The following is a 72,089-nucleotide window of genomic DNA, read 5'->3' as shown; positions in this document are numbered from 1 at the left end:
TTCTAGTTCAAGAGGTAAGTGACATGCTTTACCATAAACCATTTTATACGGAGACATACCCATAGGATTTTATATGCGGTTCTATAGTCCCATAATGCATCATCAAGTTTCTTGGACCAATTCTTTCTGGATCTTTTAACAGACTTTTGCAAAATTAATTTGAGCTCTCTGTTACTCAATTCTACTTGACCACTAGACTATGGGTGATATGGAGATGCAATTCTATTGTTAACGTCATACTTAGCAAGCATTTTACGAAAGGCACCATGAATAAAATGTGAACCACCATCAGTCATTAAATATCTAGGGACTCCAAACCTCAGGAAAATAACTTCTTTAAGCATCTTAATAGAGGTGTTATGATCATCACTACTAGTTGGAATAGCTTCTACCCACTTAGTAACGTAATCAACAGCAACTAAAATATGTGTATACTCATTAGAGGAAGGAAAGGGTCTCATATAGTCAAAGCCCCAAACATCAAATAGTTCAATAACAACTAAATAATTCGTAGGCATTTGTTGACGTCTACTAATATTACCAATTCTTTGACATTCATCACAAGACAAGACAAACTTATGGGCATCCTTGAAGAGAGTAGGCCAATAAAAACCGGATTGCAATACCTTGTGTTCAGTTCTATCTCCAGCATGGTGTCCTCCATAGGCTTCGGAGTGACACTTGCATAGGATATGTTCGTGCTCATGCTCAGGTGGACAACGTCTAATAATACCATCCACTCCTTCTTTATAAAGATGTGGGTCATACCAAAAGTAATGTCTCAAATCATAGAAGAACTTTTTCTTTTGCTGGTATGTGAAACTAGGTGGTATAAATTTAGCAACAATATAATTAGCATAATCAGCATACCATGGAGCAGTACGAGAAGCATCTATGACATTTAATTGTTCATCAGGAAAGCTATCATCAATAGATAGTGGGTCATCAAGAACATTTTCTAACCTAGACAAGTTGTCTGCAACGGGGTTCTCAGCTCCCTTTCTATCAATAATATGCAAATCAAATTCTTGTAGCAGGAGAACCCATCTAATAATTCTAGGTTTAGCATCTTTCTTTTCCATAAGGTATGTAATAGCAGCATGATTAGTGTGAATAGTTACTTTATAATCAACAATATAAGGTCTGAACTTATCACAAGCAAATACAACTGCTAAGAATTCCTTTTCAGTAGTAGCATAATTTCTCTGGGCATTGTCTAGAGTTTTACTAGCATATTGAATAACATTTAATTTCTTATCAACTCTTTGCCCTAGAACAGCACCTACAACATAATCGCTAGCATCACACATAATTTCAAAGGGTAAATTCCAATCAGGTGGCTGAACAATAGGTGCAGAAATCAATGCTTTCTTAAGTATCTCAAATGCTTCTACACAATCATCATCAAAGACAAAAGGAATATCTTTTTATAATAGATTAGTCAGAGGCCGAGAAATTTTTGAGAAGTCCTTAGCGAACCTCCTATAAAAACCGGCATGACCGAGGAAGCTTCTTATACCTTTAATGTCCTTGGGACATGGCATCTTTTCAATAGCATCATCTTTAGCTTTATCAACTTCAATGCCTCTTTCAGAAATTTTATGCCCCAAGATAATACCTTCATTAACCATAAAGTGGCATTTCTCCCAATTCAGAACAAGACTAGTTTCTTCACATCTCTGCAAAACTCGATCAAGGTTGCTTAAGCAATCATTAAAAGAGGATCCATAAACAGAGAAATCGTCCATGAAAACCTCACATATCTTTTCACAAAAGTCAGAAAATATAGCCATCATGCATCTTTGAAAGGTAGCAGGTGCATTACATAAACCAAAAGGCATACCTCTATAAGCAAAAGTATCGAAAGGGCAAGTAAAAGTGGTCTTTGATTGATCATCAGCTGACACAGGTATTTGAGAGAAGCCAGAGTAACCATCTAGAAAACAAAAATGTGTATGTTTGGATAATCTTTCTAGCATTTGATCAATAAAAGGCAAAGGGTAATGATCTTTTTAGTAGCCTTATTTAATTTGCGGAAATCAATTACCATCCTATAACCTATAATAATTATTTGTGGAATCAATTCATCTTTATCATTAGGAACAATATTAATACCTCCCTTCTTAGGGACACAATGAACAGGACTTACCCACTGACTATCAGCAACGGGATAAATTATACCTGCCTTATGGAGCTTTAATATTTCTTTTCTTACCACTTCTTTCATCTTAGGATTCAGCCGTGGTTGATGATCAATATCTAGTTTGGCATCTTCCTCCAAATTTATTTTGTGTTGACATAGAGTGGGACTAATGCCCTTAAGATCATCAAGAGTATATCCAATAGCATCACGGTGCTTCTTCAGAGTTTTCAATAAGTTCTCTTCCTCCTTCTCTGAAAGGTTAGCACTAATAATAACATGATATATTTTATTTTCATCAAGATAAGCATATTTAAGAGTATCAGGTAATGGTTTAAGCTCAAACACAGGATCACCCTTGGGTGGAGGAGGATCCCCTAGGATTTCAACAGGCAAGTTGTCTTTCAAAATAGGTCCATGTTTAAAGAATACTTCATCTATTTCCCTTCTTTCATTCATGAACATATCATTTTCATGGTCTAGCAAATATTGTTCTAAAGGATCAGTAGGAGGCACGGCAATAGAAGCAAGACCAATAATTTCATCTTTACTAGGCAATTCTTTATCATGGGGTTGTCTACGAAATTTAGCAAAATTAAATTCATGAGACATATCCCCTAAACCAATAGAAACTATATCCTTATTGCAGTCTATCTTAGCATTAACAGTATGCAAGAAGGGTCTACCAAATGTAATGGGACAAAAGCTATCTTGAGGGGAACCAAGAACAAGAAAATCAGCAGGATATTTAGCCTTCCCACACAAGACTTCAATGTCTCTAACAATCCCAATTGGTGAAATAGTATCTCTATTAGCAAGCTTAATGGTAACATCAATACCTTCTATCTCAGCTGGTGCAATATCATGCATAATTTCTTTGTATAAGGAAATAGGTATTGCACTGGCACTAGCACCCATATCACACAAGCCATGATAACAATGATCTCCTATTTTAAATGAAATAACAGGCATCCCTACCACATGTCTATGTTTATCTTTAGCACCAGGTTTAGCAATTCTAGGAGTCTCATCACAGAAATAAATAACATGCCCATCGATATTATCAGCCAGGAGATCTTTAACAATAGCAATATTAGGTTCAACTTTAACTTGCTCAGGAGTGTATAAGTTATAATATTACTTTTACGAACCACAGTTGAAGCTTTATCATGATCCTTTATTCTAACAGGGAAAGGTGGTTTCTCAACATAAGCAGTGGGAACAACATAATCATTATAAGTGATAGTCTTTTCTTCAACTTTAATAGGTGCAACTACTTTTGTTTCAATGGGAGGATTATATTTAAACCACTTCTCCTTGGGGATATCAACATGAGTAGCAAAGCATTCACAGAAAGAAGCTATTATCTCAGAGTCAAGTCCATATTTAGTGCTAAATTTATGGAAACATCGGTATCCATAAAAGATTTAACACAATCAAACTTAGGTGTTATACCTGACTCTTTACCTTCGTCGAGATCCCAATCTTCAGAGTTGCGTTTAATTCTCTCCAATAAATTCCATTTGTATTCAATAGTCTTCATCATAAAGGAACCAGTACAAGAAGTATCGATCATGGAGCGATTGTTCTCAGAAAGACGAGCATAAAATTTTTGAATAATCATTTCTCTTGAGAGCTCATGATTGGGCCATGAATATAAAATTGACTTAAGCCTCCCCCAATCTTGAGTGATGCTTTCTCCTTCGCGAGGCCAAAAATTATATATATAATTACGATCATGATGAACAAGATGCATAGGATAAAACTTCTGATGGAATTCCAATTTCAACCGTTTGTAGTCCCATGATCCCATATCATCACATAGCCTATACCATGTCAATGCATATCCCTTAAAGATAAAGGGAAGACCTTCTTCTTGATAACATCATCGGGCATACCTACAAGCTTATATAATCCACAAACTTCATCCACATAGATCAAGTGTAAGTCAGGATGCAGTGTTCCATCTCCTGCAAAAGGATTAGCTAGTAGTTGCTCTATCATACATGAAGGAATTTCAAAGTAAACATTTTCAGTAAGTTCAGTAGGTTAAGGGGTAACTAATTGTGGTTCCGGACGAGGTGAAGATACCCCGAACAAACTCCTCAAAGGATTACTTTCGATAGTAACAAGTGACAGTAAATTTCAGCACACTATATAAATTTTTCCTTACCAAATTCCACCTACCAAAGGCGCTTCACTCCCCGGCAACGGCGCTAGAAAAGAGTCTTGATGACCCACAAGTATAAGGGATGTACCATAGTCCTTTTGATAAGTAAGAGTGTTGAACCCAATGAGGAGCAGAAGCAAATGATAAGCGGTTTTCAGCAAGGTATTCTCTGCAAGCACTGAAATTATCGGTAACAGATAGTTTTCTGATAAGGTAATTGGTAACCAGTAGCAAGTAATAAAAGTAAATAAGGTGCAGCAAGATGGCCCAATCCTTTTTGTAGCAAAGGACAAGCCTGGACAAACTCTTATACAAAGAAAAGCGCTCCCGAGGACACATGGGAATTTCGTCAAGCTAGTTATCATCACGCTCATATGATTCGCGTTCGGTACTTTGATAATTTGATATGTGGGTGGACCGGTGCTTGGTTGATGTCCTTACTTAGACAAGCATCCCACTTATGATTAACCCCCATTACAAGCATCCACAACTACAACAGAAGTATTAAGGTAAACCTAACCATAGCATGAAACATATGAATCCAAATCAGCCCCTTACGAAGCAACGCATAAACTAGGGTTTTAGCTTCTGTCACTCTAGCAACCCATCATCTACTTATTACTTCCCAATGCCTCTGTCGGTGTCAAAACCGGCGGATCTCGGGTAGTGGGTCCCGAACTGTGCGTCTAGGCTGGATGGTAACAGGAGGCAGGGAACACGATGTTTTTACCCAGGTTCGGGCCCTCTCGATGGAGGTAATACCCTACTCCTGCTTGATTAATATTGATGATATGGGTAGTACAAGAGTAGATCTACCACGAGATCAAGGAGGCTAAACCCTAGAAGCTAGCCTATGGTATGATTGTTGTATATGGAGTTGATTGCCTACGGACTACAACCCTCCGGTTTATATAGACACCGGATAGGGTTAGGGTTACATACAGTCGGTTACAATGGTAGGAGATCTTGAATATCCGCATCGCCAAACTTGCCTTCCACGCCAAGGAAAGTCCCATCCGTACACGGGACGAAATCTTCAATCTTGTATCTTCATAGTCCAGGAGTCCGGCCGAAGGTATAGTCCGGCTACCTGAACACCCCCTAATCCAGGACTCCCTCAGTAGCCCCCGAACCAGGCTTCAATGACAACGAGTCCGGCACAAAGATTGTTCGGCATTGCAAGGCGGGTTCTTCTCCAAATCCTGTGTACCTGTAGGAATAATGTCCGATTTTTGTAATGTAGCGCTCCTCGGCTCCCACACCCAATAATGGCCGTCTTCCACGTGTCAAACGAATGCGAAAAGCCAGGGCGTTTTTACATCCACACCCCTAGCCGTATAAACGAGCCGCCTATTTAATGGGATGGGGATTTAGGTCCAAACCGCATCTTCTCCTCTCCGCGAGCTATCATCAGAGCGCTTCCAGCAAAGGTCCATTCCAACATGACCAGCCGCCGCAGCTCCTCCCCTCGCCCCTCCGGTCCCAAACCCGGGGACTGGGAGAGTTGCACCATCCCGCATAGCGAGTTAGTGCCACTTCAGGCCAAGGGATTTCTCCCTCAGGCATACATGGTCCCGGTCCGAGCCGGTCTCGCCACCTACAATGGCGGAAAACAAGCGGAGAGCACCCCCAATCCTTCTAAAGGAGAGCGGGTGCGCCTCGTCCCCTATCTAATAAGGGGACTGGGGTTTCCAATTCATCCATTTCTCCGCGGGCTTCTAGAGTTCTACGGCCTCCAGCTGCACAATCTCACGCCCGCCTCCGTATTACATATTGCGGGTTTCGTCGCCCTTTGCGAGCTATTTTTAGGCGTCGAGGCTCATTTCGCGCTGTGGAAGAGGTTATTCTGCCTGGTGCCCCGTTCTCGAGAGGGGTCTATATACCAAGTGGGCGGAGCCGAAGTATGGCGCATCGCCGGGACCGGATACCTATCGGGAACCCCAAAGAAGGCGTCCGAGGACTGGCCTTCGGAATGGTTTTACATAGATGACGTCCCGCTACCGGACCCTATCCGGGTCGGTCTCCCTGAGTTCAACAGTGCTCCATTGAAGAAACGCTTGAGCTGGCATCCGCGGAGCTCTCAGAGAGAAAGCGACAGAGACGTCTTTACCTGATGGGCCGGATAAGACTGTTGGCTCATTCCGGACTGACCATGATTGGAGTCATGGCCGCATGCATTATGCGGGGGGTGCAGCCACTTCAATATAGAGGCCATCCCATGTGGGATTTCAACGGGGAGGATGACACCACCCGTTACGGTCGTAAGGGGCCGGCCTCAGCTGCCGCTCTAGTAAAGATCTTATCCTCTTTGTACAAGGGAGAAAAGGAGGAATTCCTCCGCATCAACCCGCAGGACGGATTTACTATGTACGATCCTCCAAGTTGGGTAAGTGAACAACTGCGCTTGCCCATTTGTTTTATACTCCCACGGTTAGATATGTAGTCTAACGACTTCAATGCAGGAACTGCGACAGGTGGTAAAGGATATAAACAGCCGCCCTCCACAGCCCGAGGACCCAGAACGGTCCCTCGATCCGGACTCCGAAGAGGATCCGGACATATCGGTGGAGCTTATCGACGGGGTGTTCCATCAACTAAGCAAGGACAATACCTTGGTAGCCATCACGGCTGATTACCCAGGGTTAATCCCGGCCTCCCAGGTGACAGAAACCGGAGTCTCATTCCCTTGAGAGAGATTCCACTCTCACGTATTCCGGTGTTTCTTACGACAACCATGTTTTGCAGGGGAGATTTTCGAGGCAGGAGGCTGAACCTGCGGCGGCTAGCCAACGAGGGGCCGCAGGGCCCCGTGGGGCAAAAAGGAATGTAGTCCGGACTGAGATGTCGGTGCAAAGGTATAGCGCACCCTCTGTTTCCCTGGTGTTATTCTGTTAGGGCATATTAACGTTCGTGCTATCTTCAGAACGAAGAGACCTCGCCGGACTACATCCAGAGAGGTTGCCAATCGCGCCTCCACCAGCCAGGCTCCCACATCTGGCCAGGAAGCGGAGGCGAGCACAAGGCGCACACCGGACGCTCCTCCGACAGAGGATGCGGACAGGCTCTCTGCCACAAATTCTGAAGTGGAGAGTGCCATGAACCACAGGCGTCGCCGGACAGTTCTACGCGACGCTTGTTTCTCCCAAGAGGCTTTAGATGCCTTTAATTCGGGAGATGCGTACCTCCGTGCCGCTCAAAATGGTTTAGCCAGAGCCACGGAGCAGTATGTAAAAGACATACGGGTAAGAAAATTTTGGTCAAATTATATATACCAGTAGCCCCCGAGAGTTGAAACAGTTAGAGCAACTGATTTAAGGATCATTTAATATGCAACTTCTTACAGAGAAGAATACTGTACTGTCCCAGGAGCTGGAAAAGTGCAAGGCCCAACTAGAGGCCGCACTAGCCGCAGCAGGGGAGCCCAAAGAGACCCCCTCGGGTAAGATACACTTCGAAAGATTAGTATTGTGCGGTGTGGGTGCAAATCTGACAAATCATGTTGCAGATGGCGCCGGGCTCGATCCGGAAAAGCAACAACTCTTACGCCGGCTAAAGGCCGGTGAGAGTATGTTGACAAAGGTGAGGCGAGAGAAGAATGATCTTCAGGATGCCAACACCAGGCTGGACGTCGAACTTAAAGATGTTCGTGGCCAGCTGTCGGACTCCACGAAGGAGAATCAGCGGCTTCGTCGTGACATATTTAGTAAGTGCTTGAACGAACTTTGAAAAAAGAGTTCGGCGACGAAGTCGACTAACAGAGTAATGACTGTAGGTATGCTCACAGGTCGTCCTGCAGAGGAGATGTCCGGTTCTATGGGTGACCTTCTTCCCGAACTCATGCAACTGCACGAGAGAATTCGGCAGGCGATGCGAGGCGTTGCCCAAGCCTTATGGCCTGCCCACTCCATGCCCGAGGGCCTTGGAGAGCTTGCGGAGAAGCTGAAGGGAGCTCGGCGGCGCTTCTGGTTGTGGAAGATATCGGCCTGCCGACAAGGCGCTAGGGAGGCCTGGGCCATGGTGAAGACCCGTTTTACGAAGTCTGACCCAAACCACATGGCCGAGGTCGGACCAGTGGGGCCTGACGGGAAGGAGATCCCTGTAAGCTTAGTATACGGCCAAGTAGAGTTAGCCGCGAAGTATTCCCAGCAGGACTGTAAATTAGACAGCCTGTTAGATGGTATAGAAGAGGAATACAATTAGTCAGAATGACTATGTAATTTTGAATTGACATGTGTAATGCCTTCTAGCCGGATTGTAGATCGTTTGTCATTGCCGACCTTTTCGCTTCAACCTCGGGACTTGACGGTCCGAAGTGTGTCCGAATACCATAGCGGTTATATAAGAACCTGGGTATGCGTGGAGACCAGGCGTAGGGGTCATTAGTGCTTTATCAGGCAAGTGCCCAACTAGTTATGTTATATTACATGGTTAGTAAGAAACATCTTCCAGAGAGAATAGTTCAGTTAAGGGTTCCTTTAGCTGGGAGGCATGCCCTAAAGTGCATGTCCGGACTGCGTGAAAAGACGCAGAAAAAGCATCTGGGGGCGCATAAAATGAGCAAAAAGATCATATTTTATTTCACCGACCGAATATTCTCTTAAGAACGCTAGCTTTCGGCTTCACCCAGTCTGAGGTACACATCCGGCTGACCCAGCAGTAACAATCGCAGAGGTGCTCCCTTTACCGCCTAGCCGAACAATCGGGAATGTAGGGGTAAGCACAGGAGCCAGGCAACCCAGCTTGGCCAAAACTTAAGTCATATCGATGCACATAATGGTGAAGAAAAAGGTACATGCGGAAGTTTGACGCATGTGTTGGGCGTGAAGCCCGTATAAATAAGCTTCTGTTAAAGAAGCCCCCAGGTTTAATGAGCGCGAGTGGCGCGTCACTAGATGAGCCTTTAAGGGCTATAAAAGAAAAGAGGGGAAGGAGAGAAATGTAAGACAAAAAAATGCAAAAAAATGGACAGAGGAAGGAGACGAACACAGAGTCCGGCGCTAGGCATAGAATCTTCGGAGACGGGTGGCGTTCCACGGGTTTGGCTCGAGTCGGTTATCCGACGCATCTTGCAGGCGGTATGCCCCACCAGTTAGGACTTGGTCGATTATGAATGGACCTTCCCACTTGGGCTTGAGTTTGTCCTTTTTCTTATCCGGCAGGCGTAGAACTAGTTCGCCAACATTGTAATTTTTGGCCCGTACTTCTCTGCTTTGATATCTTCGGGCCTGCTGTTGATAAAATGCGGAACGGGCTTTTGCCACATCATGCTCCTCCTCCAAGGCGTCCAAGTTGTCCTACCGATCGAGCTCGGCTTCTCTTTCTTCATACATGCGCACTCTAGGTGAGTCATGAATTATGTCGCAGGGCAGAACTGCCTCTGCGCCGTACACCATAAAAAATGGTGTGTATCCGGTGGTGCGATTTGACATGGTCCGCAGCCCCCATAGCACGGAGTCGAGCTCCTCTACCCAGTGCGTGTTAGATTCCTTGAGGGACCGCACCAGTCTGGGTTTAATGCCGCTCATGATAAGACCATTTGCGCGTTCGACCTGGCCGTTGGTTTGTGGGTGATAGACGGAAGCATAATCGAGCTTGATGCCCATGTTTTTACACGAGAGTTTTACCTCGTCGGTGGTAAAGTTTGTACCGTTATCGGTTATGATGCTGTGGGGGACGCCATAATGGTGTACAACCCCGGATATGAAGTCTATCACAGGTCCGGATTCGGCCGTTTTAACAGGCTTGGCTTCTATCCATTTGGTGAACTTATCCACCATGATCAGTAAGTATTTTTTCCTATCGGTCCCACCTTTAAGGGGTCCGACCATGTCAAGCCCCCAGACCGCAAAAGTCCAGGTGATGGGTATAGTTTGGAGTGCGGTGGGTGGCATATGGCTTTGGTTGGCAAAAAGTTGGCAACCAGCGCATCGTTGGACTAGGTCCTGAGCGTCTGCCCGGGCCGTCGGCCAATAAAAGCCTGTACGGAAAGCCTTGCTAACAAGGGACCGAGCAGCGGTGTGGTGACCACCGAGTCCAGCATGAATTTCAGCCAGAAGGTTCCGCCCTTCCTCTTCGGAGATGCACCTTTGAAGGACTCCGGTAGTGCTTTTCTTATAAAGCTCTCCCTCATGGACTCTATAGGCTTTAGATCGCCGCACTATGCAGCGGGCCTCGTTTTGGTCCTCCGGGAGTTCCTGCCTAGTAAGGTAGGCTAGGAATGGTTCTGTCCACGAGGTGATAACCGCCATTATTACGTGGGCTGAATGTGTAATTTCATTGGCCGAGCCTCCAATTGTGTCAGATTGTTCGACGTCGAGTGGTGCGGCTAGGTCCGGGCTGTTATTTGCGGGTTTACCCTCCCATGCTACGGATGGCTTGAACAATCTTTCCAAAAAGATGTTGGGGGGGACTGCATCGCGTTTTTCTCCGATGCGTGCCAGGACGTCCGCTGCTTGATTGTTTTCTCGGGCTATATGGTGAAATTCCAGCCCTTCGAACCGAGCTGACATTTTTAGGACGGCATTGCGGTAAGCTGCCATTTTTGGGTCCTTGGCGTCGAAGTCTCCATTTATTTGGTGTTGAAGGTAATAGCAGTGTCGCTCCATGGATTTATTGTTGCAACTTGATAATCTTCAGCGAGGCTGCGGAGTGTTCTTTTTCGCATATTGTTTGATGTGAAAGTCTCGAAGACTGTGAGAACGGTACTGGTGTCCTCGGGCTGGCTTTCTGCGGCCTCCAGAATTAAGAGGTCCTCGCCAATTTTGGCCACCTACCGGAGTATCCAACATGCTCTAAGGATGTGAGTTGGTGTGGCGTCCTCTGTACTGTGAATTCTACAGGGTCCATCAAGCCACCTTTCCAGTACGGTTCCATGCCCTGTAGAGGGTTTTGTATTTTTGGTGTTTATCCCGGGTGTCCTATGATGATGCACCCTCTTAGTTCGGACGGGATTACTATTCAAGGCCGGATTATCCCAAAATTTTATTTCGGTTTTCCAGGCGCTTTCCATCGCACAGTATTTTTGTACTATGGACACCAAGTTAGCGAAGCGTGTAATATCACGACGACTTACGGCGTTAAGGATTCCCTCGTCCATGCAATTACTACAGAAAATTGAGATTGCGTCTCCCTCGCGGCAATCCTTTATCCTGTTCATAACCAGGAGGAATCTGGCCCAGTAATGATGTACTGTTTCCTCGGGCCTCTGCCTGATTTGGGAGAGATCGCTCATGTTCGGGTGGGCGGGTGTCGTTGAATCTGAAACCTCACCCAATCCAAGATTCGGAGGCCGAAGAGTATCCGAACTCTGAAGTTCGGATTCTTGGATGTTGTCGAACGAATCCCCGTTGCCTGATCCTAAGCTCAGGTCTTGAGTTACATCCTCCTCTCCGCGGGTATCTGGCTTGGAGGAGTCGGGAATTCGGACGTAGCTAGTCCTTAAAATAGATGAAGGGTCACTGCACTGCGCCTCTACCACGGCAACGTGGTGGGTGACTTGGGGAGAGTTAATTTCTCTTATATCGGGTTTAGGCCCAACCTGGTCATAATCCGTAGCAACCCCCAGGGCAGCGATGCGATCTAAGAGCTCGTTTACAGAAGAGAGCTCCATTGGATCTAGCTGCTCGACGAGCTCCGAGCTGACGTGTAGGTTGCTTTTGATGACCCGAGAGGTCACCGTCGGCGCAACAGCCGAACAGGCGGTCATGAGGAAACCACCAAGCCGGAGGGTTTGGCCGACAGCCAAGGCTCCCTTAGCAACGGCGCCGTCTTTAAAGATGGGAGGAGGCATCCTTCCTGATTGTGACGGCACAGAGGAACTCTCAATGAAAGCACCAATGTCGGTGCCAAAACCGGTGGATCTCGGGTAGTGGGTCCCGAACTGTGCGTCTAGGCCGGATGGTAACAGGAGGCAGGGAACACGATGTTTTTACCCAGGTTCGGGCCCTCTCGATGGAGGTAATACCCTACTCCTGCTTGATTAATATTGATGATATGGGTAGTACAAGAGTAGATCTACCACGAGATCAAGGAGGCTAAACCCTAGAAGCTAGCCTATGGTATGATTGTTGTATATGGAGTTGATTGCCTACGGACTACAACCCTCCGGTTTATATAGACACCGGATAGGGTTAGGGTTACATAGAGTCGGTTACAATGGTAGGAGATCTTGAATATCCGCGTCGCCGAACTTGCCTTCCATGCCAAGGAAAGTCCCATCCGTACACGGGACGAAGTCTTCAATCTTGTATCTTCATAGTCTAGGAGTCCGGCTGAAGGTATAGTCCGGCTACCCGAACACCCCCTAATCCAGGACTCCCTCAGCCTCCCTCTAGGCCCAAACAATGGTAAAGTGTCATGTAGTCGATGTTCACATGACAACACTAGAGGGATGACAACATACATCTCATCAAAATATCGAACGAATACCAAATTCACATGACTACTAATAGCAAGACTTCTCCCATGTCCTCAGGAACAAACGTAACTACTCACAAAGCATATTCATGTTCATAATCACAGGGGTATTAATATGCATAATGGATCTGAACATATGATCTTCCACCAAATAAACCAACTAGCATCAACTACAAAGAGTAATCAACACTACTAGCAACCCATAGGTACCAATCCGAGGTTTTGATACAAAGATTGGATACAAGAGATGAACTAGGGTTTGAGAGGAGATGGTGCTGGTGAAGATGTTGATGGAGATTGACCCCCTCCCGATGAGAGGATCGTTGGTGATGACGATGGTAATGATTTCCCCCTCCCGGAGGGAAGTTTTCCCCGCAGAACAGCTCCGCCGGAGCCCTAGATTGGTTCCGCCAAGGTTCCGCCTCATGGCGGCGGAGTCTCATCCCGAAAGCTTGCTTATGCTTTTTTCCTCGACGAAAGACTCCATATAGCAGAAGATGGGCATCGGAGGGCCACCAGGGGGCCCACGAGGCAGGGGGCGCGCCCAGGGGGGTAGGGTGCGCCCCCACCCTTGTGGCTGGTAGGTGGCCCCCCTCTGGTACTTCTTGAGCTCAGTATTTTTTATATATTCTGGAAATAACTTCCATGAAGTTTCAGGACTTTTGGAGCTGTGCAGAATAGGTCTCTAATATTTGCTCCTTTTCCAGCCCATAATCCCATCTGCCAGCATTCTCCCTCTTTATGTAAACCTTGTAAAATAAGAGAGAATAGGCATAAGTATTGTGACATAATGTGTAATAACATCCAATAATGCAATAAATGTCGATATAAAAGCATGATGCAAAATGGACGTATCAGAACACAACATTCCTGTTGTTCTATGTTGACACTAGAAAATTTTCGAAAGCAATAAGAGGCAACAGATATCGTCTTGTCCCCAAAGGTGGTACGTCCCCTATCGAAACCATCATGCTTGTTGTGAGAAGCTTATACCCAAACCTGCCCCAAATGGAACAAAATTTTTACCACGACATGTTGATGCCGCTCCATGATAGCATGCCAAGTTTCATGAATTTCAGACGAGTTTTGGATTTACTAGAATTTAAAAACCAGGCATCTCAATGTTTTGCCGGCAATCAACAGTGCCCTGGTGTTTGAAATTCATTCCCATCTCTTGCATGGGACCTAGAAATTCACTCAAGGACACACATGTGATTTTTCAACCAACTTTGGTGCATTATTGGAGCATGTGCTTGTAGTTCAAATTGGAATTATGCACATAAAATACTTAGAAAACCCAGTTAATGTATAAAAAAGGCCAAACGAACCCTTAAAAATTCCAAGATTGAACACAACACTCCTGTTGTTCTATGATGACACTAGAAATTTTCTGAATGCAATAAGAGGCAACGGATATCGTCTCGTCCTCAAAGGTGGTACGTTCCCTATCGAAACCATCATGCTTGTTGTGAGAAGCTCTGGTTTGTGAGAGGTTTATACCCAAACCTGCCCCAAATGGGACAAAATTTTCACCACGGCATGTTGATGCCGCTTCATGATAGCATGCCAAGTTTCATGAATTTTAGACGAGTTTTGGATTTACTAGAATTTAAAAACTAGGTATCTCAATGTTTTGCCGGCAATCAACAGTGCCCTGGTGTTTGAAATTCATTCCCATCTCTTGCATGGGACCTATAAATTCATCCAAGGACACACATGTGATTTTCAACCAACTTTAGTGCATTGGAGCATGTGCTTGTAGTTCAAATTTGAATTATGCACATAAAATGCCTAGCAAACCCAATTAATGTATAAAAAAAGGCCAAACGAACCCCGAAAAATTCATTCCCATTTCTTCCATGGGACCTAAGCATGCACAGAAGGACACAAGTATGATTTTCAACCAATTTGTATGCACCGGAGCATGTGCATGTAGCTTAATTTTGAATTGTGCACCTGAAATGGCTAGAAAACTAGTTTAATGTATGAAATGTCCAAACGAACCTTGAATAATTCCAATTCCTTTACGACACACATACAGTTGCATGTTCACTGCAGATAAAAGGTCTAGCAATTCAAACACCATCCATTGCTGCTGTGACCCCATTTTGTAATTAAAATCAAGTAGATCCCACACAGTTTATGATGTAGGGTAGAGACCCTAATCGCCCGATCTTTCACGAAAGGAGCGGATCCCGGGGAAATCACGAAGAACACGGGGAAGAACGGAGGGAAAACACAAGAGGAAATCACTAAACCGACACGAATAAGTCACACATGGGCTAGATCCTCGAGTACATAGGTAGAGATACATGAATCCACGGACAACTAAGGACGATACATGGTAACCGGTTCTTCTCCGTGAGGAGGTCTTGAATCCACAAGGGGACCTTCCAGTAAAGGGGGCTTGAATCCACTTGGGGGGTTTTCTTCGGTGGAGGCTCGAATCTCCGAGGAGAAGGTAACCAAGTGGATGAGCAAAGCTCTCTCACAAATATGAGCTAAACATTTGCTAACCCTAGAAAGGAGGTGGGAGAGGTCTATTTATAGTCTAAGTGCAAATGGGGGCGAAAGTAGGGGTACATGGGCCTCGGGCCCGAATCTGGACGCAGCCAGGTACCGGACGTCTGCTGGTGGCCGGTCGTCCGGTGTCTTAGGAGTGGCCGGTCGTCCGGTGTCCTCCGGACGTCCGCTGGTTCTGCTCTGTGATGGGGGTGCCGGACGTTCGGAAACGTCGAACTTCCGCTGATGTTGATTCGGATGCAGGTGCACCAGTTGTCCGGTACGGACCGGACATCCGCTCATTTGCTTCGGGTGCCAGGGCACCGGTCGTCCGTTTTGGACCAGACGTCCACTCGCTGGGGCTCTGCTGATGCTTCAGGCGCCGGCCGTCCGGTGGCTGGGACTTTTCCTTCAGCCCTCCTTCCTCTCCGTCTTCTCGTCCATCTTCCTCTTCTTCTTGTCCTTGCTCCTTAGCTTCTCTTTGGTACCTGAGTATGCACAAAGTGTCCATATGAGGTAGTAGCCATGCTTCATGTGCATCGAAGCGGAATTGTGAGAGGAGAGACGTCACCTCGGTTTCAATAGCTCTTGCACATGATCGAGTCATGGGTCCACTAGGCACTTGATGAGACGATGGTAGGTCCATGGGGATGACCTTGAGATGCTCCGCATCATCTCCCCTCCCTTGGGGAAGATCCGACCTCGGATCGAAATCCTCATCACCATGGTACGGGGAGAGATCTTTGACGTTGAAGATATCGCTCACGGAGTACTTGTTACGTGGGATGTCGATCTTGTATGCGTTGTTGTTGTTGTAGCGTGCAAGCACCTTGAATGGTCCATCGGCTCACGGTAGTAGCTTGGACTTGCGTTCGTTGGGGAAGCGTTCCTTGCGAAGGTGTAGCCACACAAGATCTCCAATGTTGAATATCATGTGATTCTTGTTGACGTTGAGCTTGGTCGCGAGTCGTTGTACTTGGAGCTCAATGGTTGACTTGGTCACTCGCGTCCATGTTTGTACGCTCGTGGAGTGGTAGGGGTAGGATGTCCAATGGGGACAAAGGTTTGAAACCGTAGACAACCTCGAAGGGGGACTTGCCGGTAGTCGAATGTCTTGCGCGGTTGTAGGCGTACTCGGCGATGGTCAAGCACTCCTCCCACTCCTTGATATTCTTCTTGATTAGCACGCGAAGAAGGGTAGAGAGCGTGCGGTTTGTCACCTCCATTTGGCCGTCAGTTTGTGGATGCTAGGCCGTGGAGAATCGAAGCTTGATTCCAAGCTTGGCACATAAGGTCTTCCAAAAGTAACTCAAGAACTTGACGTCGTGGTCCGAGACGATAGTCTTTGGCACACCATGTAGACGCAATATTTCCCTACAGAAGAGATTAACAACATGTGAAGCATCGTCTATCTTGTTACAAGGAATAAATGTGCCATCTTTGAGAAACGGTCCACAACGACAAATATAGAATCTTTCCCATTGCGAGTCCTAGGCAAACCAAGTACGAAGTCCATGCTAACGTCTTCCCATGGTTAGTATGGAATCGGTAGAGGCATATAGAGGCCATGAGATTGAGCTTTGGACTTAGCTTTGCGGCATGTCGAACATCGGTTGGTGAAGCGATTGACGTCCCGAAACATATTTGGCCAAAAGTAGCTCTTGGAGAGCATGGCGAACGTCTTGTCGCGTCCGAAATGTCCCATTAAGCCTCCTCCATGTGATTCCTACAAAAGCAACAAATGAAGAGATGACTTGGGGATGCAAAGTTTGTTAGCTCTCATAAGATAGCCGTCTTTGATGTAATAGCGTTCCCAAGATGTATTCAACAAACACTTGGCATAAGGAGTGGCAAAAGTTTCACAATGCTCATACAATTCTTTGATATGCTCGAAGCCAATGACATCTAACTCAAGTTGCGTGACTAGCATGCATATGCGGGAAAGAGCATCCGCAACGATGTTTTCTTTACCCTTGATGTACTTGATGACATAGGGAAAAGACTCAATGAATTCACTCCATTTAGCATGACGCTTGTTCAACTTAGTTTGACCCTTAAGATACTTGAGAGTCTCATGATCGGTATGAATGATAAACTCATGGGGACGAAGGTAATGTTCCCATTCATGTAAAACGCGGACTAAAGCATATAGCTCTTTGTCATAGATGGGATAGTTGAGTTGTGCTCCAGAAAGTTTCTCACTAAAGTAAGCTATGGGGCGCTTCTCTTGCGTTAACACACCTCCTATGCCATTACCGCTAGCATCGCAATGAATCTCAAAAAGCTTGTCGAAGTTGGGTAAAGCAAGCACGGGAGCATGAGTAAGTAAATTCTTAAGCTCATCGAATGCGGTATCTTGGGATGGTCCCCAAACAAACGGCGCATTCTTCTTGCTCAAAGCATGCAAAGGCGAAGCAATGGTGCTAAAATCCTTCACAAAGCGACGATAGAAACCCGCAAGACCAAGGAAACTACACACTTGATGCAAGTTGGTTGGTTGCGGCCAAGTCTTAATAGCATTGATCTTGGAGTCATCTACATGAACACCCTTAGAAGAGACAACAAAACCCAAGAAAACGAGCTTATCAATACGAAAAAGGCATTTCTCCATATTAGCATAGAGACGCTCTTTCCTAAGAGTTTGCAAAACGGTGCGGACATGGGTGACATGCTCTTTGATAGATTTGCTAAACACAAGAATGACGTCGAAGTAAACCACAACAAATATACCAATGTAAGGGCGAAGACATGATTCATAAGGCGCATAAAAGTGCCCGGTGCTTTTGAGAGACCCATAGGCATGACTAACCACTCATACAAACCAAACTTGGTTTTGAAGGCGGTTTTCCATTCATCGCCCTCTTGTATGCGGATTTGATAGTAACCACTCTTAAGATCAATTTTGGAAAATATAGTGGCACCGTAAGTTCACCAAGCATATCATCTAGGCGTGGAATGGGGTACCTATAGCGAACGGTGATAGCATTGATAGGTCTACACTCGGAGCACATGCGAAAGCTACCATCACGTTTTGGCACAAGAATGACCGCTACGGCACAAGGGCTCAAACTTTCTCGCACATGACCATGGTCTATGAGATGCTTTACTTGCCTTTGAATTTCTTTGGTTTCTTCGGGGTTGACACGGTAGGGAGCTTTGTTTGGAAGCGGTGCTCCGGAAATGAAGTCGATGCGGTGCTCAATGCCTCATAGTGGAGGTAGTCCCGGAGGTAGCTCATCGGGGAAAACATCTTGAAATTCCTGCAGAAGAGAAGACAACACAAGAGGAAGAGTGTGAGAAGTGTTAGTTTGTGGTGCATTGTCCTTGCACACGAGGACGTAGTGTAGGACACTAGATGGGTTCTCACACACTTCTCTCATCTCACATTTGGTGGCAAATAGAACTAGGTTCTTGTTTTTGCTCATCGTGGAGGCACTCAATTTGGGCTTGTGGCACTCACTCTCTTTTTGGTGGCTCACTCTCTCACCATTCTCTCCATGATGGGTGGCTTGCTTATTGGCGATCACTTGGCTTGGAGACATAGGTCGTAACACAAACTCCATTCCTTGCATCTTGAAGCTATAGTGGTTTGTACGCCCATTGTGGACGACTCCCCTATCAAATTGCCATGGCCGTCCAAGGAGAAGATGACAAACGGTCATTGGGATGACGTCGCACTCCAAGGTGTCTTTGTAGGCGCCAATCTTGAAGGAGACTTGCACTCGGTGCTCGACTTGGATGGTACCGGAGTCACCAAGCCATTGCACTTTGTATGGATGTGGATGCTTCGTCTTGGGCAATTGGAGCTTGGAGCAAAGTTCTTCACTTGCGAGATTATGACAACTCCCTCCATCGATGATGACCTTGACGGATCGTCCATTGATGCCGGCCTTGGTGTGCAATATGTGGCATCGTTGGTCTTCTTCTTGGTGATGTTGGAGAGTCAAGACTTTGGAGGCAACAAGTGCGGGACTTGAGTCTTCATCACAAAAGACTTGTTCGTCTTCATTGTTCACTTGGCAGTGCATGGCGACTTGCTCAAGGGCTTCCATTTCTCCATCGCTCATCGAATCATAAGTGCCATCGTCGTTGAAGATCATGGTGCGCTTGTTGGTGCACTCATAGCACTTGTGGCCTCGGCCACCGCAAGTGAAACACTTGAAGGAACTCGACTTGACGGTCTCATCGGTAGGGGTTGATGATGATGAAGCTCCCGGTTTGAAGTTGCTCGTATTAGGATTTCTTGTAGTTGGCGAAGCTTTCTTGGAAGTCGACTTGTCGATGTTGGAAGTAGAGGGTCTTGTAGTCGGTGTTGGAGTCGTTGAAGCTTGGTTATTGGAGAAACCATAGGACTTGGATGAGAACTTGGCATACTTGAAATCATCTTGCACTTGGCATTCCGCTTTGGTAGCTTGGTGCACTAGCTCGATGAGATTTGAGTATGGTTGGAAGTCAGCGATCTTCTTGATAGGATGATTGAGTCCATTCAAGAAACGTGCCATTGTTTTCTCATCATCTTCCGTCACATTGGCTCTTATCATAGCAATCTCCATCTCCTTGTAGTATTCTTCAACGCTCTTGGTTCCTTGCTTGAGTTGTTGGAGTTTCTTGAAGAGGTCGCGGTTGTAGTAGTTAGGCACGAAGCGTGCTCTCATGACATCCTTCATTTGTGCCCAAGTAGTGATGGGTGGTTCACCTCTTGCCTCGCGGCGCTCTATGATTTGTTCCCACCAAATGAGGACATAGTCTTGGAACTCAAGGGATGCCATCGCGATCTTCTTCTCTTCTTCATAATTGTGCAAACAGAAGATCTTGTCAACTTTCAATGCCCATGAAAGGTATTCTTCGGGATCATTGCTTCCGTTGAACTTGGGCATGGTGAACTTGAGCTTGCCGTAGCGTTGCTCTTCATTGTGTTGGGGTCGGGGAAGATGACGCCCATGTTGTAGATGATTGTTCAACTCGTGGTGCTCTTGACGCGGAGGGTTGTCAACCTCGTGTTGCTCTTGTCGCGGAGGATTCCCATTATCATCATGCTCTTGATGAACTTGATGGTCTTGGCGAGCTTGTGGAGGAGCGCGTCGAGCTCGAGGAGGAACTATACGATGCATGCGAGCTTGACATTGTCCTTCTTGAATTTCTTCGCGAAGTGCTTCCTCTTGTTCACAGGCTTGTCGGCCTCGGTCGGCAACGGCTCGACTCGAATCGCGTAGAGCTTGTTGCGCCGCAAGAGCTTGAGCGTCACGGAGTTGTTGTTCTTGATGTTGTGTCTCGGCATCTTGTGCAAGTTGGTGGAGACGCGCATGTTCTTCCTCTTCATGTTGGTGTTGTTGTTGTTGCCGTTCACGAGCTAGCGCAAAGGCCTCTTGAGTTTGACATTGTCGGCGCTCTTGAGAGTCGGTGTCTCGAAGTGGATTGAGGTTTGCTTGATGGTCGGTGCACGCGGCTCGACGAAGAGTGTTCGATGTCGGTGTACTTGAGCCGGAGAGGCTAAAGTCGGAATGGTGACTTGAACGACTCCTTCTTGAAGTGGAAGAAGAGCAGTTGAGCAACAAAGCGCGAATCTCGTCCATCCTTGCGTCATTCTCTTGCTTGTGATCGTCGAGCTTGTGGTCGAAGTAGTCCCTTGTACGTTGCTCAGAAAGTCGCAAGTCAGCGGCAAGGTTGTCGATGCGTTCACTCATAGCTTGTTGCTCTTGATGCAAAGCACGTTGTGCACCAAAGAGGTGACTCATGGTGACGAAGGAGTTCATGTCGTCGTCTTGCTCCATGAAGAGTGGGTTGGTAGAAGTATTTGGCCTATCCATCATTCCAAGACAAATGTGAGTGGTAGAAAGAGAAGAACGAATACCAAATGTACCTTGACCGAAGTTGAAAGTGAATCGATGATCACTCCAATGTAGGACAAGGAAATAGCCCAATTGGTATGAATTCTCGTCGGTTTCTCACACCTACACAAGTAAAAGCTTATGGTGGAGCTTGGTTAGGATGGTGGCACAATTTTTAATGTGAATGTAAGAAAGATTCAATAATGTTGGAGAAGATTCGCAAGATGCAATGTAACAAGTAGACCAAGCATATACGGTACACGGAAACACACGCGCAAGAAGATAAGTGGGGTTGTGCAACCAAGGGTGAGCCAAAATGTGGAAGCCACAAAAATGCTCTTGTTGCACAACACTAGAGAGACGCTAGCACGATTGCATGATAGGCGGATACAAGAACTTGTGCACAACCTACTTAGCAAAAATGCAATGACTTCTATCCCAAATATGTTTTATGCAAGGTGTTGCTATGATATGATCCAAGATGATCGAGTATGACAATCTTAATGTTGTATGATGCTATGGTTCTTGCTTGAAAGCTCTTTGCTTATCTTTCCTCTTTGCTTAAAAGCTTGTTTGGATCTTTGATGTTTGAGCTATTTTCTCATGCAATGCTTGACGAACCAAGATAGCAAGTGAGTATGCGGTGACAACTTTAACGATGCCAAGTCTACTTCGACTCTTTTTCAAGATGGTGCGGCGACGACTATGACTACGGACACCATCAAGGACCAAGCTTTGGAGGCGAGCGACATGGTGACGAGCAAGGATGATGCTTCCATCTTAGGAGGCGAGAGTGATGATGTGCCATCTTCGACCTTCATCCACGGCCACGGCGATGAGATGGTTGAGCATGGGATTCTCCCTTCGACCACGGCGATGTATGATGACTTGAGTGACTTTTTCCACCATATTGAGAGTGAGAGTGACTTCACCACTAGCCCCATATATGATGTGTTTCCACAATTCCCATGTGAGGAGAGCCACAACCCCCACCTATTGAGTGAGATGAGTGACTCCACCATATGTGAGTTTGAGCGCATCTATTTTGAGGGAGTGTGTGAACCACCACATAGAGAGAGTGATAGTTGATAGGTCATGTGAGGCCTCTTCGATTTCTAACAACTTAACCTCAACCTCTATTGTGCCTTCTCATTTGGTGCTAGGTCCCATCTATGATGACGCACCGATTCGTGATGAATTCATCCTCCCTTTGAACAAGATGATGGCCATGGTGGAATATGATGCACCCCTAGATGGTTCCATCAAGATGAAGATGACCACCATTTGGTCTTTCCCACCTCACCTACACCACATGAGTTGAATGAACAAGGTAACATAGGTGAAGGTGATGCTCTAGTCCCACTAGTGGACATTCATGACATTGCTTGCTTGCATGATGTTGATCCCCCTATTGACATGCTTCATGCTAGTATGATTTCCCCATGCGACGATTTACCCATTTATGATGAGTATGATGATTGCCATGTGGAGTCTTTTAGTTGTGATGCCATGTTACATAGGATTTCTTGTGCTAATTCTCTCGGTCACATCATGTTTGCAAATCCGTTGACTTGTCATATGCTATGCATGAGATCAATCATATGTCATATTTGCAATCTCTTCATAGTGACTGTGCATATGCCATTCAGATTAACCCAATTTGCACTTATGGCATAGATGACAAGACCATGGTTATTGGCATTTGTTTCTCTTGTGATGATATTGACATGCTACCTTTGCATCATTTATCTCACATGCCATGCCATAACCACCTAGCTTCGGATATGCATTGTTTTGGATATTGTCCATTTTCTCCATATGATGTTCCCATTATTGCTCATGACGAGACCCCCATAGTTTCCTCATACATGTTTGGAGATTTTGATCACTCCCATCCATTGCATGATCCCAATACTTATGTGCACAATATGCTTCCCATGAATAAACATGCTATTGATGTGTCATATACTCGTATGCTCAATTTGCATCCCCATCATGTTATGCACAATAACTATTCTTTCATGATGGATGACATGTTCTTATACCATGCATCAAATTTCTTTGAGCAATGCTTATCTTGTGCTAACTTTCACGTGCACATACACATCATGATGGATGATGTGTACATTTACCACACACACAATTTCTTTGGTTTGTGTTTCTTTTGTGTAGGTACCCATGAATACTTGTCAACCTCGCAATCCCACGAGTTGACAAAACGAGCTCTAGAGAGCAACGATGACTTGGGATCCCATGGATTGTCTTTCCCACCTCTCTCTTCACGCAAAGACTTCACGCATTTCTTATACATGACCCTCACTTGGCTATGGGTTATTGTCCATTACATATTCTATGCCCATCTTGCCATGTTCACTTTGCATGATATGCACATTACTATGATTTTGCCATGCATTCGTGACCCATGCTTTGCATTACACATGATGATTGATTCTCATACTTGTATGTGTATTTGCAAGCTTGGTGGAGACATTGCTTGTTATTGCCATGTTTGCTTTGTGCCCCATGCCTATGATCTTGCTTTATGTTCGTGCTTGCGATATGTCATGTACATTGTCTATGACTATTATTTGCTCACATGACATGATTGCCATGCTTTCCTCTATTATGTTGCATCTTCACACTACTAGCTTGCACAACTTGATTCCTATGATTGCTTGCCTTGTTGCATCACCAATGATTCATACTTGCTCACCTCATGCGGTTGATCACAACCATTTACATGCTTGTCCCCATGATATCTTTGCTTGTGCTCAACTTATGTGGTTATATGCCATGTCACAATCCTTTGTCACACCATATGCTTTGCATGATGACGACACTTGTTTGGTGAATCACCTCTTGAATGCTTTGTTTTGCACTAACGGTAACCCCATTCATTTTTCCAAGTGTTTGTTGTCCTTGATCATTTTGAAGGAATCCCAAGATGGTGCGACATTGGAGAGTGCCCACTTCAAGCTTGAAGATGATGACTACTTGGTGAATGTCCACTTCTACACGGCGAAGCCATCTCTTTCCCATGGTGATTTGGTTTTCGATCCGAGGTTGGATCTTTCCCAAGGGATGGGAGATGATGTGGAGCATCCTACGGGCATCACCATGTCAAGAGTCCATTTGGCAAGTGACACGTGCGACATCTACTTCTCATACCTAAAGGGGAATCTTCCCCTTTACACGTGTTCGCTTGACCCCTTTGAGGATGGTATACTACTTGACACCCCTCTCATGTGCATGCATAGGTATTGTTGGAACTTCACGGATGACGAGGAGGAGTGCAAGTGCCAAGGAACACCTACACCATCCGCGAGGGAAGCCTGGAAGAGAAGATGGAAGAAGAAGGAACTGCAGAGTCTTCAGCGACCGGACGACCAGAAGCCACCGGACGTCCGACCCTCTATAGCCGCCGGACGACCGACGAACACCGGATGTCCGACAAGTCCCAGGCACCGGACGTTTGACACTTACCGGAAATCCGGTGCCACCGATCCCGAAGCAAAACGTCGGACGACCGACGCTGACCGGACGTCCGACGCCACCTGTCCCGAGAAGAATCAGCGGACGTCCGACACGCGCCGGACGTCCGGACCGTCCTGAGCCACCGGATGTCCGACCCCCACCAGTCGTTCGGTACCTGCCTGTGTGCAGCCGTGGGCCTTTGGCCTTGTACCCCTCTCCCACTTACCCCTTCGTGGCTAAGACTATAAATAGACCACCTCCACCTCCTTTCTAAGGTTAGCGTTGGTTTAGCTCATTTGAGAGATAGAGCTACGCTCATCCATATTAGATCTCCTCCGTGCGAGAGACTTCGGCCTCTTCGGAGAAGATCCCTTTGGATTCAAGCCCCCTTTCTAAGGGAAGATCCTCCCGTGGATTCAAGACCTCCTCACGGAGAAGACCGGCTACCTTTGTATTGTCCGTTGTTGACTTTGGATCTTGTATCTCACCTTTGTGTTCATCAATCTAGCGCATGTGTGATCTATTCTTGTTGGTTGAGTTATTCTCTCGTGTTTCCTCTTATGTTTTCCCTCGTTTTCCCCTCGTGTTCTTCGCGTTCTTGGACGGGATCCGCTCCTTTCGTGAAAGATCGGCCCCTAGGGTTCCTACCCTACATCAAAATGCATTGTGTTTATGGCCTCCAACCATTCCTTCGTCTTCTAGGGAATTAGAAAGGGTGATCTTTATATTGTGGATTTCTCTAAGGGTCCCTCAGTCCAAACTTGTTTGCTTGCGAAAGCAACCAAAGATTGGTCGTGGCACCGAAGACTTGGTCATGCATGTATGAGAAATTTGCAGACTCTGGTGAAGAAAAATCATCTCTGTGGCATTCCTGATGTAATATTCGAGAAGAATTGTCTCTGTGCTGCTTGTGAAGCTGGTAAATTGTTTAAGAAGCATCATTCATCAAAGACAGTCATGACCATAACAATACCTCTAGAAATTCTTCATATGGATTTATTCTGTCCTCAAAATTATGCAAGCTCTGGTGGCAGTCACTATGGTCGGGTTATTCTTGATGATTTCCCTCGATACAGTTGGGTATTCTTTCTCGAAGATAAGACTTGTACTCAAGATATCTTCAAAAGCTTCGCTAAGAAGGCCTAGAATGAATATGATGCACGAATTAAGCATGTCGGAAGTGACAATGGAACTGAGTTCAAAAATACTCACATTGTTGAATTTCTTGATGATCATGGTATCACTCATGATTTCTCTGCTGCATACACTCCCCAATAGAATGGAGTTGTTGAACGAAAGAACAGAACTCTCATTGAAATGGCAAGAACAATGCTCAGTGAGTACAAAACTCCCATTCGCTTCTAGGATGATGATATTAATACTGCTTGTCATGTTATCAATCACGTTTATCTTCACATGTTCTTTAAGAAAACTTCATATGAGCTTATCATTGGCAAGAAACCGAATGTTTCTTATCTACGTGTTTTTGGTGCACCTTGTTACATTCTTGATATGAATCATTCTTCCAAGTTTGCACCTAAGGCACATGAAGGTTTTCTTCTCGGTTATGGCTCGAACTCGCATACTTATCGAATCTATAACTCTCACCATATGGAAGTTATGGGAATGGTAAATGTGCGGTTTGATGAATCTAACGGATCTCAAAAGGAGCACTTGCCAAATAAGATAGATGAATGATACGTCTCCAATGTATCTATAATTTATGAAGCATTCATGTTGTTATATTATCATTATTGGATGTTTTACAATCATTTATTGCAAGTTCATATAATTTTTTGGGACTAACCTATTGACATAGTACCCAGTGCCAGTTGCTGTTTTTTTGCTTGTTTTTTACTTTGCAGAAAATCAATACCAAACGAAGTCCAAACGCAGCTGATACGTCTCCAACATATCTATAATTTTTGATTTTTCCATCCTATTATATTATCTGTTTTGGATGTTAATGGGCTTTATTTTACACTTTTATATTATTTTTGGGACTAACCTATTAACCCAAGGCCCAGTGCAAATTGCTGTTTTTTTGCCTATTTCAGTGTTTCGCAGAGAAGGAATATCAAACGGAATTCAAACAGAATGAAACCTTCGGGAACATGATTTTTGGAACAAACGTGATCCAAAGGACTTGGAGTGGATGTCAAGAAAAGAACGAGGAGTCCACAAGGTAGGGGGCACGCCCTCCCGCCTCGTGGGCCCCTCGTGGCTCAACTGAACTACTTCTTCCTCCTATATATACTCATATACCCTGAAAACATCTAGGAGCACCACGAAACCGTATTTTCACTGCCGCAACCTTCTGTACCCAAGAGATCCCATCTTGCGGCCTTTTCCGGAGCTCCCCCGGAGGGGGCAACGATCACGGAGGGCCTCTACGTCAACTCCATGGCCCCTCCGATGATGTGTGAGTAGTTTAGTTCAGAAATTCGGGTCCATAGTTATTAGCTAGATGGCTTCTTCTCTCTCTTTGAATCCCAATACAAAGTTCTCCTCGATCTTCTTGGAGATCTATTTGATGTAATTCTTTTTGGGGTGTGTTTGTCGAGATCCAATGAATTGTTGGTTTATGATCAAGTGTATCTATGAACAATATTTGATTATTCTCTGAAATCTTTTATGCATGATTGGTTATCTTTGCAAGTCTCTTCAAATTATCATTTTGGTTTGGCCTACTAGATTGATCTTTCTTACAATGGGAGAAGTGCTTAGCTTTGGGTTCAATCTTGCGATGCTCGATCCCAGTGACAGAAAGGGAAACGACACGTATTGTATTGTTGCCATCGAGGATAAAAAGATGGGGTTTATATCATATTGCTTGATTTTATCCCTCTACATCATGTCATCTTACCTAATGTGTTACTCTGTTCTTATGAACTTAATACTCTAGATGCATGCTGGATATCGGTCAATGTGTGGAGTAATAGTAGTAGATGCAAGCAGGAGTCGGTCTACTTGTCACAAACGTAATGCCTATATACATGATCATGCCTAGATATTCTCATAATTATTCGCTTTTCTATCAATTGCTCGACAGTAATTTGTTCACCCACCGTAATACTTATGCTATCTTGAGAGAAGCCACTAGTGAAACCTATGGCCCCGGGTCTATTTTCTATCATATAAGTTTCCAATCTATTTTATTTTGCTATATTTACTTTCAATCTATATCATAAAAATACCAAAAATATTTATCTTATTATTATTACCTCTATCATATCTCACTCTCATAAGTGACCGTGAAGGGCTTGACAAACCCTTTATCGCGTTGGTTGCGAGGTTCTTATTTGTTTGTCTAGGTACGAGGGACTTGCGTGTGGCCTCCTACTGGATTGATACCTTGGTTCTAAAAAACTGAGGGAAATACTTACGCTACTTTGCTGCATCACCCTTTCCTCTTCAAGGGAAAACCAACACAGTGCTCAAGAGGTAGCAAGAAGGATTTCTGGCGCCGTTGCTGGGGAGTCTACGCACAAGTCAAGACATACCAAGTACCCATCACAAACTCTTATCCCTCGCATTACATTATTTGCCATTTGCCTCTCGTTTTCCTCTCCCCCACTTCACCCTTGCTGTTTTATTCGCCCTTTTTCCGTTCGTCTTCTTCCTGTATGTATCTTTCTTTGTGTTTCCACGTGCCTTCTATTTTCTTGCATCTTTGCTTGCTAAAAATTTATTGATATGGATCCACTTAAAGTATTCTACTTGGATCATCTTTGATCCTTATGCGCTCGTGCTGAAACCCAAACTAGCCTAGTTGATGGGAAATCTTTAGATGAGCATGCTCATTTTGTGCGTCACCATTTGTCTGAAAAAGGGATACTCTTATGGGATCAAATAAACAGATTACTATGTTATGCTTGGTATCTTTGTGAAATTTGTGATCTTACTTGTTGCTCTAAGAACCCTAAAAAACACCTCGCCTACCTATGTGAGTTTAATGATAATAAAATCTTATCTTCTTATGAAAAGGGTGTTTATAGTTACTACGATATCGAACAAATTGAAGAATTTGTTGCTTTTAAGGGTGCTTATGAAGTAGCTTCTTTGATTGAAAAGTATGATATTACTCTCTACGAATCTGAAAATCTTGACATACTTAAATACTGCCATGAAAACTATGTGCATAATGTCTATGTCAAAGAATTTGTTGAAAGAATGACCGCTACTTCGGGAGAAAATAATGATATGCATGAATCTATAGATAATTATAATTCCGATGATTTGATTGAAATATCCCTTGATGAACATGATGCTTGCTATTCTTGTGGCCATGATGCCAATATTTATGAAGATGAATTTGCTATAGTTCCTTATGTTAAACATGAGATCGTTGGTTCATCCTTGATATGCCTAGAACTTTGCTTTCCTTCCCCCATGGGGCTACTGTCACGAGATTGGGCTCAGATGGGATGGTGATCCTCAGCAAAGGCCTCCACCACCTCGTGAAGCTCATGAATCGTTCATAAAGACTCCAAACTCTTATCCTAAAGAAAAAACAAAGCGTCTCAAAAATGCTAAAAAGCGTGCCAAGAAGGCTGCAAAAGATCACGCCAAGGAAGAGGAAAATTGTCGTCTTATCAAATCAAACGTTGATAAGAAAAAGACAGAAGGAAAAGACGAATGCCGAATGAAGAACGAACATGATCCAAAATCTGCTGCTCTAAAGAAAAGAGCGCCCCGAGGAATATTCCTGTGAAGCCAGCTGAACCTGAAAAGAAATTGATCCTCCACTCACCCGAGAAGAAATTGATGCAACTCTCTCCGAACAAGTGAATGTCACCACATCCACTGTTCTGCCCGATCTTCGAGCAAGTCTAGTCCTTGTTTAACCTCCGAAGAAGAACCCGTTGAAGAGGAAAACCCCTGCAACCATTGTCAAAATGGTTGACAAAGTAAACACGGAACCTCATCCTGATGGAATTAACTTGCAAGATTTGGTGGTCGAAGCCCCTATTGGCACAGCTAAGCCTGGAGAAAAGATTCCGAAAGAAAAGGAGAAGCAAGTTAAAGCCCCTGCTGCTAAGCAAAAGGCTCCTCATGTTGATGCTCTGAAAGAAAATGCTGCCAAATTTGCTTCGAAACTGACTCAGCCTTTGGCTTCTATGCCTCCAACCAAAGTAAATATGGCAAGACTGATCCCTCTACTCAGGCTGCTGCACAGATTGAAAATGACTCTGATGCACCTCATTCTTTCGATCATCTGTTCATCATGGAGCAGCTGGACAAATGTTTTGAAGATTTGTTTGATGGAGAAGTGGCATCTTTGCCAATTCCCTTTGAAGTTATTTCTCAAGCTTCTGATCTGATCCAAGATATGAGAAATGATTTGGTTGAGATCAATGAGCTCATTGCACAACTCAAGGAGCTTGACAACCAAATGAAAGATACGAAATCCAAGTTTGTCATCAAGTAGCTTGAAGAATCTCATGAGGATGTGAACAAGGCTCTGACTATTCTTCAGCACAAGAGGTTGTGTTTGCGTTCAGATCTGGATCAAATCGTTCACAAGATTTGTCTTGATCACCAAGCCAAAGTGACTGGTTATAATGATCTTGTCAAAGGGCACATTGATCCATCAAAGCAGAAGAAGAAGATTGCGAAGAAAAATGCTCCTCCTCTTCCAGAAGCTAATACATAGAGTGAAAATTCTCCTGTACAAGCAAGTCCTTCGGCTACTCATGAACCAGATGGAAATGCGTCATATTCTCCAAGGCCAACTGAAGCAGTGCCTGTTGCTTCTCCCGCTCATGAAGCAAACACTTCTCAGCACCAAGTGTCCGAAGAAGGTGAAATTCCTCGGGATGAACAACAAGCTTCTCCTGACCGCGTTGAACCAAATGATTCGGTTCCACCCTCTGCTCCTCCAACTACATCTGAAGTAATTCCACAACAGCCCCCAATGATTTATTAATTTTCCGTGCCTGACTCAGCCCCTGAACAAGTGTCAAATCCCTCTCCTTCGAGGACCTCACTTGACACTGCACGACGAACCTCAAATGTTGATCCTTCTGCAGCAAAATCACCACCAGCTCATCATTTAGATTCCGTCATCTATTGCGTGTAACATCCCAAAAATTCTAAATTTTTGGAATGTTATATTAAATAAATAATTATGGTTGTTTGTTTGATTGTTGTGTGAATGACTGTGTGAATTTTAAAAAAATCAAATGAGAGGGGGAAAAGGACTTTCCCAATTTTTTTCCATTTTGGATCCCTATTTAATTTTTAGTTTGAAGCTTGTCAGAAGAAAACAATTCTCTAATAAAATAATAATATGAGAGGAGTAATATGACACTCCAGAAAATCAGAGACAATATTTGACAATTTATTTGAAACTCAAATTTCCCTTCATTTTGGAGTTGTTGCAAAAAATATTTTTTAAAAAACTTATTTTATTTCGTCATGAAAATATGTTCATGATTTAGGAAATTTTATTCTGAGGATTTTGGTATATAATATGCCTATATAATTTGTTTTATTATTATTCTATTTTTTCGCTGTTTTTTTGTTTTAAAAAAACTAAGAAGGCCGCCAGGCCAGGTGCGCCGTCCAGCCCAGCCCAGACCAATGCTAGGGCTGCGCACGCACGCACGCATGTTCGCTCCCAGGAGCCGCCGCCACCTCCCTCGCTCGCCCGATCTCTCTCTCTCTCTCTCGTTTTTTTCCCTGACGCATGGACCCCACCCCGCTCTTTCTTCTTCTCCACGTACATGTACAGAGACAGAAACCTATACGTACGCGACGCCGCCGCCTCGTCCGATCTTTGTGGAAAACCTATCCCGAGTCTCCCCCTCGTCCAAGAAAGTTGTCCTATAAATAGCCACGACCATCCTCTCCTGACCCCCTCGAAAACCCTCGCCAAATCCCACCGTATCACAGGCCCTCGTCGTTTGGATCTCGCCGGAGTTCATGCAGTTCACCGATCGACCCCGACGCGTGTAAGCATCTACAAAAAATTTTCCTTACGTAGACTACTGTCCCTCGTGGTTGTGAACCTCTTTGACATGTTTCTGATGTCTAGGAAGCACCGGAGCCACCGCCTCGAGCTTGCAATGCTGCCGGAGTTCATCCAGAGCACGAGAGTTTACGGCGACGCTCGCTCGACCCCGACGTTCCTTTGCCTCACCATCCACAGCAAATCGGACGCCCTCGACCTTCGGCATCGCCTGGACATCCTCGCCAACGCCGCCGACAACCGGAGCCTCGCCACCCACCGGCCTCTTCTTCCCTGCCACACACGTTCTTCTCTGTAAGCACGAGCGCATCTCCTCCGTTCGTTTTTTTCCTTCTTTAGATCGAACCGTTAAGTTAGATTAGATCGGTTTAGTAGAACTTCGGTATACTTCGGTTAAGTTACGGTTTAGTCTAGACCGGACCGATCGGTTTTTCTTAGTTATTCGCACGCGCAGGTTTCTGTTAAGTTGAGCCTGAGCGCTGTATAACTTCAGATCGCACAACCCTTAGGCCCAAGAGCGCCTGTTTTTGTTTTTTTATGTAATTTCGTTTCTGTTTTTAAAACAGAATAGTTTCAATCTTCTAAAATCCGCAGTTAATTATCTACGAGGTATTTTTGAGTGATTCCAACTGCCTTGGATCACAAATTTTATGAAGTTTCTGTTAGTTCAATTGTATTTCATATCTGAGCAGTTTAAATTTGTGTTTGTATGAATTTTCTCAAATCATTAGATTGAGCTATTTTGAGTTAGGAATATTATTTTTGACCGATTCTTTTTGCTACTGGCTACTTATTAGACTAGCTACGCAGTAGTGTTTAGTTTGCATGTTAGTGAGTTAGTTAGATTAGCTTTTTATCATAAACAGTACTGTTTAATCTGTTTTTAGTACTATTTGTAGTTTAATTATTATTAATTAGTTTTAATTAGTTTCTTTTGCTAGTTTTCGCCAGTGTGTCATATATTCTATTGTTTAACAGTAGGTGATTTCTAGGATTTATTAGACTTAGTATTCTTGAGGTTCTAGGTGTTGTTTGTTGTGTGACTAGTTGCTAGCAATAGGAATAGTGTTAGAGGTTCTAGGTACTGTTAGAATTTTATTATAGGAAAAACTACTTTATGTTACTTAGCGAATAATTATTTCTACCTTGTGTTAAGTATTTTTGTTTTAGGATTTTTACTTGTTGTTAGGTAGAGTTGTTGTGGTGTAGATTAGCCCTATAAGTTTATTTGAGTGATTTGGAGTTTTATTTGGTTTTTACCTTCGATCCTATTTCATTTTCGTTGTTATTTTGATTGTTATGATTGAGTGCTAGAATGATTGCTTATGTGAATACTATGCATGCTTGTATAGATTTCATCGGAGAGTGACGACTAGTTTATCAAGTTTTTAAGAGTGATAATAACTTCACCAACTGGCCAGGCAAGTTCACTTTGACCATGTTTTCATACCTATATTTTTATTGCATTTAGTGTCATCCTTGCAACAACTTCTCCAATAGTGATATTGATTCTTGTAGTTGAGTAGAATGCATGAGGTAGGAACCCACCTCCCTGTTACCAAGCCCGGGACGTATATAGTTTTAATGCTACGCTATAGTAGACGGGGTTTGGTATGAGTGCTCGGGAGTGGTGTGAGAATGAAGGACTTTACGTCAAAGACGACAACTTCATGATGGCATCTGCAAGGACTGCATCTTCAGGACTCCTCAAGATTTCGAGACTCGAGACAAGAATTCAATACACACTACTGGGTGAAGGACGGTTGACGGACACCCTGGAGAAACCAGTGGTTGGTCGGGATGCATGGAGAAGCGCCATGACATCTTGCGGAAAGCTTCACCCAGACTCAAAGAGACGGAAGAATACTTCATGCCCGGAAGCTTACCTGTGCAACCGCAAGTCACTATGGGCTCTGGCTTGGTTGACCTTAGTTGTGACTCTGGCTGGGACGGTGCTAGCAGATGTAGAACTATGGTAGGATTAGATGAGCACCGAATAGTGGTCAGAGGAACTCTTCGGAAGACCATGTTTCGGTCATCTTGTTCTCAAACACCCTGAAGTGCGAGAATGTAGAAAGAGGGATCAAATCTTGCGGGTAAAGTGTACAAACCTCTGCAGAGGGTAAAACCTAATCGATTAGCCGTGTCCCCGGTTACGGTCAATTTGAGCCTCTGGACTTGGATCTATCTCGGAACTCTCAACACCGAACTGATAATTTAATTGTGGGCAACTTATGATGCTTTGGGTATGAGACATCGGTTGGCGGAACCATGTCATGACAGAAAACTCCATAGTACAGACTCCTGATATTCCTTTATTGTAGGGAAAATAAAACCAGCTTTTATGCAAACAAAACTCAGATACAGAGCCACAAAGCCATATTGCATATAGTATAGTTTGTCATTTGTTTTCTCTTATTGTGATCTTGCCGGTACATTCAATGTACTGACCTACACGGCTGCAACGTCTCATGTTGCATATATGTTTCTTCCGACGAGTAAGAGTTACGTCATAGGGTTACGGTCTACACTCAACCTGCCGATGGCGTTGATGGGACTCCACACCCGATTATTTGTTTCCGCTGAGACTTATGAGGTATATATCAGTTTTACATTATTTATACATGTGATTGCACTTTGATATATACACTGATGTACTGTGTGTGCCAGCATACCGATCCAAGGATGGCACAGATACATAGAGACTTGTCCGTCTGAGGTTGGGTCTCTACAGATATGGTATCAGAGCACATGTTGACTGTAGGACGTGACCTAGAAATCAGAAAGCCCCTAGGACAGGAAATCTCTAAAACTTTATTTTCAAAAGAATCCATTACTTCTCATCTTTTCTGATTTTATCAAATATCCTCTCTTACCTCAAATAGTTAGAATATACCCCTTTCCCTTTTGACCACACGGAGGATCAACCGAAGCCGCTCCAAGAAGGACAAGATATCGGACAACCGATGACCATTTCAGAGTAAACAGGATTTGACCATGCATTAGAAGAGTTGAAGACTCCGACGACTTGAAGAATCAGAAGAATTATTCAACCGTTAGAGGACCAAACCCCTGTTATACACTTACGTTAGATGCGACAATTTGTGAGCTGTCATTTGTTTGATGTTTTTCCGACAGCCACAAAATAAAACTCATTTCTTCAAAACTATTGTTTGTATTGTGTGTATCCCTTCCCACCTCTCTCTTATCTCACCCTAAAACCCTTGGACCCAGTAGATGATGAATGAAGTTGGACTGGTATTCTCTGGACCGAAAACCCAGCCGAAGGCAGAGCTATGGATTCAGAACATGGAGAGTCACTTCGGGAGCAATTTGGTTTAAAGGAAGAATGAAGTATCGTACGCTTTTCAGTACTTTGAAGGAAGTGTTGCAACATGGTGGCAGATGCATCAAGCTATATAGGGATGGAATGGAGCAAGGACTTAGGAAGAATTCAAGAAGACTCTGATAAGATCCCATCTTATCTGGAAGCACCATGATACCCCAAGAAATAAACCTTGTGCCTGCAAGATTTGCGGAGAAATAGGACACACCCAGGAGAAACACAAGGATGGATGCCCTCATTGTGAGGAGAAACACCCAGCTGAGGAATGCCCAACTAGTCAGGTGACTTGTTTCTTGTGTGAAGGAACCACCCACTACCCAGCTCAGTGTCACATTTACCCCACGGTGCAACAAACTATTCGAAGCAGGAAGAAGGAATGCAAGAAGCCCTCCGAGAAGTTATGAAAGGACCTGTGATTAAGGAAAGTGTTGAAGATCCTGATGGAGAAAGCCTCAACAGATTTTACTCCAATGCCTGTTATTCATGTGGAGAAGAAGGACATTTTTCACAATATTGCACCAAGGAAAGAAAAGAGTATCTAGGATACTTCCCGACAGAAGCAGTGGAGTTTGATCCACGGGGAATAGAATGTTTGATCAGAACAAAGAAAACCAAGAAGAGAAAACAAAGACACCCTCGGAACAACCCAATTTCTGCAAAGAGGGACAAGAGTCATATTACCTGTTTTGAATGTAAGGACGTCGGGCATTATGCCAATGATTGTCCTGAAAGGAAGCAAGGAACTCAAGGAGCAGGCACGATCACCAAGAAGCCTCGAGACATGCCGGAAGTTATTTGTTTTTGCTGCAAGGAAGCATGACATTTTGCTAGGGATTGTACAAATCATGAGAAAGCTGGAGCTAAGTAAAGGAGATGTTTATATCATTAATAAGGGTAGTACGGAAAGCACTTTTTCATGAGAATGCGGGGTTGAGTTATGTAATAGATTACTCAGAGATTGTAATAATTCATGACTCAATAAAGTTGATATGTCATATGCTGAAAGGCTTTAAGGAGTTGTTATGTTTTATCTTGGAAATTAATATTCTGGGTGAACATGGAAGAAAATGAGTTGTGATACATAAACTGGAGGTTGGAAGTTGAGTTTGATGTTCTTTTTGGATGATATGAATGTGTACCCAAGGAGATATGTACCTTATTCTGAGCACCATTTTTGTTTTACAACTACAGATGACGACCCTTTATGAGTCTTTCCTTAAGGGCCCGGAAAAAATCATGACCCTGACAAGTGATCATGATTTCCCGAAGATCCTGAAGGACATGATGAAGCATATTCACCTTGAAGGAGACGCAGTCTACAAAGGCTACCCCTTCATGCAAAAGGGAGTGGAACTTTGGTATGTGGAGGTACACCTCCACCGTATGGAAGGAGTTTGCCCAAAGATGATGGGGTAATATTTTTTCATCTCATGTGTACCACAAGCAACTTTCTTCGACGCTGTTCGTGAAGCAGCCATGGAAGCCATATGCCAGATCGGAGAAATACTTGAAGCAAGACTCCGTTATACTCAGGAATACCTAAGAGAAGTGCATGCAGAGATGATGGAAATGATGCTCAAGGCCACCATGATGAAACAGAAGATTGAAGATTTCAAGGCGCATGTCGCACAATTCCAGTGGGACCGAAGAATCCTCAAGGAGGAAAAAAATTAATAAAGTTGGAAGTAATGCCTGACCATACCAAACCATGTGGGTGCCAGCATTTGTAATAAAGTACTTTTCGGAATTTGATTTTACGAAAAATGGTTAAGGATGTAATAAAAGATTTGATATGAAAAGAATATGATTTATGGATGAACTAGTGCATTTCATTTTAAGTGTGGTAGTACTCCGTAAAGCCACATGATCAATGAAGAAAAAAGGCGTTGTTCATGATGGTCCATAGAAAGGAGCCGGACGAAGTAAGTTGGAGTTTGATTATGATGGTTACCCCAAGAGTATGACAAAATGAAGTACTATTGAATTTAAAGGAGGTTTAATGTTGGAATATGGAACAACTGTGACTCCATGGATGAGTTAACACTATGCAAGCGCTGAAGTGGACCCATAACCCACATGCCCAGGATTTGACAAAGGCACAAGCACAATCTTGTTGAAGGAAGAATTCTGGAAGAAGCTATGAATTGATCAGCAGACGTTACATAGGATGTTACGTAAACCCCGAGATTGTGAAGAACGATAGATGTTTTGTTCAGATTGCAGAATCAATGGATTTACCCGAACCCAGTTCGAGGACAAGAGAGATTTCTGCAAAGCTTGTGAGGATGCCCGACTGTTAGAAATACGAGATTCGCTAAACCTTATATAGGGTAATGATCTGGGTGCAGAATGAATTGATCACCATACCGACTTACTCTTATCATTCACTCTTGATATTTGGAATGGTAAATCTGAGAGACTTACCCATAGTAAAGTGACGACGCTCGTTGAAGCATTGCTTAAGCCTTAGAATGGTTTGATGATAAACCCATGTACATGGCAACTGTTGCCAATCGTAGATTATACGGTGAGAATGAAGCCAAGGCCCTTTTTCTGCAGAAACCATACATGGTTGACCACCATGAGAATTTCGATAGTTTCTTAGTATTGACGACAGACCAGTCAGCTAAGAAGACCCAGTCTCGGAAGAACGTCACCAGGATGAAAGGACACGTGTTTGAGGAAACGGTGATGCCCCGACCGAAAGAGCACCCGTGAAAGAGCTATTCCGGAGTATATGAGAACACCGACACCAGCAACACAAAAGGAAGGAGTACATAAGTTTCTGTCAGAAACATAACCCTGCTTTTAAGTGTGGTAGCACCCCATACCTCTCTGGATAATGGCATTGCTAGAAGACCCCAAACCCTAACCTTTCTTGCTAGCCTCTTCGAATCTCGAGGACGAGATTCATTTTAAGTGTGGTAGGTTTGTAACATCCCAAAAATTCTAAATTTTTGGAATGTTATATTAAATAAATAATTATGGTTGTTTGTTTGATTGTTGTGTGAATGATTGTGTGAATTTAAAAAAAATCAAATGAGAGGGGAAAAAAGGACTTTCCCAATTTTTTTCCATTTTGGATCCCTATTTAATTTTTAGTTTGAATCTTGTCAGAAGAAAACAATTCTCTGATAAAATAATAATATAAGAGGAGTAATATGACACTCCAGAAAATCAGAGACAATATTTGACAATTTATTTGAAACTCAAATTTCCCTTCATTTTGGAGTTGTTGCAAAAAAATTATTTTTTAAAAAACTTATTTTATTTCGTCATGAAAATATGTTCATGATTTAGGAAATTTTATTCTGAGGATTTTGGTATATAATATGCCTATATAATTTGTTTTATTATTATTCTTTTTTTTTGCTGTTTTTTTTGTTTTTAAAAAAACAAAGAAGGCCGCCAGGCCAGGTGCGCCGTCCGGCCCAGCCCAGACCAGCGCTAGGGCTGCGCACGCACGCATGCATGTTCGCTCCCAGGAGCCGCCGCCACCTCCCTCGCTCGCCCGATCTCTCTCTCTCTCTCGTTTTTTTCCCTGGCGCATGGACCCCACCCCGCTCTTTCTTCTTCTCCACGTACATGTACAGAGACATAAACCTATACATACGCGACGCCGCCGCCGCGTCCGATCTTCGTGGAAAACCTATCCCGAGTCTCCCCCTCGTCCAAGAAAGTTGTCCTATAAATAGCCACGACCATCCTCTCCTGACCCCCTCGAAAACCCTCGCCAAATCCCACCGTATCACACGCCCTCGTCGTTTGGATCTCGCCGGAGTTCATGCAGTTCACCGATCGACCCCAACGCGTGTAAGCATCTACAAAAAATTTTCCTTACGTAGACTACTGTCCCTTGTGGTTGTGAACCTCTTTGACATGTTTCGGACGTCTAGGAAGCACCGGGGCCACCGCCTCGAGCTTGCAACGCTGCCGGAGTTCATCCAGAGCACGAGAGTTAACGGCGACGCCCGCTCGACCCCGACGTCCCTTCGCCTCACCATCCACAGAAAATCAGACGCCCTCGCCCTTCGGCATCGCCTGGACATCCTCGCCAACGCCGCCGACAACCGGAGCCTCGCCACCCACCGGCCTCTTCTTCCCTGCCACACACGTTCTTCTCTGTAAGCACGAGCGCATCTCCTCTGTTCGTTTTTTTTTCCTTCTTTAGATCGAACCGTTAAGTTAGATTAGATCGGTTTATTAGAACTTCGGTATACTTCGGTTAAGTTACGGTTTAGTCTAGACCGGACCGATCGGTTTTTCTTAGTTATTCGCACGCACAGGTTTCGGTTAAGTTGAGCCTGAGCGCTGTATAACTTCAGATTGCACAACCCTTAGGCCCAAGAGCGCCTGTTTTTGTTTTTTTATGTAATTTCGTTTCTGTTTTTAAAACAGAATAGTTTCAATCTTGTAAAATCTGCAGTTAATTATCTACGAGGTATTTTTGAGTGATTCCCACTGCCTTGGATCACAAATTTTATGAAGTTTCTGTTAGTTCAATTGTATTTCATATCTGAGCAGTTTAAATTTGTGTTTGTATGAATTTTCTCAAATCACTAGATTGAGCTATTTTCAGTTAGGAATATTATTTTTGACCGATTCTTTTTGCTACTGGTTACTTATTAGACTAGCTACGCAGTAGTGTTTAGTTTGCATGTTAGTGAGTTAGTTAGATTAGCTTTTTATTGCAAACAGTACTGTTTACTCTGTTTTTAGTACTGTTTGTAGTTTAATTATTATTAATTAGTTTTAATTAGTTTCTTTTGCTAGTTTTCGCCAGTGTGTCATATATTCTATTGTTTAACAGTAGGTGATTTCTAGGATTTATTAGACTTAGTATTCTTGAGGATCTAGGTGTTGTTTGTTGTGTGACTAGTTGCTAGCAATAGGAATAGTGTTAGAGGTTCTAGGTACTGTTAGAATTTTATTATAGGAAAAAATAATTTATGTTACTTAGCGAATAATTATTTCTACCTTGTGTTAAGTATTTTTGTTTTAGGATTTTTACTTGTTGTTAGGTAGAGTTGTTGTGGTGTAGATTAGCCCTATAAGTTTATTTGAGTGATTTGGAGTTTTATTTGGTTTTTACCTTCGATCCTATTTCATTTTTGTTGTTATTTTGATTGTTATGATTGAGTGCTAGAATGATTGCTTATGTGAATACTATGCTTGCTTGTATAGATTTCATCGAAGAGTGACGACTAGTTTGTCAAGTTTTTAAGAGCGATAATAACTTCACCAACTGGCCAGGCAAGTTCACTTTGACCATGTTTTCATACCTATATTTTTATTGCATTTAGTGTCATCCTTGCAACAACTTCTCCAATAGTGATATTGATTCTTGTAGTTGAGTAGAATGCATGAGGTAGGAACCCACCTCCCTGTTACCAAGCCCGGGACGTATATAGTTTTAATGCTACGCTATAGTAGACGGGGTTTGGTATGCGTGCTCGGGAGTGGTGTGAGAATGAAGGACTTTACGTCAAAGACGACAACTTCATGATGGCATCTGCAAGGACTGCATCTTCAGGACTCCTCAAGATTTCGAGACTCAAGACAAGAATTCAATACACACTACTGGGTGAAGGATGGTTGACGGGCACCCTGGAGAAACCAGTGGTTGGCCGGGATGCATGGAGAAGCGCCATGACATCTGGCGGAAAGCTTCACCCAGACTCAAAGAGACGGAAGAATACTTCATGCCCGGAAGCTTACCTGTGCAACCGCAAGTCACTATGGGCTCTGGCTTGGTTGACCTTAGTTGTGACTCTGGCTGGGACGGTGCTAGCAGATGTAGAACTACGGTAGGATTGGATGAGCACCGGACAGTGGTCAGAGGAACACTTCGGAAGACCATGTTTCGGTCATCTTGTTCTCAAACACCCTAAAGTGCGAGAATGTAAAAAGAGGGATCGAATCTTGTGGGTAAAGTGTACAAACCTATGCAGAGGGTAAAACCTAATCGATTAGCCGTGTCCCCGGTTACGGACAATTTGAGCTTCTGGACTTGGATCTATCTCGGAACTCTCAACACCAGACTGATAATTTAATTGTGGGCAACTTATGATGCTTTGGGTATGAGACATCGGTTGGCGGAACCATGTCATGACAGAAAACTCCGTAGTACAGACTCCTGATATTCCTTTATTGTAGGGAAAATAAAACCAGCTTTTATGCAAACAAAACTCAGATACAGAGCCACAAAGCCATATTGCATATAGTATAGTTTATCATTTGTTTTCTCTTATTGTGATCTTGCCGGTACATTCAATGTACTGACCTACACGGCTGCAACATCTCATGTTGCAGATATGTTTCTTCTGACGAGTAAGAGTTACGTCATAGGGTTACGGTCTACACGCAACCTGCCAATGGCATTGATGGGACTCCACACCCAATTATTTGTTTCCACTGAGACTTATGAGGTATATATCAGTTTTACGTTATTTATACATGTGATCGCCCTTTGATATATACATTGATGTACTGTGTGTGCCAGCATACCGATCCAGGGATGGCACAGATACACAGAGACTTGACCGTCTGAGGTCGGGTCGCTACATGGCGATGAAGTGCTTTTTGTTGAAGATGAACTCAAGTAACCTTATCCTCACGAGCAACTGCCATTGTTTTCCATCGGCGTTGGTGTCAAAGGGCTTCTGTGCAACAGAAATAATCATCCAGTTTTCTTTCAAGAAAGTCCTTACAGCAAGACCAGTACGTCTGAATCTCCTCGGTTCTAGACTTAGGAACATGCAAAATACTATTCATGTATTCTTTATGACAGCCTAAAGATTTTCTCTCATGAGTTCCTAGACTTTGCTGCTATGAAGAACATCGGTTGTTTCAATCAATTATGTAGGACATCGAAGAGTTTGGTGATACGTCTCCAACGTATCTATAATTTTTGATTGCTACATGCTATATTATCTACTGTTTTGGACATTATTGGGCTTTATTATCCACTTTTATATTATTTTTGGGACTAACCTATTAACCGGAGGCCCAGCCCAGAATTGCTGTTTTTGCCTGTTTTAGGGTTTCGAAGAAAAGGAATATCAAACGGAGTCCAAACGGAATGAAACCTTCGGGAACGTGATTTTCTCAACGAACAAGACCCAGGAGACTTGGACCCTACGTCAAGACACAAAAGAGGAGGCCACGAGGTAGGGGGCACACTTACCCCCCCCCAGGCGAACCCTCCACCCTCGTGGGCCCCCTGTTGCTCCACCGACGTACTCCTTCCTCCTATATATACCTACGTACCCCCAAACGATCAGATACGGAGCCAAAAACCTAATTCCACCGCCGCAACTTTCTGTATCCACGAGATCCCATCTTGGGGCCTGTTCCGGAGCTTCGCCGGAGGGGGCATCGATCACGGAGGGCTTCTACATCAACACCATAGCCCCTCCGATCACGGAGACCTACGGGTCCATAGTTATTAGCTAGATGGCTTCTTCTCTCTTTTTGGATCTCAATACAATGTTCTTCCCCTCTCTTCTGCAGAACTATTCGATGTAATCTTCTTTTTGCGGTGTGTTTGTTGAGACCGATGAATTGTGGGCTTATGATCAAGTCTATCTATGAATAATATTTGAATCTTCTCTGAATTCTTTTATGTATGATTGGTTATCGTTGCAAGTCTCTTCGAATTATCAGTTTGGTTTGGCCTACTAGATTGATCTTTCTTGCAATGGGAGAAGTGCTTAGCTTTGGGTTCAATCTTGCGGTGTCCTTTCCCAGTAATAGTAGGGGCAGCAAGGCACGTATTGTATTGTTTCCATCAAGGATAACAAGATCGGGTTTTCATCATATTGCATGAGTCTATCCCTCTACATCATGTCATCTTGCTTAAGGTGTTACTCTGTTTTTAACTTAATACTCTAGATGCATGCTGGATAGCGGTCGATGAGTGGAGTAACAGTAGTAGATGCAGGCAGGAGTCGGTCTACTTGTCTCGGACGTGATGCCTATATACATGATCATACCTAGATATTCTCATAACTATGCTCAATTTTGTCAATTTCTCAACAATAATTTGTTCACCCAACGTAGAATACTTATGCTCTCGAGAGAAGCCACTAGTGAAACCTATGGCCCCTGGGTCTATCTTTATCATATTAATCTCCTACTACTTAGTTATTTCCTTTGCTTTCTACTTTTCCTTTATTTTACTTTGCATCTTTATCACAAAAATACCAAAAATATTATCTTTATCATATCTATCAGATCTCACTCTCGTAAGTGGCCATGTAGGGATTGACAACCCCTATTCGCGTTGGTTGCGAGGATTTATTTGTTTTGTGCAGGTAGGAGGGACTCGCTCATAGCCTCCTACTGGATTGATACCTTGGTTCTCAAAAACTGAGGGAAATACTTACGCTACTTTGCTGCATCATCCCTTCCTCTTCGGGGAAGAGCAACGCAGTGCTCAAGAGGTATCAAGAAGGATTTCTGGCGCCGTTGCCGGGGAGGTCTACGCAAAAGTCAACATACCAAGTACCCATCACATACCCTTATCTCCCGCATTACATTATTTGCCATTTGCCTCTCGTTTTCCTCTCCCCCACTTAACCCTTGCCGTTTTATTCGCCCTCTCTCTCTCTCTATCCTCCCTCTCTTTCTCTATTTGCCTCTTTTTGCCCGCTTGCTTTTTGTTTGCTTGTGTGTTAGTTGCTTGCTTGTCACGATGGCTCAAGATAATACTAAATTATGTGACTTCACCAATACCAACAACAATTATTTTATTAGCACTCCGATTGCTCCTCTTACCGATGCTGAATCTTGTGAAATTAATACTGCTTTGCTGAATCTTGTCATGAAAGATCCGTTTTCCGGCCTTCCTAGTGAAGATGCCGCTACCCATCTAAATAGCTTCGTTGATTTGTGTGACATGCAAAAGAAGAAAGATGTGGATAATGATATTGTTAAATTGAAGCTATTTCCTTTTTCGCTTAGAGATCATGCTAAAGCTTGGTTTTCATATTTGCCTAAAAATAGTATTGATTCTTGGAATAAGTGCAAAGATGGTTTTATCTCTAAGTATTTTCCTGCCGCTAAGATCATCTCTCTTAGAAACGATATTATGAACTTTAAGCAACTTGATCATGAACATGTTGCACAACCTTGGGAGAGAATGAAACTAATGATACGTAATTTCCCTACTCATGGTTTAAATATGTGGATGATTATACAAAAATTTTATGCCGGATTGAATTTTGCTTCTAGAAATCTTTTAGATTCGGCCGCGGGAGGCACTTTTATGGAAGTCACTTTAGGAGAAGCTACTAAACTCCTAGATAATATTATGGTTAATTATTCTCAATGGCATACTGAAAGATCTACTAATAAAAAGGTGCATGCGATAGAAGAAATTAATGTTTTAAGTGGAAAGATGGATGAAATTATGAAATTATTTGCTAATAAGAGTGTTTATTCTGATCCTAATGATATGCCCTTGTCTACTTTGATTGAGAATAATAATGAATCTATGGATGTGAATTTTGTTTGTAGGAACAATTTTGGTAACAACACATATAGAGGAAATTTCAACCCTAGGCCTTATCCTAGTAATCCCTCTAATAATTATGGTAATTCCTACAACAATTCTTATGGAAATTATAATAAAATGCCCTCTGGTTTTGAATCTAATATTAAAGACTTTATTACTTCGCAAAAGAATTTCAATGCTTTGATTGAAGAAAAATTGCTTAAGATTGATGATTTGGCTAGGAACGTTGATAGAATTACTCTTGATGTTGATTCTTTGAAACTTAGATCTATTCCACCTAAGCATGATGTCAATGAGTCTCTCAAAGCCATGAGAATTTCCATTGATGAGTGCAAAGAAAGAACCGCTAGGATGCGTGCTAAGAAAGATGCCTTTATAAGAGCGTGTTCTTCTAGTTCCTATGAAAATAATGATGAAGATATAAAAGTTATTGATGTGTCCCCTTTTAAATCTTTGTTTTGCAATATGAATCTTGATAATGATGGGACTGAATATGATCCACCTTTACCTAGAAGGCGTTCCAGGAATTCATAATTTGTTGATCTTGATGCTAAAATTGATAAAAGTGGGATTGAAGAAATTAAAACCCTAGATGTTGCTAAAGCGACTATTATGGATTTCAAGGAATTTAACTATGAAAATTGCTCTTTGATTGATTGTATTTCCTTGTTGCAATCCGTGCTAAATTCTCCTCATGCTTATAGTCAAAATAAAGCGTGTACTAAACATATCGTTGATGCCTTGATGCAATCTTATGAAGAAAAACTTGACTTGGAAGTTTCCATCCCTAGAAAGATTTATTGTGAGTGGGAACCAACTATTAAAATTAAAATTAAATATCATGAATTCTATGCTTTATGTGATTTGGGTGCTAGTGTTTCCACGATTCCAAAGAGTTTGTGTGATTTGTTAGGTTTCCGTGATTTTGATGATTGCTCTTTGAACTTGCACCTTCCGGATTCCACTATTAATAAACCTATGGGAAGAATTAATGATGTTCTTATTGTTGCAAATAGGAATTATGTGCCTGTAGATTTTATTGTTCTTGACATAGATTGCAATCCTTCATGTCCTATTATTCTTGGTAGACATTTCCTTAGAACGATTGGTGCAATTATTGATATGAAGGAAGGAAATATTAGATTCCAATTACCATTAAGGAAAGGCATGGAACACTTTCCTAGAAAGAAAATTAAATTACCTTATGAATCTATTATGAGAGCCACTTATAGATTTCCTACCAAAGATGGCACTACCTAGATCTATCCTTGCTTGTTATGCCTAGCTAGGGGCGTTAAACGATAGCGCTTGTTGGGAGGCAACCCAATTTTATTTTTTATTCCTTGCTTTTTGCTCCTGCTTAGTAATAAATAATTTATCTAGCCTCTGTTTTGGTTGTGTTTTTTTTGTTTAATTAGTGTTTGTGCCAAGTAGAACCGTTGGGAAGACTTGGGGAAAGTCTTGTTACTCTTGCTGTAAAAACAACAAAAACTTTATCCCTCACGAGAACTACTGCTATTTTTATTTGGAAAGTGATATTTAGTTAATTCTTTTTGAAGATGATTAATAGATAAATTTCTCACGTCTAGAAGTTTATTTTAGAATTTTTGGGGTTCCAGATCTTGCGCTAGCTACAGATTACTACAGACTGTTCTGTTTTTAACAGATTCTGTTTTTCGTGTGTTGTTTGCTTATTTTGATGAATCCATGGCTACTAAAATAGTTTATAAACCATAGAGAAGTTGGAATACAATAGGTATAACACCAATATAAATAAAGAATGAGTTCATTACAGTACCTTGAAGTGGTCTTTTGTTTTCTTTCGCTAACGGAGCTCATGAGATTTTCTACTTTAAGTTTTGTGTTGTGAAGTTTCCAAGTTTTGGTTAAAGATTTGATGGATTATGGAACAAGGAGTGGAAAGAGCCTAAGCTTGGGGATGCACATGGCACCCCCAAGATAATCTAAGGACACCTAAAAGCCAAAGCTTGGGGATGCCCCGGAAGGCATCCCCTCTTTCGTCTACTTCTATCGGTAACTTTACTTGGAGCTATATTTTTATTCGCCACATGATATGTGTTTTGCTTGGAGCATCTTGTATGATTTGTCAGGACCCCGATTCCAAGTCACATCGACCTAGACGGTAACACTTCATATCACTTTGCGGCCTCACGCACGGTAATCCCACGGGTGTCGCCTTACCATGGCCCGGGACCGTTTGTGCCTTTTGGCTCACGTATATGATAGTGTCGCTAGCATCCATATGACAGAGAACCCAGGGCCGACATGGCTAGTTGTGAACCCAAAGCGGCACTAACCTATGGGGACAGGCATACATGAATCACATTGAGCATGTCGGTCAGCAGCATGTGAATCCGGGCTGTAGCACTGGGCTAACAGGACTCCGGGAACCCGGGCTGTAGCAGGCTAGGCAGGACTCCAGATGTCACCACGTGACATTTCCCCGAAGGGACAGACACAGGAACGAAGTGAAACACATGCCGGCCAGTCAAGTGTCCTGAGCAGTAGTGCTGGGCTAGTAGGACCCCGGTGAACCGGGCTGTAACGGACTACTATGGCTCATGGAGGCACTAGACTACATTTCCCCATAATAGAGGCAGCCAAGGATAAACAACTAGATTGTTGGACCCCACACATACCAAGCATTTCAATCATACACACAATGTGCTCGATATGTGTAAATACAACATGGCATCACAACATAACTCTATGACTCAAATATTTATTCATTAGGCTCTGAGGAGTGAGATATTACAAACATGGGTCTCATGACCCATCATTCAGAGCATACAAATCAAGGCACATGCGGAAGCTTAACATGTCTGGGTACAGACATCTACAAATGAAAAAGGCTGAGAAGCCTGACTATCTACCAGATCCTGCCGAGGGCACAAGATCGTAGCTGAGGTATCAAGCTAAACGTCGAAGTCCACGCGAAACTACTAGCGAGACTGAAGTCTCTCTACAAAACATAAATTAAGCAAACGTGAGTACAAAAGTACCCAACAAGACTTACATCAGAACTAGCTACATATGCATCGGTATCAACAGGGGGTGGTGGAGTTTAACTGTAGCAAGCCAGCTTTAACTCGGTGGCTATCTTAAACTACGACTGCAAGTAACTCTTTTGAGGTGGCGCACACGAGTCCACATATTCACCATATCAATACACCACTATGGATCCGCTCCCGTCTCCCTACGAGAACACCATCCACAGGACTCACGCTTATCTTGCGCATTTTATAGTATCCACTTTCACTTGTCTATGAACTGTTATAGGCAACCCAGAAGTCCTTTACCGCGGACGTGGCTATTCGAATAGTTTTATACCCTGCAGGGGTGTACTTCGTCACACATGTTTCCACCACTTAGCGTCTACACACGACACGTGCTCGGCAGACTTCAAGCGAAAGCCGACATGGGTGTAGACCACGACCTGACTAAACGCAGAAGTCACTAGTCCAGGTTTATCGCCTATTCGGGTTCCATCCGCGAGGAGATCCGGCCGGAGTTTCGCTCACAGCCCCAAACGATGTGTGCAGGGTTCCCGAGACACCGAACGGGCGCCCGGTACACCGTGCCACGGTGTATCTACTGCATCATAGCCCACCCCTAGGGTCAGCGCTACGCACGACCGCCAACACATAACCTACAAACACCAGAAACTAGTTGCAACTCCTGGACAGAGGACGAGAGGGGTCAGTAAGTCGAGCAGGGTCATATTTCAGGGCCCAATGTGTGGTAGTAGCTGTTTCATGGATCACAAACACAGAACTCAGTTCCTGAGAACGGTTTCAATGAGACAACCCACCATGTACTCCTACATGGCCTCTCACCGCTACCTTTACCAAATTGTGTTCACACACTTAGCTCACACATAGTAGGGCATGTTCACAACTTTCCAATTCATTCCCGATGAATCAGACCTGACACAACTCTAAGCAATAGCAGGCATGACAAGCAAACATGAATGAGTAGGCACATCAGGGCTCAAACAACTCCTACTCATGCTAGTGGGTTTCATCTATTTACTGTGGCAATGACAGGTCATGCAGAGGATAAGGGGTTCAACTACCGCAACAAGTAACAGATGAATCGTTGTTGTCCTAATGCAGTAAAAGAGAGCAGGAGCGAGAGAGTGGGATTGTATCGAAATGAACAAGTGGGTTTTTCTTGGCTGGCACTTCTGAACATATCATTGGGTCTTCATCAGTGTCAATGATCACAGCGTCGGTACAACGTCTACCGAGAGGGGACAACCACCGGCAATAGAGAAGGAACATAATCAATGCAATGCACAGCATGATGCATGATAATGACATGGCAATATGTTCTTGATTGAGCTAATGCAACTAGCAACACAGTTAAATGAAGTTGGTTTGAATACAAGATTCAAATTCAAACTCCATATATGATTAGTTAAATGCCATTTATTAGTTTTGTCCAAAACAGAGGACAAACATTGTTCAAACATGCATGAAAATGCCATAAACAGATTCCTTGAATTTTTCTAATAATTTTTCATATATAAATTATTTCATTTGGAGTTACGGTTGATATACTATGAATTTTTGAAGTTTTAAACTAATTTTCTAGAATTTCCTGAATAAGAATAAATCCAGAAAAGGTTAACTGCGTCAGCATGACGTCGTTGTGACATCAGCAGGTCAACAGACCGGGTCCAGGTCAAACCTGACCACTGGTCAGTGGGACAGAAACTAATCCCGCGTTGACTACGGCTTTGACCCGCTGCCGGGCCCGCTGTTAGTGACTAGGTGAGGTCCAGCTGGCGGGGATTAGCACTAATGACCCCACCACGCCGGCTGTCGCCGGAGTTGGCCGGCGGCGACCAAACCCGCGGCGGCAACGCACCGGACTTGCGCTAAAGGCGACAGGGGCGGTGGCTAAGGGCATCGGGGCATAGCCCGGACTCGCCCGCATCCAGGGAGGTAGGTGGGTGGCCGTGGGGGCGCTGGAGATCGCCGGAACGGAGCTCGCGGCGGCGGCCGAAGCTCGGGGCTGGTGCGGGTTAGCGCTGCGGTGTGCTAACGAGCGAGGCGATGGGCTAGCGGAGCCCTACGCGATGCGGGGAGTAGGTTAGGCACGCCGGGGTGACCTCATGGTCACCGGAGCTACGCCGACGACGAGCTCAAGCGGTGGCGTGCTACGGCCAGCTATGAAATGACGGCTACGGCGAGCGGCAAGCCACGGGGTTAGGGGCAAAACGTGCAGGAGCTCACGGTGGTTCGGATGAGGTATACGACGAGCTCGGGGAGGCGGAGACGGCGGCAAATCGGCGCGTGTGGCTTCCGGCGACAGAGAAGGAAGAAGGCGAGGCAACCGGCGATGCAGGCTGTCCCAGCGCTCGGGGACAGGGTGGGGCGGGGCGGCGGACGATGGCAGAGGCCATGGACACCGCGGGGAGGCGAGGGGAGCACGGTGGCCGTGGCAAACGGTGTCGGTGACGACGAGCTCCGCTCGGGAGAGGAAGTAGAGAAGGGGGAAGGGGTCAGGAGAGAACAGAGAGCGACGGGAGAGGTAGAGGGGGCCACGGGGTGATGCGTGGCGTCATCCAGACGCGTCGGGGCAGCGGCGTGAAGCAGGAGGTGGCGGGGCGTGCGCCGGCGTGTGGCGGACACACGCCTCGCGACCTTCTGGCGCGAGCTGGGAGACGAGTGGCAGCGGTGGTGGGCTGGGCCAGCTGCTGGGCTGCACAGTACTGGCCTCTGGGCTGGCTACGGCTGGGCCTCTCAGGTAAGGCCAGGTGAGTTCTGCCCTTTCTAATTTTATCTCTATTTTGTTTTGTTTTTATTTATACATTTTTTCACTGATTCAAAATTCAAAATGAATTCAAAACAGGGCAAAACCTTCTGATTATTTTTATGTTGCCATTATGGACTTTTCCAGAGGCACATAAATAATTCCAGGGCCTTTTGAATTATATTCTATAAAAAATGAATATAATTCAAAACTCAAATACTTATTGATTTAATTTCAAAGTCCCAAAATAATTCCTTCAAAAATGTTCACTATTTTTGGTTTGGTCTCAAAGCCTTGCCAAAATTATCAAACATTTATGAAGTCATTTTGGAAACAATGAATGCAATTTAAAGGGTTCTTGCCCTTCTTTTAAAATGATTTCTAAGGCTTTCAATTTCCTCATTTCAAGTTTCTTGAAAATGACAGGATGCATGATGCTCACTGATGCAACTATCTGCAACCAATGCTAGGGCTATGACAACTTACCCCCACTAAACAAGAATCTTGTCCCGAGATTCAGGACGTGAGGTAAGAAGACAGATGGGAACCAAAGCTAATAACACGATCTTCATGATCCAACTGCCCTTCTCGAAGATGTTGATCTGCTACATCATATTGATTATGACATCCTTTCCTTCAAGAACTTCATCCAACATGGCGACAAGAGAGCAAGACAAACTCACAGGAATGGATCATCGATCTTAATGAACACAAGATCAACTCACGGAATGAGACGTGGAAACATCCCTTGAGCCGAGACACAAAACACAAATCAGAGATGATGGATGAGAAACATATGACAAAGGTTCAAATTGGTAGGCAACAATTCGATGCTTAAATAGATGGTGACGTGGGTTTCAAAGTAGCGAGGAGCAAAGTTGCCCATGACACCATAACGGGACACCTCGGGGAAGGTGACTCGTAGAATTATTCCCTTAAGTGGCAAAAACAATTACTTTTGATTCAAAGATCACTGCAACTCTCTATACCACCCTAAGGCAATCACAAACAATTGTTTGAACGAATTCAAAAGAATGGCATACTCACACCAGAATGGATGATGTGGACTACCTTGTTGAAGACAACGCAAGGGATGGTTTTGCTTGCGCGTGCTCTCAGGAACTTGAGCACTTCCATATTCATCAGGGTTCTACCAACATCCGTGTCGAGGATCCTGGCAACACATCTTACTACCTTGACAAATAGTGATGGACAATGCAGATGCAAAGAAAGACACCCCTTTCTCAGATTTCACCTTAGCGAGGCCAAGGGAACGAAATATGGATGATCGACCGAGAGACATTTAGCACCCCGCTTCTAATGTTCTCCTTGATGTGCTAGCGCAACCCATTTGTAGATATGGTTTGATAACTAGAACATCAAGTAAAAGGTTGGACTTCGGAAGCTTAAGAATCCATAAGGAATAACTACGGAGGCAGATCTTGCGAGATCCTTATGGGGAGGTGACCAACTTCTTCAACCAAGATATTACAATAATAGACCTTCTGGCTAGGTGGGTTGGCCACGACATCCACGTTACCGGGTTACCGAGAGACCAATATTATAATTCCTGGGACACATTCCAACCATCATATCTGCCTGAGATTCAGATCTGGTTGGTGTCAGGATATTCCAGACTCATCGAATCTAGGAAGAAAAGTGATAGTTTGCAACACAAATCGACGAGATGACGTTGCGAGATTCTCGGGAAATGAACTACGATAGCAAGCTCCAGAACATGAGCTGGTCCTGCTAAACACATGTGAACATGCTGTCCTAGACAAGCATGACCACATAGTAGTCTTATAGTAAAACACTACCGAGTTCAGATTGGGAACCATCATCAAGGATAACGAAGTCCTAACATAGGTCATGACTAGCTCTTATGAAGGAACTCCTTCTTCTTGAACAAATCAATCAGTGGCTTGGTGTGCTAGGGATACGTATGGAATGAAGATGATCAGTCTATCAGACCATAGAATACTTCGCACGTGCATGACTGACTTGGGATGATTCCAGAGGAGGTAAAACAAGCCTTCTCAAATTCATGGCGGCTACTTGCATCAAGTGCACATGAATTAGAGGGACTCACTTCTTTCGTCCAAACATATGCTTCACGAACGGGTCATGAAGAAAATGCTTACACAAGTTTCCAACACTAGTGTAATGTTCAACCAAATCATGGAGGAGACCAAGATGTTGTCGATGGGCTCAACAACAATTCATCCAGGTTTCCGTATAAATGGAACTCCACAATCATGTGAACAAGGTGTTAGCATTAGTCAGACCCAAAAGATATAATGGTGTATGCTCAAGGAACAACCACGAGTAAGACAACATTACGATTATCGTTGGTTCTAATTTGATTTGACGCTAGACCATACTCAAATCAAGGATTGGTTAAGACAATAGCACCGACAGTTGATCACGAGGATCAATCGATGAAGACGTCCTCTTTCTTCAACACATACACACCAAAGATATCCCTTAACATGATCTAAGTCAGACAAGCTTTTATCTTCCAACTCTCCAAGTTATTGTTTAGCTTAACCAACTAGCTCAGGGGTATCCAACACCGATTCTTGGAGAATGGGTGGTTTGGAGGAAAAACCAGCATGATCACGAACTCAACATAGCGGTTAGGTGACAACCTGGTAATACATCCGAGAAGATACTCGGAACACCATGAACGAGCGATATGTTACTAAGCTAGAGAACAATCTTGCTTTTCAGAGCAAGACGATATGAATAAATAAGCAAGGGATTGAATAATCCTAACTCATTGATCGAAGAGTGCACCGGAAATAAGGACAAGGTAGCACGATCAATCCTAGAATAGTGTTTTGATAACCAACACGCTAAGAATGATATTAGTGTCCATTAACTACCGAGCAACACGGTTGCTAGGAGTATTGATTTCACACATCATGGTTCACTTGCCGGCATTCCGGTTGCGACAACACGGGACCAAGGAATGAAAAATGATGGCAAGAAGTATCACTGCGTCAAGAATTCATGAGAGATGGTGCAATTCTCATGACAATCCTGACATAAAAGGGGTAATACTCCAGGGTAGAACGGAGCAAAAGCTGGATGGGCATTTGATCTGTAGAACACAACTACTTTGACCCAATCCTGGATATGGATGAGGTACTGGAGTTTGTTTCTCCTAGTCATTCTGAAATAGAATGGCTTGACGGACCACAAGAATAATAGGCATCGATGAACACGAATGCACAACTATTCCTGACTATCAATTTATAGATGATGGTCGGAATACAGCTGAGAATGGACAAATCAAGGAGCATATAACATTTTGAGTTGTGGATTCATGGGTTAGTATGTCGAACGAGTTCAACATTTTTCTTCCGGATAACCCATGCAGAAAGGTAGAACTGGCAGAATCACAATTATGAATGGAGGACTCCTCAAGAGTACTCTGATTGTGATATTTTGGTTCAAAGAACTTCTGCCTTAATGGTTCATGGTATTTGCAAGAAAGAAATACCACTGACCTCGAGGACTGTCGCAAGGTTACTAATATCCTAAAGGACGAGCAAACACTATCAACAGGAGGTAAGTAGGGTGAATCTCGGGTTCAAGAACCCGGGAGTAGAATACCTACTAACTAATAACATCACAGGATGCTTTCGAGAAGAATGGCCAGAATCATCAGACTGGAACACAAAACATGGCTAGATTACTAGGTGACTCCCTAAAACACCTAGGGTCATAATAATAGCTCCAACATATATGTCGAGGCAATAGAGTACCTCAACTGACCGGTAGTGTGATTAATCTGGCCCAAATGGACATCAGGAACAGGAGGAAGGGGTTTGCAAATGCATCAGACTACTTAGAAACCTGGAATGACTTGGACAGCATAACGATTGTAAATGCTCAAAAATATTTGAGACATCCTGCAAAATGGTGGCACAACCACTCAACAACACAATATCATGATTCTGAGATCAACTGTCATCACACGGAGGTAGTAGAAACTGGACTGAGGCTTAAATCCAACAATCCTAGGCAACTACGGTTTAGTAACACGTCATCTCGAGAGATAGAAGAGAAGCCTAGTTCTTAGTCCCCGTAGAAAAGAAGAGGTTGACTCAGATCAGAAGGGCATAGGGTAAAGGAGTAAAAAGAGCCTTACGTTCCCTTCCACAATCAATTCCCTTACATAACTAAAGCATTTCTAGACTCGACTTCGACCAGTTTGGCTTGGTAATCCTACAAGCAGTCAGGCTCTGATACCAAGGCTGTCAGGACCCCGATTCCAAGTCACATCGACCTAGCCGGTAACACCTCATATCACTTTGCGGCCTCACGCACGGTAATCCCACGGGTGTCGCCTTACCATGGCCCGGGACCGTTTGTGCCTTTTGGCTCACGTATAGCATCCATATGACAGAGAACCCAGGGCCGACATGGCTAGTTGTGAACCCAAAGCGGCACTAACCTATGGGGACAGGCATACATGAATCACATTGAGCATGTCGGTCAGCAGCGTGTGAATCTGGGCTGTAGCACTGGGCTAACAGGACTCCGGGAACCCGGGCTGTAGCAGGCTAGGCAGGACTCCAGATGTCACCACGTGACATTTCCCCGAAGGGACAGACACAGGAACGAAGTGAAACACATGCCGGCCAGTCAAGTGTCCTGAGCAGTAGTGCTGGGCTAGCAGGATCCCGGTGAACCGGGCTGTAACAGACTACTATGGCTCATGGAGGCACTAGACTACATTTCCCCATAATAGAGGCAGCCAAGGATAAACAACTAGATTGTTGAACCCCACACATACCAAGCATTTCAATCATACACACAATGTGCTCGATATGTGTAAATACAACATGGCATCACAACATAACTCTACGACTCAAATATTTATTCATTAGGCTCTGAGGAGTGAGATATTACAAACATGGGTGTCATGACCCATCATTCAGAGCATACAAATCAAGGCACATGCGGAAGCTTAACATGTCTGGGTACAGACATCTACAAATGAAAAAGGCTGAGAAGCCTGACTATCTACCAGATCCTGCCGAGGGCACAAGATCGTAGCTGAGGTATCAAGCTAAACGTCGAAGTCCACGCGAAACTACTAGCGAGACTGAAGTCTCTCTACAAAACATAAATTAAGCAAACGTGAGTACAAAAGTACTCAGCAAGACTTACATCAGAACTAGCTACATATGCATCGGTATCAACAGGGGGTGGTGGAGTTTAACGGTAGCAAGCCAGCTTTGACTCGGTGGCTATTTTAAACTACGACTGAAAGTAACTCTTTTGAGGTGGCATACACGAGTCCACATATTCACCATATCAATACACCACTATGGATCCGCTCCCGTCTCCCTACGAGAACGCCATCCACAGGACTCACGCTTATCTTGCGCATTTTAGAGTATCCACTTTCACTTGTCTATGAACTATTATAGGCAACCCAGAAGTCCTTTACCGCGGACGTGGCTATTCGAATAGTTTTATACCCTCCAGGGGTGTACTTTGTCACACATGTTTCCACCACTTAGCGTCTGCAAACGACATGTGCTCGGCAGACTTCAAGTGAAAGCCGACGTGGGTGTAGACCACGACCTGACTAACCACACAAGTCTCTAGTCCAGGTTTATCGCCTATTCGGGTTCCATCTGCGAAGAGATCCGGCCAAAGTTTCGCTCACAGCCCCAAACGATGTGTGCAGGGTTCCCGAGACACCAAACGGGCGCCCGGTACACCGTGCCACGGTGTATCTACCGCATCATAGCCCACCCGTAGGGTCAGCGCTACGCACGACCGCCAACACATAACCTACAAACACCAGAAACTAGTTGCAACTCCTGGACAAAGGACGAGAGGGGTCAGTAAGTCGAGCGGGGTCATATTTCAGGGCCCAATGTGTGGTAGTAGCTGTTTCATGGATCACAAACACAGAACTCAGTTCCTGAGAACAGTTTCAATGAGACAACCCACCATGTACTCCTACATGGCCTGTCACCGCTACCTTTACCAAATCATGTTCACACACTTAGCTCACACATAGTAGGGCATGTTCACAACTTTCCAATTCATTCCCGATGAATCAGACCTGACACAACTCTAAGCAATAGCAGGCATGACAAGCAAACATGAATGAGTAGGCACATCAGGGCTCAAACAACTCCTACTCATGCTAGTGGGTTTCATCTATTTACTATGGCAATGACAGGTCATGCAGAGGATAAGGGGTTCAACTACCGCAGCAAGTAACAGATGAATCGTTGTTGTCCTAATGAGTAAAAGAGAGCAGGAGCGAGAGAGTGGGATTGTATCGGAATGAACAAGGGGGTTTTGCTTGCCTGGCACTTCTGAAGATATCATTGGGTCTTCATCAGTGTCAATGATCACAGCGTCGGTACTACGTCTACCGAGAGCGGACAACCACCGGCAACAGAGAAGGAACACAATCAATGCAATGCACAGCATGATGCATGATAATGACATGGCAATATGTTGTCGATTGAGCTAATGCAACTAGCAAAACAATTAAATGAAGTTGGTTCGAATGCAAGATTCAAATTCAAACTCCATATATGATTAGTTAAATGCCATTTATTTGTTTTGTCCAAAACAGAGGACAAACATTGTTCAAACATGCATGAAAATGCCATAAACAGATTCCTTGAATTTTTCTAATAATTTTTCATATATAAATTATTTCATTTGGAGTTACTGTTGATTTACTATGAATTCTTGAAGTTTTAAACTAATTTTCTAGAATTTCCTGAATAAGAATAAATCCAGAAAAGGTTAACTGCGTCAGCATGACGTCGTTGTGACATCAGCAGGTCAACAGACCAGGTCCAGGTCAAACCTGACCACTGGTCAGTGTGACAGAAACTAATCCCGCGTTGACTACGGCTTTGACCCGCTACGAGGCCCGCTGTCAGTGACTAGGTGAGGCCAGCTGTCGGGGATTAGCACTAATGACCCCGCCACGTCGGCTGTCGCCGGAGTTGGCCGGCGGCGACCAAACCCACGGCGGCAACGTGCCGGACTTGCGCTAAAGGCGACGGGGGCGGTGGCTAAGGGCATCGGGGCGTAGCCCGGACTCGCCCGCATCCAGGGAAGTAGGTGGGTGGCCGTGGGGGCGCTGGAGCTCGCCAGAACGGAGCTCGCGGCGGCGGCCGGAGCTCGGGGCTGGTGCGGGTTAGCGCTGCGGTGTGCTAACGAGCGAGTCGATGGGCTAGGGGAGCGCTACGCAATGCGGGGAGTAGGTTAGGCACGCCGGGGTGACCTAATGGTCACCGGAGCTACGCCGACGATGAGCTCAGGCGGTGGCGTGCTACGGCCAGCTACGAAACGACGGCTACAGCGAGCGGCAAGCCACGGGGTTAGGGGAAAAACGTGCAGGAGCTCACGGTGGTTCAGATGAGGTAGACGACGAGCTCGGTGAGGCGGAGACGGCGGCGAATCGGCGTGTGTGGCTTTCGGCGACCGAGAAGGAAAAAGGCGAGGCAGCCGGCGATGCAGGCCGTCCCAGCGCTCGGAGAGAGGGTGGGGTGGAGCGGCGGACGATGGCAGAGGCCGTGGACAGCGCGGGGAGGCGAGGGGAGCACGGTGGCCGTGGCAAACAGCGTCGGCAACGACGAGCTCCACTCGGGAGAGGAAGCAGAGAAGGGGGAAGGGGTCAGGAGAGAGGAGAGAGCGACGGGAGAGGCAGAGGGGGCCGTGGGGTGATGCGTGGCGTCGTCCAGACGCGTCGGGGCAGCATCGGGAAGCAGGAGGTGGCGGGGCGTGCGCCGGCGTGCGGCGGGCACACGCCTCGCGTCCTTCTGGCACGAGGTGGGAGACGACTGGCAGCGGTGGTGGGCTGGGCTAGCTGCTGGGCTGCATAGTACTGGCCTCTGGGCTGGCTACGGCTGGGCCTCTCAGGTAAGGCCAGGTGAGTTCTGCCCTTTCTAATTTTATCTCTATTTTGTTTTGTTTTTATTTATACATTTTGCCACTGATTCAAAATTCAAAATGAATTCAAAAGAGGGCAAAACCTTCTGATTATTTTTATGTTGCCATTATGGACTTTTCCAGAGGCACATAAATAATTCCAGGGCCTTTTGAATTATATTCTATAAAAATGAATATAATTCAAAACTCAAATACTTATTGATTTAATTTCAAAGTCCCAAAATAATTCCTTCAAAAATGTTCACTATTTTTGGTTTGGTCTCAAAGCCTTGCCAAAATTATCAAACATTTATGAAGTCATTTTGGAAACAATGAATGCAATTTAAAGGGTTCTTGCCCTTCTTTTAAAATGATTTCTGAGGCTTTCAATTTCCTCATTTCAAGTTTCTTGAAAATGACAGGATGCATGATGCTCACTGATGCAACTATCTGCAACCAATGCTAGGGCTGTGACATAAGTCTTTATTTGTTAGTTTACCACAATCATCCTTGCTGTACACACCTTTTGAGAGAGCCATACATGATTTGGAATTTGCTAGAATTCTCTATGTGCTTCGCTTATATCTTTTGAGTTATATAGTTTTGCTCTAGTACTTCACTTATATCTTTTAGAGCACGGTGGTGGATTTGTTTTATGGAAACTATTGATCTCTCATGCTTCACTTAGATTATTTTGAGAGTCTTAAATAGCATGGTAATTTTCTTAAAATCCTAATATGCTAGGTATTCAAGATTAGTAAAATTTTCTTATGAGTGTTTTGAATACTAAGAAAAGTTTGATGCTTGATGACTGTTTTGAGATATGGAGGTAATAATATCAAAGTCATGCTAGTTGAGTAGTTGTGAAATTGAGAAATGCTTATGTTGAAGTTTGCAAGTCCCGCAGCATGCACGTATGGTAAACGTTATGTAACAAATTTGAAACATGAGGTGTTATTTGATTGTCCTCCTTATGAGTGGCGGTCGGGGACGAGCGATGGTCTTTACCTACCAATCTATCCCCCTAGGAGCATGCGCGTAGTGTCGAGGTTTTTGATGCCTTGTAGATTTTTGCAATAAGTATGTGAGTTCTTTATGACTAATGTTGAGTCCATGGATTATACACACTCGCACCCTTCCATCCTTGCTATCCTCTTCGGTACCGTGCATTGCCCTTTCTCACATTGAGAGTTGGCGCAAACTTCGCCGGTGCATCCAAACCCCGTGTTATGGTATGCTCTTTCATACATAAACCTCCTTATATCTTGCTCAAAACAGCCACCATATCTACCTATTATGGCATTTCCATAGCCATTCCGAGATATATTGCCATGCAACTTTCCACCGTTCCGTTTATCATGACACATTCATTATTTTCATATTGCTTAGCATGATCATGTAGTTGAATTAGTATTTGTGGCAAAGCACCGTTCATAATTCTTTCATACATGTCACTCTTGGTTCATTGCATATCCCGGTACACCGCAGGAGGCATTCATATAGATTCATCTTTTCTTCTAGTATCGAGTTGTAATCATTGAGTTGTAAATAAATAGAAGTGTGATGATCATCATTTTCTAGAGCATTGTCCCAAGTGAGGAATTATAAAAAAAAGAAAGAGAAAGAACATAAAAAAGGGCCCAAAAAATGAGAGAAAAAGAGAGAAGGGACAATGTTACTATCCTTTGCCACACTTGTGCTTCAAAGTAGCACCGTAATCTTCATGATAGAGAGTCTCTTGTTTTGTCACTTTCTTATACTAGTGGGAATTTTCATTATGAACTTGGCTTGTATATTCCAACAATGGGCCTCCTCAAGTGCCCTAGGTATTTCTGAGCAAGCAAGTTGGATGCACACCCACTTAGTTTCTTTTGTTGAGCTTTCATACATTTATAGCTCTAGTGCATCCATTGCATGGCAATCCCTGCTCCTTGCATCAACATCAATCGGTGGGCATCTCCATAGCCCATTTATTAGCCTCGTTGATGTAAGACTTTCTCCTTTTGTCTTCTCCACATAACCCCCCTCATTATATTCTATTCCACCCATAGTGCTATGTCCATGGCTCGCGCTCATATATTGCGTGAAAGTTTATAGGTTTGAGATTACTAAAGTATGAAACAATTGCTTGGCTTGTCATCAGGGTTGTGCATGATGAGAGCATTCTTGTGTGACGAAAATGGAGCATGACTAAACTATATGATTTTGTAGGGATGAACTTTCTGTGGCCATGTTATTTTGAGAAGACATAATTGCTTAGTTAGTATGCTTGAAGTATTATTTTTATGTCAATATGAACTTTTGTCTTGAATCTTTTGGATCTGAATATTCATACCGCAATTAAGAAGAATTATATTAAAATTATGCCAAGTAGCACTCCGCATCAAAAATTCTGTTTTTATCATTTACCTACTCGAGGACGAGCAGGAATTAAGCTTGGAGATGCTTGATACGTCTCCAACGTATCTATAATTTTTGATTGCTCCATGCTATATTATCTATTGTTTTGGACATTATTGGGCTTTATTATCCACTTCTATATTATTTTTGGGACTAACCTATTAACCGGAGGCCCAGCCCAGAATTGCTGTTTTTTTTCCTCTTTTAGGGTTTCGAAGAAAAGGAATATCGAACGGAGTCCAAACGGAATGAAACCTTTGGGAACGTGATTTTCTCAACGAGCAAGACCCAGGAGACTTGGACCCTACGTCAAGACACAAAAGAGGAGGTCACGAGGTAGGGGGGCGCGCCTACCCCACCACCCCAGGCGCGCCCTCCACCCTCGTGGCCCCCCTGTTGCTCCACCGACGTACTCCTTCCTCCTATATATACCTACGTACCCCCAAACGATCAAATACGGAGCCAAAAACCTAATTCCACCACCACAACTTTCTGTATCCACGAGATCCCATCTTGGGGCCTGTTACGGAGCTCCACCGGAGGGGGCGTCGATCATGGAGGGCTTCTACATCAACAGCATAGCCCCTCCGATGAAGTGTGAGTAGTTTACCTCAGACCTACGGGTCCATAGTTATTAGCTAGATGGCTTCTTCTCTCTTTTTGGATCCCAATACAATGTTCTTCCCCTCTCTTGTGGAGAACTATTCGATGTAATCTTCTTTTTGCGGTGCGTTTGTTGAGACTGATGAATTGTGGGTTTATGATCAAGTCTATTTATGAATAATATTTGAATCTTCTCTGAATTCTTTTATGTATGATTGGTTATCTTTGCAAGTCTCTTCGAATTATCAGTTTGGTTTGGCCTACTAGATTGATCTTTCTTGCAATGGGAGAAGTGCTTAGCTTTGGGTTCAATCTTGCGGTGTCCTTTCCCAGTGACAGTAGGGGTAGCAAGGCACGTATTGTATTGTTGCCATCGAGGATACCAAGATGGGGTTTTCATCATATTGCATGAGTCTATCCCTCTACATCATGTCATCTTGCTTAAGGCGTTACTCTGTTTTTAACTTAATACTCTAGATGCACGCTAGATAGCGGTCAATGAGTGGAGTAATAGTAGTAGATGCAGGCAGGAGTCGGTCTACTTGTCTCAGACGTGATGCCTATATACATGATCATACCTAGATATTATCATAACTATGCTCAATTCTGTCAATTGCTCAACAGTAATTTGTTCACCCACCGTAGAATACTTGCTCTCGAGAGAAGCCACTAGTGAAACCTATGGCCCCCGGGTCTATCTTTGTCATATTAATCTCCTACTACTTAGTTATTTCCTTTGCTTTCTACTCTGCATTTATTTTACTTTGCATCTTTATCACAAAAATACCAAAAATATTATCTTTATCATATCTATCAGATCTCACTCTCGTAAGTGGCCGTGTATGGATTGACAACCCCTATTCGCGTTGGTTGCGAGGATTTATTTGTTTTGTGCAGGTACGAGGGACTTGCGCGTAGCCTCCTACTGGATTGATACCTTGGTTCTCAAAAACTGAGGGAAATACTTACGCTACTTTGTTGCATGATCCCTTCCTCTTCAGGGAAAACCAACGCAGTGCTCAAGAGGTAGCATTTGGTCTCACGCATGTCCTAGGCTATTAGCATCCATGGAACAGGGAGATTATTCTTTAGTTTTATGCAACATTGTATATCTCCGGAGATGAGTCAGATAGGACAAAATGGATTATGGAATGGATGACAGAAGGAAAACGAATCAAATGCTCTGCTATGGACTTTGTATCTCACTTTCATTTCCCTTGGTTTGAACATGGCAAAACCGAGATTCGGGTTCATAACATTGATGTAATCACTTATGAAGATTTCCGATGCACAATGGATGAAGACAAAATTCGTGACTACAATGGTCCTCCCCTGCCTGAGAACTTGACATTCGACAATCAAACGTTATCTCACATTCTCACATACACCCTCTGTCCGCTAGCTGGGATGAATACTGATAATGCTACCTCTGATGTTCTTCGGAATACCATCCCTGCCATCTCACAAGGGTATATCTTCGCAGTCGAAGACATGTTTTTGTGCATACTAATGGATTCAGCTCAGTGTCCAAAAATGATCAAAGTATTTGCGCCCTGGATTGAAAAAGTGGTTGACTATGCAATGAAAACCGAATATCTTGCCAAGGTCAGCCATACAAGCTGAAAGTAATGGAAGATTTCTCTTTGGGCAAAGCTACAATGTCAAGTCCTGATCATCATACTACCTTCAATGAACCCAAGCTACCTAAACGTGATCGTTTGCCGAACACTCAACCTCCTTCACCTCTTGAAGTGAGCATGCGCAATCAACAGCTTCTGCTGAAGCATATGGCCGACGACCGTCAAAAGAAAGAGCATTTGGCAGCTGAACTTAATGTCATTCACAACTGAACGCAGTGCACATGATCACAGCAGAAAACAAGAAGCATTTATGGAAATTGCTTTGGAAAGTTTTCTCAAAGAAGCAACTGAGTCACTCTCACCTCCAAGAACTCTATCAGTACATTGACCAAGCGTTCACTGCTGAAGATTTTCGAGATCACACTATTCTGCCTTTGCCAGATCATGAAGCAACCACGATTTCAGATTCATCTGCGCAACTTACTCGATGAATCAAAAGCCACATCGCCAACTGGATAACCCACTGAAGAAAATCCTCTGTCTCGCAAGACTCACGAGGCTGATCCAAATGTGCCTTCCTCTCCCTAGCACCAAGCCAGTCTTGAAGGATCTGTTGCTACTGCTGCTAAAGACAAAGATATTCTCAACACCTCCGAATTAGAAACTTCTCCGGGCAGTTCCTCATGTGATGCCTCAGAGTGAATCATATTCACATATTTCTCGCACTCATGTTTTTCATCACCTTTTTTACACGAGTTAACAGAAAGGGGGAGACCAACATCGAGAGTTTGATAGATTTGCTCTATTGGATTTGGTTTTTGTGTTTTCTCGCTCTATCTTTTGAGCCAACTATTCCATTTCCTGTGCTCTGATGTAAAACTTCTGTTATGAGCTGTAATATTAATAACCCCGCCTGCTGCACTATTCTCTCTCGAAGCTTATTGTTTTGCAGGTGGATTCATTGACAAAAGTCACGAATGATTGCACTATATTATCGAGTGGATTATCTTTCATGAGTGCGAATCATTACCTCGTATGATTGAACATCATCCACACACTGAAATGAATTGCATGAGCCTTCATTGTGTATCAATTGACCCTATATACATCTAGGGGGAGTATATTTCATCATCAAGTCAAGTAATACAAGTTCACTCTTGTTCGAGTTACATTTCAATCATCTATCTTCACTTCGACGATTATCTGTTTTGTCAACAACTGTCCAAAAAGGGGGAGATTGTTGGTGCAATGATAGGCCCCTTATGTTTTGGAGTTTATTAACATAAATAGTACGGGACTTATGTGTTTGGTAGTGCACACAGAGTAATAGGTCCCTGATGTAACGAGGAGTTTGATGCAAATGACAAAGATAATCTCCTTGCGAGGCAGCGAAGGTTATCACCGAAGATAAAGCTAACAAGAGTGACCACTAAAAACTGCTGAAGTTTAAGTAAGTGGTTCGGTGCATGTTCGAAGCAAATGACTTTGCTCGAGGATGAATGAAGACAAAGTGAAGACGTAGCCTTTATTTTGTTGCTCCTCTTCTTTCATTGAGTAATAGGACCACTATACTATTAAGCGGGGTGTAGCCTTTGAATCTTTGATTCGCTGATGCTAAACCCAAATCCTATGAAAGTTGTGAGAGAAATCTCTTTGTGCTCCGAGCAAATACTTGCCGGCAATAGACTGTGATCTTCTTCACCGCGAGAGATTTGCCTCGGACCGAGGAATTAGCATTACTTGCTTCTCAAGTAATGTTATCGTTGCTCCAACATCCGATCGTTGTGAATGTGTCGGTTGTCCATTGGCAGGACCTCATGTCCAAAATGGTCATTTCCCATCTGAGAAGGCTGCGGCTATAAATAGCAACCCCACTCCAACGTTATCCGTTGGTGCTCAATTTGATTCTGAGAAGACTGTTGAGCAACCCACTCCCGAGCGATTTCAGTTTAAAATTGTAACACCCTCGATGCGGCTATATCTCCCACGTGTCGAGGCACGACTTAGAGGAATAACCGCATTGAAAGCAATGTCGCAAGTTAGGCAATCATCACAACATCCCATGTAATATGAATAATAAAAGGGGAAGGTACATAGTTGGCTTACACTCGCCACGTCAATCAAGGTACATAAATAACATTACATCATCCAAACACTCATGGCCCGACTACGACGCCAAAATAAAAGATAACCCAACATGCGACACGGTCCCGATCACCCCCAACTGGGCACCACTACTGATCATCAGGGAAAGACACGTAGTATCGTTGAGAGTCCTCGTCGAACTCCCACTTGAGCTCAAGCGTGTCACCTGGAGCGGAATCATCAGGCCCTGCATCTAGTTTAATAGTAATCTGTGAGCCACAGGGACTCAGCAATCTCGCACCCTCGCGATCAAGACTATTTAAGCTTATAGGTAAGGCAAGGTAAAAATATGTGGAGCTGCAGCAAGCGACTAGCATATATGGTGGCTATCCTGTTCGCAAAAGAGAGCGAGAGGAGGAGGCAAAGCTCGAGCGGGGAACTAGAGGACAACATGCGCAAACATTACTCCAACACCGTGTTCACTTCCCGGACTCTGCCGAGAAGAGACCATCATGGTAACTCACACTGTTGATTCATTTTAATTAAGTTAAGGTTCAAGTTATCTACAACCGGACATTAACAAATTCCCATCTGCCCATAACCGTGGGCACGGCTTTCGAAAGTTCAAATCCCTGCAGGGGAGTTCCAACTTAGCCCATGACAAGCTCTCGCGGTCAACGAAGGAATAGACCTCCTCCCGAGACGTTTCAATCAGACTCGGTATCTCGGTTCTTCAAGACACTTCGACAGGTTAAAACAAATCCAGCAACACCGCCCGAATGTGCCGACAAATCCCGATAGGAGCTGCACATATCTTGTTCTCAGGGCACACTCAGATGAGTGCTCCATACAACTAAAACCAAACCTCGAGTTTCCCTGAGGGGGCGCTGCACAGGACTCTAGTTCGGACCAACACTCAGAGGAGCACTGGCCCAGGGGGGGCTAAAATAAGATGACCCTCGGGCTCCGGAAACCCAAGGGAAAAAGAGGCTAGGTGGCAAATGGTAAAACCAAGGTTGGGCATTGCTGGAAAAGCTTTAATCAAGGCGAACTATCAAGGGGTTCCCATTATAACCCAACCACGTAAGGAACGCAACAATCCGGGAACATAACACCGATATGACGGAAACTAGGGCGGCAAGAGTGGAACAAAACACTAGGCGAGAGGCCGAGCCTTCCACCCTTTACCAAGTATATAGATGCATTAAGATAACAATATAATATAATGATATCCCAACAAGTAAATAATGTTCCAACAAGGAACGGTCTCCAATCTTCACCTGCAACTAGCAACGCTATAAGAGGGGCTAAGCAAAGTGGTAACATAGCCAACCAACGGTTTGCTAGGACATGGTGGGTTAGAGGTTTGACATTGCAATTCGGGAGGCATGATAAGCAAGTGGTAGGCATCGTAGCATGGCATAGCAAAAGAGCGAGCATCTAGCAAAGCAAAGATAGTAGTGATTTCGAGGGTATGATCATCTTGCCTGCAAAGTTGTCAGAGTTGACTGGATCCTCGAAAGCAAACTCAACGGGCTCCTCGTTAGCGAACTCGTCTCCCGGCTCTACACAAACAAGACAAACAAGCAAACGGAACACAATCAACCACGTGCAAAGCTCAAACAATATGATGCAAAGATGATATGCTATGCGGGATGCATATGCGAGATGTGACAAGGAATGCATGAACCTGGCCTCAACTTGGAAATCCAAGTGTGCCACTAGAAAGATGAGATGAAATCGCTTGAAAACGATATAAAGAACGCCGGAATCGGAGTTACGGTTTGGAAATGGCAAGCAATTCAAATATGACACCGGTCAGCGATTTACAGCAAGTAGCCATCTAAATGCAACAAGATGAACATGCTACAGCACCTAAACATGACAACAAAATACATGGAAGGGATGCATTCATGATTCTTGACAAAAGTCTAGCACTGAGCTACGGCCAATTCATCCATTAACAGGTTCAAACAAGCATGGCAAAAATGCATTTGACAAACAGATTTCAGACTTAGTGAAATTAACACTTGTCTGGAATTTCAGATCAGATAGCACTCTTCGGAGCATGAAAACCATATGCTACAGGACCTGAACATGGCAAAGTAAAGCATGGCATGGAGCTACCCAAAGAGCTTAACAAAAGTCCCTTAGTGACCTTGAGCCAAAAGGGATCAGAAAATACATTTGCAAGCATGTGAACATGGCAAAAACATAATCAGATCACAGACTTAGTGAAAACTGGAACATGCTGAAACAGATATCAAGTAGGTATGTTTACGAGCTCGATGCACTCACTACAGAGCATGTCATGCTAATCTAAGCACACACCCATCAAGATTACACAAAATACAAGCTAGACATGGCAAGAACAATAACATAGCATGTACGGATCAACTACAACATCATCGGCAAAATCGCTAACAAGTAGACAATCTGCCCAGATTCACGAAATGACAAAAATAGAGCTCGATTGACTCAAGCTAGGGTGCTCCATAATTGCAAACAAAGACATGGATGGATAGAGCACTACAATATTAACAAAACATCCTTACTGATCATCCTCAAAAGAGGCACAGATCACTAGGAAACAACATGAACATATGACCATATGAAATAAACAGCTCAAGGACTTAGTGGAAATGTTGTCCCTGAAATCAGCATTAACAAATGCCTCACTTTGCAAGCTCGTGCTAGCCACCACACACATCACAAAAATACATGGGTTGCACCTCTGGAAAGATGGCAAAACCCTTAACAAAACATATGTAGAGCTCATGGGCATATCATGCACACAATAATCATGGCAAAAATGACAATTATCTAAATGGAGCAGCAGATCTGACAATTAACTCAAGTAGCACTCTTCTAACAGCATTTCGGGCATCAAGATGAACTCAAATGAAAATGATGCAATGAGATGAAATGATATACTCTCCGAGACGAACATTTTGATATGCTATATGACCAAAACGGAGCTACGGATGCGGAGATATAGGATGATGAAAAACGCAAATTATTAGGGTTTGGGACGAAAAAGTCAACCCCGATCCAATCTTCCAGATCCAGATCCGGCGCGCTCTTCAATGTTCTCCGGAAGTTCCTGTTCGCCGGAAAACACTGTTCACCGGAGCGAAGCGGGGCGTCGCCGGACTTGGGGCACGGCGGCCGGAGTTCGCCGGCGTCGGCGTACCTCGCCGGGGCGGCGTTGGGCGGCGGGGAGGCGCGCGCCGGCGCGGTGGGGACCGAGCGACGACGGCGCGGCGAGCCGGCGCGGCAGCACGGCGGAGGGTGGCCGGCGGGCGGCGCTCCTCGGCGGAGGAGAGGCCGGGCCTCGGGAAGATGCGGCGGGCGGCGGCGGAAGGCAACGGGCCTCGGGGGCCAGATGCGGGCTCCCCGGGCCGGCGGCGGAACGGGCGGCTCCCCGCCACGTGGCGGAACGTGGTTGGGCGGCGGTGGCGGGCGGACGTTGTCCGGCTCCGTCCGGACACGTCCGATGGCGGCGGTGAATGGATCTAGGGTTTTCGGAGAGGGGATCCGCGAATTTGGTGGAGGGGTCTTTATATAGAGGTAGAGGGAGCTAGGAGAGTCCAAATGAGGTGCGGTTTTCGGCCACGTGATCGTGATCGAACGCTCTAGATGATGGAGAAGGTTTTGGTGGGTTTTGGTCCAACTTGGAGGGGTGTTGGGCTGCAACACACACGAGGCCTTTTCGGTCCCTCGGTTAACCGTTGGAGTATCAAACGAAGTCCAAATGATACGAAACTTGACAGGCGGTCTACCGGTAGTAAACCAAGGCCGCTTGGCAAGTCTCGGTCCAATCCGGAAATGTTTAATACCCACACACGAAAGAAAGGTAGAAATGACCACCGGAGGAGAACGAAGCGCCGGAATGCAAAACGGACGACGGGGAAAATGCTCGAATGCATGAGATGAACACGTATGCAAATGCAATGCACATGATGACATGATATGAGATGCATGACAGCGACAACAACAAACGGAGACAAAGACTCGAACCCAAGAAAACAAAATAACTTAAGGCCGGAAACGGCAAGAGTTGGAATACATATTGGGAAAGTCACATCCGGGGTGTTACAAAAATCCACTGAGAGAAAAACCCTAGAGCCGAACAATTAGATAGTGGTTCAACATAACTAGAATCTAAGTTTAGTACGCTCCACCTATTACTCTTGAGAGCTGCAAACTCTCTAGACGGTTAGGTGTCAATTTCTTCAGAGACAAAGAGTGATTGTGGTTCTCGAAGAAGAAGTCTGTAGAGGTTCGGAGATCACCTTCACATATCTACCATGAGTGATCAACATTAGTTGACGAATCGATTGTCGAGGAGAATAGGGTGAAGATAGTTTATCTTCCGTTTTAAGTCACAACCCCCTCCAACCAGATGTAGTCCGTGTGAAGAAGGACGAACTGGTCACATAAATATATTGTCGCCATCAAGCATCTTCAGTTACCTCTGTTACCCATGTTTACTTTCAATGCATTCCATTCATGTAATTTACTTCGAAGCATGCCTTAGTTTCCCTTCAGTAGTCTGTTGTAGTTCTTCTTAGCTTGTTTATTGTTTATTACACTGCTCGGTTCTAAGAGATTTAAATTTTTTGAAGAAAAATTTTAAACTCCCATTCACCCCCTCTGGTAGACATACTTCGTTCATACACACCCCACATCTATTGAGGCTTAAGAGAAGATCCAAGCAACAGCAAGAGTAGCTCAAGAAGCCACAACACACAATGCCCCAATAACTAACCTCAAATCAAATAATGACCAGACGACATATCTGCTGGAGGCTACCCTAAGGATTGAAAGGAGTATGGCCAACATCTCCAAGAAGCAGGAGAGTCTAGAGTGGATTGTTGAGACAAAGATTCATGATCTTGATGTAAAGATCACAGAGGTTCAGACAGTTGTTGAGAAGCCGAAGGATGATGTTGAGGTAAGCAGGATTTCTGTAGAGGACAATGGAGATGAGAGACCCACTACTCAGAGATTTCATATGGTACCTAGGGCACCCAGATCTTTAGCCGTGGTAGTTGCAGATACGAGGACCACTCTTTCTGCACCTACCGCCACAGATACACTACCACCTCCAGTTTCCACCCCACTAGTCCAACAGACATCATCAAAGGCATTTGTAGATGCACTTCTCTCAACGCCATCCACGCACACTGGAGCCACCAGCCAGAAGTCACCTTTAGGAGCTCCGGAGGATCGTGCCTAGAGAGACCCATAGCTCTATACCTTTTCAAGCTTTTTGGTACTTGTTGCCAAAGGGGGAGAAATTGTATAGATCATTAGGCTTCTAGAGAGAGAGAGAGAGTGTCACTTTTTCTCTTTGTTTTTTCTTGAGTTTTTGTTAGTTTGCTAGTTTGTTTGTTTGATTCGTGCTACTTGTTTGTTATGCTTGTGTGATACTATGTTTTTGGTGTGTGATTGATCATACTATGCTTAATGTGTGATTAATGCTTATTCCTATCATATTTTGTGTATGATCATTCGCTTATGTCCTTGGTGATGCGTGCATGTTATTCCACTCATATCGTTTTGTGCACTCCACCAAGATGTATGTGACATGGAAGAGTGACCCATGATCCTAATCGATTGTGAATTTGCATTAAATGCAAATTTTTAATAATGCACAAATTTAGGGGGAGCTCTTTCTTATCACATACTTCTCAAAGCGACGACGTATTTCATTCATTTCATCATTTGTCAAATCTTTGATCTATATGTTGTCATAACAACATAGATTTCATTGAATTAATATCCATTCAAGATAAATATTTTAGGATGTTCAATGCATGGCATGGCATGACACAGAGATGTGGACCCCTCAGAAATGCTAAGGGCAAGCATTGGCAAAAGCTCAAGACTCTTCATTTTTGTTGAAGTGATCCAAGATCACATCGAGTCCATAGGGAAGCAAATACAATTAAAAGGGGATGAGGTGTTCCCTAATGCTCTACTTGCTCAAAGTTCTTAGTAGTATTGATCCAAAACCCTCAGCCACTTTCTCTATCCAAAAATGTCAAAACCCTAATTCCAAACTCGGCCCCACTGGTATCTTCCATCCGGAGCCACCGAGTTTATTCTGACATAGCCACAGCCAAAACCCTAACGATTCATTCACACCGATACAGATCTCAGTCCCACCAAGATGGCCTTGCCAACGCTCTATGACTTGTTGCATTCACTTTGGCCTCACCGAGTTGTTGCAATCGGTCCCGCCGAGTTGGCTTGATAGATTCTTTGTTGCCCATTACACCCACTTTGGTCTTACCGAGTTGATGCAACCAGTGCCACCAAGATGAAGTTTGCCCTAAGCCCTAGCACATCGGTCCCACCGAGTTATTCCCGTTGGTCCCATCGAGATTCCTAACTTTCATATTTTTGAACAGATCGGTGCCACCGAGTTTCCTAATCCGTGCCACCAAGACGAGTCAAAAGTATGTAACGGTTAGATTTTGTGTGGAGGTTATATATACCACTCCACCCCTTCTTCCTCTTTGAGGAGAGCCATCAGAATGTGCCTACACTTCCACCATTCATTTTCTGAGAGAGAACCACATACTCATGTATTGAGATCAAGAGCTTCCATTCCTACCTTTTGAACCTTGATTTCTAGCATTCCCCAAATTGCTTTCCACTCAAATCCTTCTTCCACCATAGCCAAATCTGTGTGAGAGAGTTGAGTGTTGGGGAGACTATCATTTGAAGCAGAAGATCAAGGAGTTCATCATGAACAAACCATCTATTACGTTTTGGAGAGTGGTGTCTCCTAGATTGGTTAGGTGTCACTTGCGAGCATCCGACATGATGTGGAGTTGAACCAAGAAGTTTGTAAGGGCAAGGAGATCGCCTACTTCGTGAACATGTACCCGAGTGAGGCAAGTACTTCGTGGACAATGGCCATGGTGGGATAGACAAGGTTGCTTCTTCGTGGACCGTTCATGGGTGGAGCCCTCCATGGACTCGCGCAACCGTTGCCCTTCGTGGGTTGAAGTCTCCATCAATGTGGAGGTATGATAGCACCACCTATCGAAACCACGCCAAAAATCTCCGTGTCTCCATTGCGTTTGCTTTCTCCAAACCCTCCCCTTTTGTCACGACCGGATTTTCCAGACATTGATTTCCAGAAAATGGCCGTCGTGCTCGCCAGCCCCAGGATTACTGTTAGCTGATGAGGCACCAACTTGATACAGAAATTCCAAGCAAAAATACAAAATATGTAGTACAAGACCATTCTGGCCTGTGAGTACAACAATTGGGTTTCTAGTGGTCGATGGCGGAAGCGGTTTTGTGAGTCGTCAGTGTCTATGGGACTC

Source organism: Triticum urartu, chromosome 6, assembly GCF_003073215.2.
Source record: "Triticum urartu cultivar G1812 chromosome 6, Tu2.1, whole genome shotgun sequence".
In the NCBI taxonomy this organism is placed as follows: domain Eukaryota; kingdom Viridiplantae; phylum Streptophyta; class Magnoliopsida; order Poales; family Poaceae; genus Triticum; species Triticum urartu.
Note: the sequence above shows the minus strand (reverse complement) of the source record.